Genomic DNA, 72,089 nt, shown 5'->3' on the forward strand with positions numbered 1-72,089 from the left:
ATGTATAACTAGCCTTGTTGTTGATGTATAACTAGCCTTGAGGTGGATGTAGACTTGTTGTTGATGTATAACTAGCCTTGAGGTGGATGTAGACTTGTTGTTGATGTATAACTAGCCTTGTTGTTGATGTATAACTAGACTTGTTTGTTGATGTATAACTAGACTTGAGGTGGATGTAGACTTGTTGTTGATGTATTACTAGCGTTGTTGTTGATGTATAACTAGCCTTGTTGTTGATGTATAACTAGACTTGGTGTGGATGTATAACTAGACTTGGGGTGGATGTATAACTAGACTTGGGGTGGATGTATAACTAGACTGTGGATGTATAACATGACTTGGTATGGATGTATAACATGACTTTGTGGTGATGTATAACATGACTTGGTGTTGATGTATAACATGACTTAATGTTGATGTATAACATGACTTAGTGTTGATGTATAACTAGACTGGATGTATAACATGACTTAGTGTTGATGTATAACAAGACTTGGTGTTGATGTTTAACTTGAGTTGGGGTGGATGTATACCTAACCTTGGGGTGAAAGTGTAACTAGCTATGTAAAAAAAATCCGAGGCCGCCGTTTCCGCTTCCGTACAACACATGGTCTATTTTTTTTCTCTTAAATTTGGGATTTAAAAAAAAAATGACGAATCAAATACGACAGTTGAACACTTGAACAAGCCATGTTATCGCCTGCAAGTAGCTGTGTGGCCCCTAAAGTGGCTGTGTGGCCCCTAAAGTGGCTGTGTGGCCCCTAAAGTGGCTGTGTGGCCCCTGTCAACACTTGTGTTGAGGGGCCCGGGGCTTATCAGCCGTCCCTGAGCTTTGTGACAGAGAGGTGCTAGTCCGATAGCCGGTGATGGAGAACCGATGACGTCTGATGTCACGTGTGATGACAGTGTGACATGGCGTTATCATGTCAGATCAGGGGGAGAAAGCTGAACCTGCGGAGGGGGAAGGGAGAGGTCGGGGGCTTTTGTTGACTACGAGTGTTTCAGAAGATACTGTTAGACATTTCGATTGAAAAGTGTGATCTATATTTAAATATGTAGATCGTTCCTAGAATATGTTGTACTGTTAGCACCAGGATAATTCCTTGATACAACCAGTGGCTGTTTAAGCTTTTACTGAATACCTAATACAAAATAGTGAATATTCTCCTTAACGAATTAGAGCGAAAACAGCTAATTTTTTTTTTTATAAATAGTGGCCTTGGGAAGGCTCCTTAGAAGTAAATAAACACAAATGTTATGAGTCACGGCAAAATATACAATTATATGTGTAAAAAATTATGTGTGATTTAAAAAATAAATAAATCAGTAAATTAAAATGTGTATGTTTCTGTATTTATGTCTATGTATGTGTTGCATCAATATATTCCTGTAAGTAATGTTTACACGTTTCACACGCGCAGTTTTTCAAGGGATGTAAGCCAGTAAATAAATGATTTACTGACCAAAAATATATGTTGTCTCCCTTGTATTAAATAATAATTTTAAAGTTCAAAATAAAGTTATTTCATTTGACCAGAGTGTTGGTTGTAATTTTTGTAATTTTGATATGAGTTTCGGTAAATATATTTGTGAACGTAGATTTCCGTGTGTTATAATAACATAACGTCTACATTAGATAATCTAATACAAAAAAAAATGATCAAAAGAAATTGTGAAAAAAAAAACTTGTGTGTATTGTGAAAGCTAGTTCCAACGAAAAGGTTTCTTTATTTTAGTTTGTTATACATATTTATTTAATTATATTTTATTCTCGTTTTTATAAAAAAGTCAAAAATAAAATTTAGGAGTATGAAATATAGACAGTAAGAGGCGAATAATTATAATTGAACTTCTGTTGGCTACATCGTGGTTTAAATTTTCTATTTATTAATCTGTGCTAATTGTTTAGCTGTTATATTTCAGCAACGCTTGTATAATGTTACAGACATATAAATAAAAAGGCATATGATAGAATCTGTCGTTTTTACTAAAGAAGACATACTCCGCCTGGAGAGACCAGATGAGTTCCAGTGACCTCAGCAAACGAAGAGATACTGAGGTCAGTTCCATACCCAGTCGCCTGCATCTTACCTAGCTTGAGTTAGGTAAGGTGCATATAAGAACTTGAGGAATCATTGCGCACCACACAGACACGTAAGGTAAGCGAACTAGAGACTTAGCTGTGAGTCGAATGGCGCGCAGTTCATGACGTGCTTCAAGATATTTTGTGCGCACCAAATTGCATTGATCTAAATAAAAGAACTAAAAAACTAAACTTCTTAAATTTGTGATGGATTTAAACAAACAAAATATAAAACTCAATTTTTATCAGCATTTATTTTAATTTACATATAAATTAATTATTTGACAGAAAGTCATAGATCAAAATATTAATGTTTTAAGAATTAATTATACATTTGCAATTTTGGCAAGGGAAAACTATAAAACAGTATAATATTAATATATTCACCGTCTTTATTGATTTCAGTTTTGAAACTAGCTGGACCAAAAAAACATGGAGTAACCCTGGAGTTTAGTTGTAGTCCCACAGAAGCAACTGCACATTCAAGTAAAAACTGTCTTATTAATTATAATTTAGTTATTTAGTTTATATGGTATATAAGATTTATATCTTTAAACCTCAAGTATAAAATAGTTTATTTTATTGTCTCGCCTACTAAACTTTAATGATAAAGTTAATTTTATTATAATTTATCATAGCATAATAAAAACAACAAAAATAGCAATTAAATAAGAGTAGGCTTATATATATATATATATATATATATATATATATATATATATATATATATATATATATATATATATATACATATATGATTAATGTAAAGCTGATTGTAATAGTAATGAAAAAAGGAATGTGAGAGACACTAATATAGTTGCTAACTTCAGTAAACCTAGATTTTTACTAAAACCCTTAACCTAATCGTAATAGTGCCCCACCCCTGCCTTAAATGGTGAGTACCGCTACGACTGGGCTGAGGGTAGAGTCCAAGTAAATGTATGGACAAAACTGGCAGTACAAAACTTAGCTTAGTCTTCAACTCTATCACGACGCGAACAGATACTCAGATAAAAAAAGATACTATGATGAAGCTCAAGTTCAATCATATACAGCAGGGGTCTCCAAACTTTTCAGTCCGAGGGCCGCATTAACTATCAGAGGACATCGCGGGCCGCATACGGCCCGCGGGCCGTAGTTTGGAGACCCCTGATATTATACAGTAATACAACACCTAGTCAAAAAAAAAAATAACACAAAAACAAGATGTAATTAAGGCCAATAGACAACATGGTCACGGAGTATCTATTTAAAAAAAAAACAAATGGCCGCATGTTTTACTAACCTTTGACCTTCTACTAACGACAGCTTGAATGAGTACTTCAGGACCGCGTCGCACGCGCAGCTGTGAGTGCTACGTAGGGGGCGAGCGACTCTGAATATCCGGCTCCGTAGGATGGAAACTTGGACCGTATGGGACGGACATACAATGTGACTACATGGCTAAAATTGATGGACTCGGACAGCTGACCCGCGTGCAATTAAAAAGTAAGTCTTCTTTTTTTTTTTTGGGGGGGGGGGGGGGCGTGTGAGTGTAAGGGCTCTCTAGTCAATTCATTTGGCTCCTATTTTTTTATTTGGGAGGGGATGGGGGTATAGAGGAAATTTCAGGTGAAGGATAAAGGTAACTTCGTAATTTACTGTTAGTGCTACTTTCCTCATAGACATTATATAATAATATGTCATGTTTATCGGTCTTTATTGAGGGTGTGCATATTTAAATAGTCCCTGACCTGTTGAAAACTTGATATTTCTTTTGATGTGTCTCACTGTAGTCTTGCGCGGTATCAGAGGCGTAGCTAGGGGGGGGGGGGGCGGGGGACGACGACATATGTCCCAGGGCGCCGACCTTAAGGGGCGCCAAAATGGGTTGGAAAAATACATTGAAACTTTGCGGGGGGGGGGGGGGGCAAATCGAAAGTTTTATGGTGGGGGTGCAAATCGAAAGTTTGAGGGGGTGGGGGTGCAAATTGAAAGTTTGAGGGGGTGGGGGTGCAAATCGAAAGTTTGAGGGCGGGGGGTGCAAATCAAAAGTTTGGGGGGGGGGGATATGCAAATCGAAAGTTTGTCCCCGGGCCCCGGGAAGGGTCGATACGCCTCTGCGCGGATTAAATAAATTATGTTAATTAATCCGGCCAATCAGAATAGCTGTATTAACCCGCTGTTTTGGCCAATCACCAACCAGATATCAGCAACGTTGAGGGGGAGATAGACGAAGTAGAGACACTATGGAGACTGACATGGTCTATCCTCACTGGTGTGGTAAGTTTATACTGGAAGTAGTACAGCACCTACACTGTAGAGATACTATGGAGACTGACATGGTCTATCCTCACTGGTGTGGTAAGTTTATACTGGAAGTAGTACAGCACCTACACTGTAGAGATACTGCACCTACAATTTAGAGATACTGTATAGATACTGTAGAGATATTGTAGAGATACTGTTTAGATATTGTAGAGATACTGTAGAGATACTGTATAGATACTGTAGATATATTGTAGAGATACTGTTTAGATATTGTAGAGATACTGTAGAGATACTGTATAGATACTGTAGAGATATTGTAGAGATACTGTTTAGATATTGTAGAGATACTGTAGAGATACTGTATAGATACTGTAGAGATATTGTAGAGATACTGTTTAGATATTGTAGAGATACTGTAGAGATACTGTATAGATACTGTAGAGATATTGTAGAGATACTGTTTAGATATTGTAGAGATACTGTAGAGATACTGTATAGATACTGTAGAGATATTGTAGAGATACTGTTTAGATATTGTAGAGATACTGTAGAGATACTGTAGAGACTGTATAGATACTGTATAGATACTGTAGAGACGGTATAGATACTGTATAAATACTGTATAGATACTGTAGAGACTGTATAGATACTGTATAGATACTGTATAGATACCGTATAGATACTGTATAGATACTGTAGAGACTGTATAGATACTGTATAGATACTGTATAGATACCGTAGATATACTGTATAGATACTGTAGAGACTATATAGATACTGTATAGATACTGTATAGATACCGTATAGATACTGTATAGATACTGTAGAGACTATATAGATACTGTATAGATACTGTATAGATACCGTAGAGATACTGTATAGATACTGTAGAGACTATATAGATACTGTATAGATACTGTATAGATACCGTATAGATACTGTATAGATACTGTAGAGACTATATAGATACTGTATAGATACTGTATAGATACCGTAGAGATACTGTATAGATACTGTAGAGACTATATAGATACTGTATAGATACTGTATAGATACCGTAGAGATACTGTATAGATACTGTAGAGACTATATAGATACTGTATAGATACTGTATAGATACCGTATAGATACTGTATAGATACTGTAGAGACTATATAGATACTGTATAGATACTGTATAGAGACTATTGATACTTTATTGATACTGTATAGATACTGTATAAATAAAGATACTGTATGAATACTGTATTGATACTGCATATATACTATGTAGATATTGTATAAATAATCTATAAATAAAGATACTGTATGGATACGGTATAGATACTGTATAGAATATTATAGATAGTATATTGATACTGTACAGATAAAGATACTGCATAGAAACTGTAGAGATACACTTTAGCTTGGGTCTAGCTATCTTTAAGGCCAAGCTAGCGCCCTGTTTGCTTTTATTAGAATCAGGTGGAAAAGAGTAAACCACTCAACTCAAATTTTATGAGTTAACAAAAGTACACATGTTCTACTTCACCTACACCTACTCGACAGCATTTAGGCGTTGTTTCAGATTTAAATACCCAATAAGAGTGTATTATATTTGGGTCATCTTACCTTTACTTTTACCAAGCAATTTCAATACATAATCTAATCTAATCCTTACTTTTACCTATCCATTACAATAGATAATCTAATCTAATCCTACTTTCCATCCATCCCTCCCCCCCCCCCCTTCAGACGGCGTTTATGACGATTCACGCTCTGGTAGGCAACTTTCTCGTTATGTGCTTGTACGTTTGCATCGGGAGGAAAAACACAGTAAGTAATTACCATATGTTAACATCTGCAAGTGTGTTACCATTTTGTCACCTTCTACAAGTGTGTCACCATTTGTCAACCTCTACAAGTGTGTCACCATTTTGTCACCCTCTACAAGTGTGTCACCATTTTGTCACCCTCTACAAGTTTGTCACCATTTTGTCACCCTCAGTTCCGGCGCCCTGTTATTTAGCGCCCTAGGCAAAACTTATAAAAACGCCCCCTTTCAAACAAATTAATTACTTAAACATATTTATAAGAAAACAATTAACTAAAAGTGACATATCAATTTATTATCAGTTGCATACACGTTATGAGCAGACATCTAAATCAAATTTTACTAGCCTCCTTCATCTCAAAAGTTTGTACTAATTCCTTTAATTCCAGTTTGCAAGTGTAATCACATTCTATTGAAATTGTTGCTAAGTGCACGAGTCTACTTTGTACTTTACGACATAGCCCCCCCCCCCCTCCCTCCCCTCTTAGAAAATTTTAAGTGCTTCCCCCCCCCTCCCGGGAGAAAAAAGTCTGGGGATAATCCCACTAAAAAAGTTCCTGTAGTATTGGGCTCTATGCAGCCCTACCAATGTGTCTATATTGTGTGATTATGTAACGATTTTTTGGTTTTGAAAAATAAAAGGTTATACATGTTATAGATTCCAGACTAAAATTGTTATATATAAATCCTTTAGGAGAGGGTGAAAAATATGAAAAAAAAAAACAATTAATTAGATGTTTAATATACGACTAAGACTTTATGTCCATTGGCGTAGTGAGGGGGGGGGGGCGGACCGCACAGGGTGACGCCATTTATGGGGGTGACACCAAGGCAAAAAATAGCAAAATATATAGAGAAAAATGATCATTCCACTTAATTAAGTGATTAATTCGAGTGTTAAATAGTCTTTTAAGAGCAAATTTGACAAATCCCGACAAGGATGGAGGGGGGGGGGTGCAAATCGAAAGTTTGAGCAGGGGGGGGGGGGGGAGTGTGCAAATCGAAAATTGAAAGGTTGATCAAGAGAGCGCGTCAAATTGAAAGTTTGTCCCCGGGCGCCAGGAAGGGCCGCTACACCCCTGGGAGGGTGAAAAGATATCATTAAGTGCCACACCGGGTAACACCCGACCTCGCTACGCCACTGTGTATGTCTATTAACATTAAGTATTGCAATCTATAACGGCTACTGATGTATTTGTTTTTCAACTTGATAATGCTAAAAAAACCTACCAAACTATTTCGTTTAGAACTTAATCTCTATATAATTGTTACAATAGCAAATAATAACTTAAGGTTGTATTTATAAGCAAGCGGTCAACCTAAGGTGCAGGAATTTGAAATTAACGTAGAGTTTAGCAACGAATTATCTCCCATTTGAAAATCCAAATACCAAAATTTTTTTCATGGGAAATAACTTTTACAAGAATAGCTAAACTAACAAAGTGTAACTAAGACATGCTTGAAAAACACAAATAAAAGCTCTAAATTTCAGTACATAAACATTATAACAAATGTTTTATATTAGCTGAGTATCGTTGTAAAAACAATATATTTTACCTATTGAATACTTAACTGTAGGTTTTATTTGAAAATCTAAAACCGTTAGCTTTATTATAACATAATTTTATACAATTTTGATGACATACAAAATCTTTTCGTTTACAATAATAACTTAGATTAAATTTTTGGATCCCCTTATATAAAGGGATGTCTTTCAAAATATAAAACACTGGTAACTGGTAACTGCTTTAGACATCTCTAGAACTATTGATTAAATATAAAAAACATATAATTTGAAAAAAAACAAGGTGTACAGTTTGTTATAAATTCCATCCTATTTAATAAATATTAATACTTTAAGAGCGGCAATCTCGATTCCTAAAAAACTAAAGATTTTTTCAACTAGATAACGCCTACCTTTCTTTGTAGTGTGTTCCGTCTTAACTTAAATAATTTAACTTACGATAAACTCGACAACTCGATATACTATACTACATTCACAAACTTCGACTCGATATCATAACTAGACTCGATGCTCCAGAACTACGCCACCAACTCGTTTACTTCACAAAGCTCTACAAATGGTACTCCCAATCAACAACGATTTCACTGGACCTACTACTACTACACTTTAACAGTCAATATAATTCGATACCTTAATACCACAAAAATCAATACTCCCAAACTCAAGAACTACGATACTTCATCACCTGCATTCTCATTTCTCTACTACCAATCAGATTCCACTAGACCTTCAACTACACAACAGCCAAATAAAAAATACGACACTTTAGCACTTCGATACTTTATACCTAGGAAACCATATCAGCAACAGCCTTCCGCCGTTACTCCCAAATCTAAACGAGTCATCAAAACTTACCAAACAAGTGACAATACATTGAATACCCCGCCATTACAAAACTCTATACACCAGGACATATTTCTAATTCAAAGTGAGGGAAAACGAGACTCACAAGCCCTATTAAAATGTTCGAAATTTAAATTAGGAACTTATTTAATAGTTTTTTACTTCTGTTATGTGACACGAAATTAAAAAGGCAAAGTGACTGGTAAAAAGAGCCTCGACCATTCCATCGCGAATAAATATAGGCCTATATAGACCTAATTTTGGGGTGGGGTGCAATTTTCATAGTTCCTCCTGGGTGCCGAAATATATTTTGTCTCACCCCCCCCTCCCCCACCCCCAGGTCCACACTTACCAGGTGTTCCAGCTCGCCCTCTGTGATTTTGTCTCACCCCCCCCCTCCCCCACCCCAGGTCCACACTTACCAGCTCGCCCTCTGTGATTTCGTCTCACCCCCTCCCCCTCCCCCACCCCCAGGTCCACACTTACCAGGTGTTCCAGCTCGCCCTCTGTGATTTTGTCTCACCCCACCCCCCCCTCCCCCACCCCCAGGTCCACACTTACCAGGTGTTCCAGCTTGCCCTCTGTGATTTCGTCTCACCCCCCCCCCCCCTCCCCCACCCCCAGGTCCACACTTACCAGGTGTTCCAGCTTGCCCTCTGTGATTTCGTCTCACCCCCCCCCCTCCCCCACCCCCAGGTCCACACTTACCAGGTGTTCCAGCTTGCCCTCTGTGATTTTGTTGCCGCCGTCACCGTGATGCTGCCCTACCACATCAACCTCTACAGCGACGTGTGGCACTTCGGCAACACGGCGTGCATGGTCGTCAGCTACATGTACTTTCTCTGTGCTATCGAGAGCTGCATCTTGACCCTCATTATAAGGTAATTCAGGTTAGTGATTACGGCCTGTAGGTCATGTGCTTTAGTCATAGGGGTACTCTAACCTTGACCCCCGTAGTTATAATTTTATCTTTGACCCCACGTTGTTATAGCCCCTTTTTTCATCCGTGGTGGCCTAACTTTGATCTTCGTAGTTCCAGCCCTAACATTGACCCTCTTTGTTTGAGACCCAACCTTGACCTTCGTTGTTTCATGCCTTGGTACCCTTATCTTGACCCTCGTAGTTCCAACCATAACCTTGACCCTGATAGTTCCAGCCCAAACCTTGACCCTTGTTGCTCCAGCCCTAACCATAACCTACGTCGCCCCAACCCTAACCTTGACCCTCGTTATCACAGCCCTAACCTTGACCTACGTCGTCCCAACCCTAACCTTGACCCTCGTCGTCCCAGACCTAACCTTGACCATCGCCGTCCCAGTACTAACCTTGACCCCGTCGTCCCAGCCCTAACCTTGACCCTCGTCGTCCCAACCCAAACCTTGACCCTCGTCGTCCCACCCCTAACCTTGAGCCCCTCATCCAAGCCCTAGCCTTACCCGCGTTATCCCTGCCCTAACCTTGACCCCCGTCGTCCCAGCCCTAACCTTGACCTTCGTCGTCCCAACCCTAACCTTGACCCTCGTCGTTCCAGCATCGACCGCCTGATGCTGTACATCGTGGGCTCCAAGTACCGGCACATGTACAGCATCTCAAGCGCGGTACTCACCACCCTCATCTCCTGGTGTGTCGTCGTCTTCTTCACCAGCGTCACGGCCGAGCAGAACAGCAAGTTTGTCGGCCCCGAGAGGGAGAACACCTTCGTCCAGCACTGCATCCCTGCCGCGGAGGCTGAGCTCCCGGGAGCTAAACTCATCCATGTAAGTATTGTTAGCTCTTTGGTGCATTGACTCCGGGGTAATTCCTTTGATGTAACCAGTCGCTGTTCAGAGTTTTACTGAATACGTAATAAAAGATGGTGAATTTCTCCTAAAGGAATTAGAACGAAAATAGTATATATTTTTTTATAAATACTTGGTAGTTAATAAACGCAAACAAAATAAGCGAGTTTGATATGAGTGTTGTATTCGCTTAATACTTACAATATAATCTGTAATTTTGATCAAGGGATAGTACAGCTAGAGGTTGGTATAGAAGCTTAGAGCGCTACAGTCACACTAAAAAAAATCAGCTTTTGAACTGGTCCTTTTATGAGAAGGTGCTCCTAGTATCTGGATCTGTCGTGTAGCTAATGTGACAGAGCGTCCACTTTTGGCTGCCTCACTGTATAAATCATCATTGAGTTTTCTACCGAGTTTTGACATGATCCACACAAAGTCCTCGAGGCCCAACTCTTGTAAAAACATGATTCAAAATTCCCTAATTTCTTTTATATTTAAAGTTATTTTTTTCAGATTACGTCCCCTCTTACGGTTTACTTGTAAATGTTTCTGTCATTACTTCCCTTTAACTGGTAAATTTCTCTCTGGTTATCTCCCCTTAAACAGATTTGTCTGACAGTAGTGCCGCTCGCCATCGTCATAGGCATCAACATCTTCCTGTTCCGTAAACTGACCGCTCTACAGAAAATCCCCAAGTTCCGAAAACAGTCCAAGGTGACCTTCTCAAGGTCAGCGTCGGTCATTGGGTTGGATGACCAGCCTTCAACCCCGCAGCGGAAATCGAGTGCCGTAAGTAGGAGCAACAACTCCATTCAACCCACATTGTTAGCCCCCTCCCCTTTTTTTCTGTATCCAACTCTACCACCCTTACCATACAACCCCCAACGTTCACACCCCTACCCCCGCTCCCACCTCTACCAACTCCCCCACCCCCACTCCCACCTCTACCAACACCCCCACCCCTGTACCCACCTATACCAACACCCCCGGCCCTGCTCCCACCTCTACCAACACCCCCACCCCCACCCCTGTACCCACCTTTACCAACACCCACACCCCCACCCCACTCCCACCTCTAACAACACCCACCCCACTCCCACCTCTAACAACATCCCACCCCCAATCCCACTTCTACCAACACCCCCAATTCCACTCCCACCTCTACCAACACCCCCAACCCTACTCCCACTCCCATCTCTACCAACACCCCCACTCCCACCTCTACCAGCACCCCCACTCCCACGCCCATCTCTACCAACACCCCCACCCCCACTCTCACCTCTACCAACACCCCCACTCCCACTTCCTTCTCTATCAACATCCCCACCCCTGCTCCCACCTCTACCAACACCCCATACAAGCCCCACCTCTACCAACACTCCCACCCCTAATCCCATCTATACCAAAAACCCCACCCCCACTCACACCTCTACCTACATCCCCACCCCCACCCCCACTCACATCTCTACCAACACCCCCACTCCCACTCCCATCTCTACCAACACCCCCACACCCACTCCCACCTCTACCAGCACCCCCACTCCCACTAACATCTCTACCAACACCCCCACACCCACTCCCACCTCTACCAACACCCCCCCTCCCCCCTACTCCCCAGAGTATCCAAGGCATCCTCCAGTCCAGCCCATCCAAGTTCCTGCGGGTCAAGGAAGCCAAGAGCTACATGATCAAACGGGCCAAGCTACTGGTCATCTGGCGTACCTTCACCTTCCTGGGCTGCTGGGCCCCCTACTGCATCCTGCTGACCGCCCACACCTGGCACCCCGGCACCATCAGCTGGGAGTGGTTTGTCCTCATCAAGTGGACGGTGCTCATGAAAAACATGCTGGACCCGCTCACCTACGCCAGGAAGATTCCAGCCTTTAGGTGCGTCCAGCGTTGCATTAGAAGGACGGTAGAATTATTTTTTTTTATACTAGCGAGATGGTAGAATTTTTTTTTTCATACTACAAGCTTATTTGCGTTTGTTGAATAAGTACTTATTGATTAAAAATTTGTGTAGTTTATTCATAGCTGATAGTAATTTCTGTACAAAGGGAATCTACTCAATAAATACAACACAGTTATCCTATCCAGGTTACATCCCTTATAAAAAAATACAACTTTATGCGAAGGGTCGGCTAAAATGTGACAATTTTTGGTGGTTTTATTTTCGTTGATATTTCTGTGCCGATGTGAGACATGGTGTTACAAATCGTGCGAAAACTGGGGACCTAGCTCCAACTCTAACCACAACCACATTTCTAGCTATCATCAACTCCGTTTTAAAACCCTAACTCCTTGCCTTAACTGCTCCACCAATGCACGCACAACTCACACCTTAATACCCCCCCCCACCCCCCACCCCCTCCGCCCTGTCCAGAAAAGCATTCAACCGTTTCATCACGAGCGTGGAGCGGCGCTGCGTGTGTCCGCGCCTCATCCGTTTCGCCGTCACGTGCTGTTGCTACATCTTCAAGCGCGACATGCCGGCCGTGGTCAGCACGCGCAAGGTCAGCTACAGCCTCAACGACACGTCCACCACCAGCTCCTACAAGATCCACAGCAAGCTGGCCATAGACTACCTGTGGTATGTACCCCCCCCCCCCTCCCCTCCCCTCCCCCTGTTTCCAGAAACCGTCACCCACCAGCTCCTACAAGATCCACAGCAAGCTGGCCATAGACTACTTGTGGTATGTACCCCCACCCCCCTCCCCTCCCCCTGTTTCCAGAAACCGTACACCCACTAGCTCGTACAAGATCCACAGCAAGCTGGCCATAGACTACTTGTGGTATGTACCCCCCCCCCCCCCTGTGCCCAGAAAATAAGTGTAAATACAAACGAATTGGGGACGGAGTGGTCTAGCGGTAGATAGCTGGACTGCTAACACGTGTGTCTCGAGTTCGAATCCGGGTTCAAGTCAGTAGACCGTCCCTGAGTCCACCCAACTCTAATGGGTACCTAACTCACGTTAGCGAAAGTAAAGGCGGCTGGGCATAGTGCTGACCACACTATCTCTTCCTATGCCGAGGTCACAGAAACAGGTGAATTCTACTTCACTTGCCCTATAGACCGTCAGGTTTTAAAAGGGAACTTTACTATTACTACAAACGAATTATACCACTACGCAATAGTTTTGTCATGTTTTCGTGGGGATTTGTTTTATTATGCTACAGTGTAGCCTACATGTTGTCATTCTTTGTACATTCTTTATCTACTCGATTTAAGAAAACCAAAACCCATTTTTCCATTGCGCAGTTTTCAATTGCGCAACTTTCTGGCCACAATCACCCCTTGACTTGCAAATTACGTGTTGCACATATATTTTATTTACAGTTTTTACAACGTATTTAAATACTAATCTGACCCATGGGTTAATCCTAATCTTATCTGCGTATTTATCTAAACTCATTTGTGCATTAATCCTAATCTTCCCTGAGGGCTAATACTAATCTCACAATCGTATAAATCCTAATCTCCCCTGAAGGCTAATACTAATCTCACAATCGTATAAATCCTAATCTCACCTGAGGGATAATACTAATCTCACAATTGTATAAATCCTAATCTCACCTGAGGGATAATACTAATCTCACAATTGTATAAATCCTAATCTCCCGTGTGTTACAGGCGTGACCCCCACCCACCGTCTATCGTCAAGGATCAGCCCGAGAGTACGACCCCACCCACCATGGGGGAACGGGCGAGCGAGCTACTCAACAAAATCCACCCAACACATTTGAAGAGGTTACTGCCCATGATCATGTTGTCAGGGAGGTTCTCTAGGAGAAGCAGGTAGGTTTGGTAGGTTTTCTACGTGAAACAGGTAGGTTTGGTAGGTTTTCTAGTTGAAACGGGTAGGTTTAGTAGGTTTTTTAGTTGAAACAGGTATATTTGGTAGATTTTATAGGTAAAACGTATAGGTTTAGTAGATTCTCCAGGAGAAACATGTAGGTTTGGTAGGTTTTCTAGTTAAAACAGGTAGGTTTGGTAGGTTCTCCACGAGAAAGGAAGGTTTGGTAGGTTTTCTAAGTAAAACAGGTAGGTTTGGTAGGTTTTCTAGGTGAAATTTGGTAGATTGTCAAGGAGAAGTAACTGAGGCAAAGAATTATGTAAATCAGCAAGGACAATACAGTATTATGTGTTCATGTATTAAAAAGTAGAACCTTTTCTAACCCAGCTGCCAGATGAAGTAGAGTTCACCTGATGCTGGGACCGAACTCGAGACTTTCGTTTATGTAACCGATCGCTCTACCGCCCGACAAGTCCCATGCTCAAGTGAACATGATCTACAAAGCCAAAACATTTTGTCAAGTAAAGTATTCTTTCGAATTTTCCAGTCCATTTCGCATGTGAAGTAGAGTTCAACTGCTTTAGTCAACTCAACATATTTTCGGGTTAGTGAAGTAAAGTTCCCTTTTCAAACAAGTGAAGTATAGTTCACTTGTTTCTGTGACCTCGGCATATGAAGAGATAGTGTGGTCAGCACTATGTCCAGCCGCCTTTACTTTCCCTAACGTGAGTTAGGTACCCATCAGAGATGGTTGGACTCATGGACGTTCTACTGACTTGAACCCGGATTCGAGCTCGAGACTTACGGGTTAGTAAGACCACTCCGTCCCCTTCGTATTAGAAGTCGAACGTTTATATTTTCACCACTGACCTATCCACCCCCTCCCCCATTCACCTCTACCCACAGCCAAAAGTCGGACATCATGAGCGCCAGTACAGAGCCCCCCATTGAAGACGCCCTACCTCGCGTGTTTGTTGTCAAGACAACCTCCCTTGAGGGCAGCTTCCAGTCCTTCCAGATCGCTGAGAAGGACGAACCCTCGAAGTTCACGACTTCAGACATTCGCTACGAGACGGCTATCGACTAGCTGAAGGCTACACCCCGGTAGCCTTGGCTGCAGACGTCATTTCCAGCTGGGGTAGCATTGGCTACACGAAGACCTGTATCTATAAGATCTGGTAGTATTGGATACACGAAGACCTGTATCTATAAGATCTGGTAGTATTGGCTACACGAAGACCTGTATCTATAAGATCTGGTAGTATTGGCTACACGAAGAGCTGCTATATGAGATGGTAGAAATGGCTATACAAAGACCTGTTTTATATGATATGGTAGCTATTGCTATAAAAAGACCTGCTTTTATATGATGTAGTAGCTATTGCTATACAAAGACCAGATTCTATAAGATGTGGTAGCTATTGCTACTAAATGACCTTGCACTTGCTTTAATAGTGCGCTCTACACAGTGACCTTGAACTTTTAGCGTAACTGCGAATGAAAGTGAAGAAACGACTACACTAATCTAGTCGTCTATTATAACTTGGACATTTTGTCTTGTGATGTTTTATGCAAAGTGTTTTGGATCTTTTGTCGTGTGATGTTTTATTCAAACATTTTTTGATTGTTTTTATTTTTAAAGTAAGTTGTGTATAATACTACAGTAAATCATCGGTAAATTACCTTTAGATTATATTTACAACTGATTTTTTTATACGGAGCTGTGGTGTCTATATTGATAAACGTGAAATATTTACAAAAACACTTGATGTGTGGGTTTATTGTGATTTATATATACGGTTAATGTGTGGGTCTATCGTGTGGGATTTGGTGTGAGGTTTTGGTATAACTTGGTGTGTGGGTTGAATGTGGGGTTAATGTGATCTATACTTGAGGTTGATGTGTGGGTCTGTTGTGTGAGTGTAGCGATACTTAGTGTGAGGGAGCGATATGTCTGGAAGTGTACAGATAGATTGTTGGGATTAAAAAAAAAACTTTTTTATTCGTGTATTGGTTTAATATTTTCTTTACTTAATGAATCACTGATTTAAGTGTTTTTTTCTGACCGATTGTGTTGTTAAGTTGATTGGCTTACAGCCAGTATAAAATATCTAGAGGCGTCAAGCTACAGCTAATTTTCCCTCAGCTGACAAAGAAACATCAAGATTTGACGTCAACATCAACATTGTAGCTCTAAAACTATGTGTAGTTGTTACTGTACCTACTCGTTCTACGCCAATGTGTAGCTGTTACCAGAGTTTCTTCAAGGCATCTCTTCGGGGGGGGGGGGAATATTTGAATATTTATATAGTAAATATATACTGTTAATATATATAATTTTAGTCTGCCTCACCCCCCCCCCCCCCAAAAAAAAAAAAAATTCAAGCGGCCCCTCACCCCCCCCCCCCCCTCGAAAAAAAAACTCTGCAGGAAACACTGGTTGTTACCTACTGGCTCTAAAACAATGTGCAGTTGTTATTCTACAAACTGGCTCTAAAACAATGAGTAGTTGTTACTCTACCTACTGCAGATACAAATACAACTTACAAGTAGGACAATACAAGCCAGAATGAGAAATCTTTTTAATTGCTTTTAATTTTATCCTTTAAGTGTCGCCCTATTTACAGAAAACCCATTATAACATACCCGCGCCAAAAAAAAAAAAAACTTTTATTAAATGACAACATTTAATAGAAATATAGTAGAAAAAATAAAATGGACACTGGTAGTTTAGAATCATAACAACAAGGGAGGTAAACAACATTATAAACATTTGCTGTGAACATTTTACTTGTTACCTACCTTCGCATGTTATTATTCGAGGTATAAATTAGAATTTTAGAAACACACTAAAGCAACGGATGTCCTCTGATTTAAAATTTAAAAAAATTTAAGTTCATTACGGAGGTACAAGGATAAGTGGGGAATGTAAGAATTTTTCACAATTTTTTTTTTCAAACAATGTAGATCTGTATTACACAAATATAAATTTTTTTTTGAAGAATTTTCTCATGCAATAGTTTGATTATATGACATTTGTCGTTACAAAAAAAAAAAAAAAAAAAAACAAAAAAACTTATTAATAAAACATAAAATGGCAGAACAGTCTATCAACAAAGATAAACAAGTTAACAAAAAAAAAATGAACACTTGGCTAAGAATACAGTTTTGATGTGAAATTGAGTAAAAGAAAGGGCAACATTATTTTTAAAAACATAATTAAGAAATTATCAAGTAGATAACTAAATCATAAATTTTAATTTTTTTTCTAAACACTTTGTTATTTTTTAATATAAATTATCATTAAATGTGGGCTAAAATCGAGTCAAACTCAGAATATTCGCAATTTTTTTTCTCGTTTTAAAAGGTTACTTAAAAACCATTTCATATGGAATTAGAGACTTTAGGGATTTTAATGGCAATTTTTAAATTTAATTATTGTGTTCATATGTAGCAGAAGATGTAATTTGATAAAAAAAAACAGTTTTTCAAAAGTGGAATTTTTTTTTCGCTAGTTGCAACTCTCACAATGTGATTTCACAACAAATGTCAAATATAAAATGTTGCAGTGTCAAGGATCAAGAAGATTAAAAGAAAAACGGAAACAGGGAAGCCCACGCCCACGGGTTGTTGTTTTGGGCGGGTGGGGGTGTGGGTGTAACGGGTTGCATAGGCGGCATGGGTTGCCAGGGTTGCATGGGTTGCATGGGGCGGACATTGCCCAGGCTGTTCAAGAAGGAATCCCCAAGGTTGGAGTAAGGGTTGGGGTTGTACTGTTGTTGGGGCTGGATCAACCACGGCCATGATGGCAGGGGTCGCGGAGTTTGAGGGATCGGTTTAAGGGTCGGGGGTGGGGTCGAGGGTGTGGGTACAGGTTTCCGGGTGGTGAGCATGCCTGCGGTGGTTTGTGGTTTAAAAGTGGTGGTTGTGGGGGGAGGGGCGGCCTTACAGTGGGGGTAGGTGCTATTATTAGCCAGGCAGGTGGCGAAGACGAGGGCGTGGTACACGTAGGAGAGCGAGTTGATGCCCGAGAAGGCTGGAGCCCCGGGCCCCGTGGCGAAGATGGGCAGGTCGGGCCCCCCGGTGATGGTTTCACTTTCATGTAAACTCTGGAACTGGTTGCTCCATTTGTCTGAAAGTAGATGGTCAAGTTTGAAATCCTAGACAGTGTCAATCTAATCAGTCGACATGTTACTAAACATAATCAGTGTTTCTTTCAGGCACAATAGGGAGGGGGGCATGTCTCGCCACAGACAAAGTATAACAATGTATTAAATTTAAATAGAAAATAATACATACTTTAACTTATTTTTTAATTGCCTGGCCCCCATAATTTTCATTTGCCCCCCCCCCCCCCCCCTCACCCCAACCAGGGAGTAAAAATCTGAAAGAAACACTGTTTCCATCACGATTCACATTGCAACTTAATTCTTGTCAAAGTACACTGTGATAAACATTTTTTTTCCATAAAACATTATTTTTCTAATTAATTGACTATTGTTTGAGATAAATGTATACCCGACTTTGTTCATTTTTATAGGGGAGATTAAAAAAAGAGCTTAAATAGTTGAAACGTGAACACAAAACTAATGCAACTTCAACACAGAACAAGCACAAAACAAACAAAAAAATAAACACAGAACAAACATAAAACAGACACTTGAAATGAATGAACAAATAAAACGTAAATGAAACGTAAACAGACCTTCTACGGGAATGGAGTAGTTGACACTTGTCTTCGGACCAAAGGCGTAGTTCAACATTGTGTAAGGTTCACAGTATTCCGTCTGAGCAACTCCTGAAAAAATAAGGTTTACAGTATTCAGTCTGAGCAACTCCTGAAAAAAATAAGGTTTACAGTATTCAGTCTGAGCAACTCCTGAAAAAATACACAGTATTCAGTTTGAGCAACTCCTGAAAAAATACACAATATTCAGTCTGAGCAGCTCCTGAAAAAAATAAGGTTTACAGTATTCAGTCTGAGCAACTCCTGAAAAAATAAGGTTTACAGTATTCAGTCTGAGCAACTCCTGAAAAAATACACAGTATTCAGTTTGAGCAACTCCTGAAAAAATACACAATATTCAGTCTGAGCAACTCCTGAAAAAAATAAGGTTTACAGTATTCAGTCTGAGCAACTCCTGAAAAAATAAGGTTTACAGTATTCAGTCTGAGCAACTCCTGAAAAAATACACAGTATTCAGTTTGAGCAATTCCTGAAAAAATAAGGTTTACAGTATTCAGTCTGAGCAACTCCTGAAAAAATACACAGTATTCAGTTTGAGCAACTCCTGAAAAAATAAGGTTTACAGTACTCAGTCTTAGCAACTACTGAAAAAATAAACAGTATTCAGTTTGAGCAACTCCTGAAAAAATACACAATATTCAGTCTGAGCAACTCCTGAAAAAAATAAGGTTTACAGTATTCAGTCTGAGCAACTCCTGAAAAAATAAGGTTTACAGTATTCAGTCTGAGCAACTCCTGAAAAAATACACAGTATTCAGTTTGAGCAATTCCTGAAAAAATAAGGTTTACAGTATTCAGTTTGAGCAACTCCTGAAAAAATACACAATATTCAGTCTGAGCAACTCCTGAAAAAATAAGGTTTACAGTACTCAGTCTTAGCAACTGCTGAAAAAATAAACAGTATTCAGTCTGAGCAACTCCTGAAAAAAATAAGGTTTACAGTACTCAGTCTTAGCAACTCCTGAAAAAATAAACAGTATTCAGTCTGAGCAACTCCTGAAAAAAATAAGGTTCATAGTACTCAGTCTGAGCAACTCCTGAAAAAATATGGTTTACAGTATTCAGTCTGAGCAACTCCTGAAAAAATAAATGTGACAAAATAAACTTACCTGCAATACAATTTTTGATTCGAAAATTGCAACTAAATTATCTGTTGAGACTCAGAGAATAACACTAGATAAGTGTCAAGATTCTCTTAAGTTTTAAAGACATGTAGCCTACTAGGGAATTAGAAGTTCTTAAATATGCTCATTAACTAACTAAATAAGTGTGTTGATTAACACTTCTCAACTGGATTGATGGGTATTATCATTCTAGTCGTATTGATTGCCACTGATATGTTTTTACATAATAAACCTTAATCTATTGTTTTGTTAGTCTTTATTATGTTTTATTTTCTACATTACCAAGTATGTTTCTACGTAGAAACATTACAAAGTATGTTTCTACTTAAAAAAACATAATCAAGTGTGTTTTCTAATTAAAAACATTTAAGTTTGGTTCTACTGAAAAACATTACCAAGTATATTTCTACTTAAAACTTCCATGTGTATATTTTCTACTTGAAACTTTACCAAGCATGTTTTCTACTTGAAACATTAACAAGCATGTTTTCTACTTGAACCATTACCATGAATGTTTTCTACTTGAACCATAACCAAGTATGTTTTCTACTTGCCCCCCTACTTTTATTTTTCTAAAAGCCACCATCATAACCTTACCTTCCAATTCCTCGTTCAGCAGTGACCCCGATGATACAGTTAGTGTAGAACCTTGGGTTGATGCCACCACTATAAGTGTGTCGTCACGAGTCTTCGTGATTTTCTGTAATATATATATATATATATATATATATATATATATATATATATATATATATATATATATATATATATATATATATATATATATATATACATATATATATGTATATATATATGTATACATATATATATATATATATATATATATATATATATATATATATATATATATATATATATATATATATATATATATATTTATATATATATATATATATATATATATATAGTGCTTACACATAGGTTTGGGTTTGGGATGTGTGGGGTGTTGTATCTGGGGTGTGGTATGTTACAGATATCACAGAGAATGGGGTTGACTACACAGAGAATGTGGGGTGTTTGTGTGTGGGATGTGGGGTGGTACTGACGTTAGCTGTTGATATCAGAAAGGATGGCGATGAACACACAGAGGTTGTGGGGTGTGGGGTGTGGTATATGGTGTGCGGGGTGTGGTATATGGTGTGTGGGGTGTGGGGTGTGGGATGTTACTCACGTTAGCTGCGTTGATATCAGAAAGGATGGCGTTGACCACACAGAGGTTGTGGGGTATGGGGTATGGAGTGTAGTATATGGTGTGTGGGGTGTGGGATGTTACTTACGTTAGCTGTGTTGATATAAAAAAGGATGGCGTTGACCACACAGAGGTTGTGGGGTGTGGGGTTTGGTATATGGTGTGTGGGGTGTGAGGTCTGGTATATGGTGTGTGGGGTGTGGGGTGTGGTATATGGTGTGCGGGCTGTGGGGTGTTACTCACGTTAGCTGCGTTGATATCAGAAAGGATGGCGTTGACCATTTTGCCCAGTCTGTAGGCGGTGGTGGCTTCATGAATAAGTGCCAGATGGTCAGCTAAAAATAAATTCCTACGGTTAAAAAGAGGGCAAGACTCTAGTTTGAGTATTTATATTTTATTCTACAAAAACAGAAGATAATACAATCTTCATTTTAAATATAATGAGTTAATTTACGAATACAACATAATTCATATAAAGTGTATAAAAATTGCCGGATAAAAAATACAAGACATCGCCAGATAAAACTTAAAATACAGAAACTAATTGCAAGACTGAAGCAACAGATACAGTCAGTGCCACGCCTGGTTATTTAGCGCCCTAGGCAAAACTTATTAAAACGCCCCCTTTCACACAAATTAATTACTAAAACATGTCCTATAAGAAAACAATTAACTAAAAGTGACATATTAATTTATTATCAAATGCATACACGTTATAAGTAGACATCAAAATCAAATTTTACTTGCCTCCTTCGTCGCAAAAGTTTGTACTAATTCCTTCATTCCAGTTTGCAAGCGTAATCACATTTTATTGAAATTGTTGCTAAGTGCACGAACCTACTTTGTACTTTACGACATAGCCCCCCCCTCCCTCCCCTGAGAAATTTGTAAATGTAAGTGCTTCCCCCCCCCCCCTCTTGGGGACAACAGTCTGGAAAAAAAACACTAAAAAAAGTGCTTGTAGTGTTGGGCTCTCTGCAGTCCTCCCATGGTGAGTTCCAAAACGGAACTTACCTGTTTTAAGCTTGACTGTCTTTAGTTATAAATGTAAAATGTCTATATTGGGTGATTATGTAACGATTTTTTTGTTTTGAAAAATAAAATGTTGTAGATTACAGCCTAAAATTGTTATAATTGAATCCTTTAGGAGAGGGTGAAAAATATGAAAAGACAATTAATTAGATGTTTAATTTACGGCTAAGACTGTATGTCTACTAACATTAAGTATTGCAAGGCAATTTGTCAACGGCTACTGATATTTTTAACTTGATATTGCTAAAAAGCTACCAAACTATATTGTTTAGAAACTTAAACTCTATATAATTTTTAAAGTAGCAAATAATAACTTAAAGTTGTATTTATATGTAAGCGGTCAACATAAGGTCAGGAATTGGAAATTAATGTAAAGGTAAGCAAGGAATTATCTCCCATTTGAAAATCCAAATAAAATCTAAAAAAAAAATTCTATTCAAGGGAAATAACTTTTAAAAGAGTTGCTAAATTAACCAAGTGTAACTAACACAATAAAACACTTTAAATTGCATTACGTAATCATTTCAACACTTATTTTATATTATCTATGTAAACTTGTAAAAACAATATATTTTACCAATTGATTACTTAACTATAGATTTTGTTTGAAAGTCTAAAAACGGTAGCTTTATTATAACATACTTCTATTCAATTATGATGACATACCCTAAATAGCACGGCAATAATAGTAGATAAATTAAAATTTTGGATCCCTAAATAAAGGGATGTCTTTCAAAAAATCAAACACGTGTACTGTTTTAGAAATTACTGGAATTATTATTTAATATAAAAAACAACTTTAATTTGAAAAAAAAAATTCATAAAAAACGTTTTAATAACAAGCTTTTATGTAATGATGCACTAAAAAGTAGAAAATAAATTATAGACTACTATTTAAATAACTATAAAGAAAAGCGTGGGTCACTTTAGTATCTATTGGATACCTTTACTAATGTTAAGGAATACACCCACGCTTTTCTTTATAGTTATTTAAATAGTAGTCTATAATTTATTTTCTACTTTTTAGTGCATCATTACATAAAAGCTTGTTATTAAAACGTTTTTTATGAATTTTTTTTTCAGTACTTTACATGTTTTATCTACAATATAGTTACATGACTAAAAACCATTGCGCGCCTACTGAATATCACGTTCAGTAGGCGCGCAATGGTTTTTGAACGCAGCCATTACGTGGTCGTGATGGCGCAGCTATTGATGACGCGTGTGGTGTGGTTGGCTAGACATGCCTACTAATTCGGTCCAAATTTTAATTAATTCATAAAAAATCAATTAGGCATCCAATTAAGTCAAATTTAGTTTCAGATTGCATTGTCTTCATGTCTTGACCCACGTGCCAACTGTGAATCGTGTCGGTCAAGTAGAACTGTCCGAATTTTCACTCCTGCGTTTCCGTCTAGACAGACTGACGACTGACGACAGACTGACGAGGAAGTGAGTTAAATAAAAGCTTGTAAAAACAATGTTTACGGTTAGTTATAAATTCCATCCTATTTAATAAATATTAATACTTTAAGAGTGGTAATATAGATTCCTAAAAACTTTTAGATTTTTCAACTAGATAACGTCTACCTTTTTTTGTAGTGTGTTCCGTACTGAATTGAAATCATCTAACTTACGATAAACTCGACTACTCGATATACTCTACTACATTCACAGCACATATCAAACTTCGATACCTAAACATAACTAGACTCGATGCTCCAGAACTACGACACCAACTCGTTTAACTTCACCAAGCTCTACAAATGGTACTCCCTAAATCGAGATGTACAAGCCCTATTAAAATATTTGAAATTTAAATTACGAACTTATTTAATCGCTTTCTACATCAATTATGTGACACCAAATTAAAAAGGCAAAGTGACTAGTAAGAAGCGCCCCGACCTTTCCAAATTAGGGAGGTGGGGTTGCATTTTCACCATCGCGAATACATAAAGGCCTATATAGACCTAATTTAAGGGTGGGGGGGTGCAGAATTGATAGTTCGTCCTGGGTGCCGAAATAGATTGCTACTCCTTTATAAAAGTTATTAATTATTAGGTAACTTTTCATAATAGCGATTAAACCTTTTGCGACCCCTAGGGATGGCGCCCTAGTTCCAGAAGCGTAGCGACCCTTCCCGGCGCCCGGGGACAAACTTTTCGATTTGCACCCCCCCCCCTCAAACTTTCAATTTGCGCCCCCCTCAACCTTTCAATTTATTTTTCCAACCCATTTTGGCGCCCCCTAAGCTCGGCGCCCGGGGACATATGTCCCCCCCCCCGACCCCCCCCCCCCCCTCCCCTCGCTACGCTACTGCCTGGTTCGCCTTATAGGTAGCGCCGGCCGTGGATACAGTTTATCAGATGGGGCAGGATATAACTTACAGCTACCAAATTTACAAGACTTTTTCAGGACTAGATACAGCATACAATATAATAATACATACTAAACATGTATTTTCTCATATAATGTACAAATAATGGCCAAATAATAAAATGGTCAAATATACTGTGTGCCACAATGTACACATTATGGCCAAATAAATAAACCGGGAGTGATCTCCCCTAAACTTTCTCGAATATTCTTATATAAAACAACAGGGGATGGGAACTCGGGATATAGTTATGATTTTTAATCCATTTTAAATACATACACTTTTTAAAATAAAATAGAATCTCATAGAAAAAAGTATTGCACACCAAGCGAACGCCGAATAAAGATGTTCATAATGGTGCGCAATATTATTAGTACTTTATAAATTTAGATGCGTTTTTGAGAAATCGGAAATAGCGTAAATTAGTACTTCCAGTCAACGAAAATTACTCAAAATTTGACAGAACGAAGAGAATTAGATCTTTTACTTACATTTGAAATTTCATTTATCTATCTGAAATAGTACTCAAGTTATAGGCTTTTGAAAAATTCAAAGTAGAAAAAGTACCACTTCCGGTTATCGGAAATCGCTCAAAAGTTGATATGGATCTACGATTTTGATAAAATACTTATATATGAAATTTCATCAACCTAGCTGTAACGGTACTCAAGTTATCGTGTTTACACACACACACACACACACACCGACACACGGACAAGATTGCAAAATTATGTTTTTCCGTATCAGTGAGATGTAAAGCGTCGAGATTTGTAAAAAAAAAAAAATTTTGCACGATTACAAGACTTTCTCTATACTTCGTATATACGAGAAAGTAAAAATGGCCAAACTTACTGTGTGTCACAATTTACAAATTATGGCCAATTATAAAATGGCCAAACTTACTGTGTGCGACAATGAAGTAGCCTTTACTGTCTTTCTTCTGATTGAAGAAAGTAATCAGGTTTTGAAGATAGGAAGTTAGCTCAGGGTAAGATTCCGGCGTTTGTAGGAAACCTGTAGTAGTGTTGTGAATATTATAATTTAGTGGACATATATATATAGTGGATAGAGAGTATAATTAAGTTTATATTTATAATTGAGTTTATATTTATTATAGTTTAATGAATAAATATCATAATTTAGTGTATACATATAATAATTTAGTGGATAGGCCTACATATTATAATTATATTATTACTGGGGTTAATGACGCAGGGTTTAATTATTACAATTAAATTCTTGGGGCTAATGACGCAGGGCTTAATTACAATTAAATATTTGGGGCTAATGACGCAGGGTTTAATTATAATTAAATTAGTGAGGTTAATAACGCAGGGTTTAATTACAATTAAATTCTTGGGGTTAATGACGCTGGGCTTAATTACAATTAAATTCTATCCTGCCGTCAGGTTCAGGTTACGCTGACTTAATATATATAGGTCACGTGACATTAGTGCAGTCTGGGCTTCATGTAAATTGGCCTAATTTCCATAACTTATGTAAATAAAGATATGTTAATTAGAAGTTAAAATTCAAGTTTTAAAACACATAAAATTTTATAATTTTTGTCATTTACATTATTTTATTTTTAATATCACAATTAGAAAAAAACCCTTCGTTGCCTTTTTAGACAAAAAATTCAAACCTCTAACATTAGAGATGGCAAACAAAGATAAGGATAAATCTGACTACTCCGAATTTGAGGTAGATAAAAATACTGACCGACCAAATCATGGTTGGCTGGGTTAGACAGATGTTGCAGGATTTGTAGTTTCCCCTCCACGACTTTGCTGGCAGTCCTCTTCTTTAGGATCTTGTTCATCTGCCACAGCTGCAGATACAGATTGGTGTGATTGGCATTAGCAGATGGCACTTGTAACGATAGACAACTCATGTCAACCCATGGAAACTGGATACATTATGATGGGTGAGAGTTACCTTACCTTTGTTAGATCGATGTCTGATCGTGACAGAGGTAAAGAGACAAGAGTTGAGTTCTTGATGAAATAATTTCTACCTGAGCCAATGATTACCTGTAGGTACATCGAAAATATTGATGTGCTTTTTTTTTACCACAAGCCACAAGCATGATTTATATAAATACACACACACACACACACACACACACATATATATATATACTAGCCGTCCCGGCCAGGCCCTGCTCTGGCTTCTGTGAAAAACCTTTCCGTTAAAGACCATTACCTGTGTGTTTAGAAATCATCATAAACCCGGCATTGCCCACCCAAACCACAACCAACCAAAACAACAAAACGCAAACATAACGCTAACACAATTAGAAATACAAACGAAAACAAAAACCTAACAACAAACCCAACCACAACCACAAACACCAATACAAACACAAAGAAAAAACAAACGAAAACAAAAACCTAACAACAAACCCAACCACAAACACCAATACCAAAAAAAACAACGAAAAAGCAAACGAAAACAAACCAAATCCAAACGCAAAACCAACCAAAAACACAAATACAAACCCAAACAAAAAAAAACACAAACAAAAACGAAAAAAGAAAGAACAAAAACGAACCAAATCAAAACGCAACCACTAACGCAAACCCACCTAAACACAAAGAAAACACTAACGCGAACATAAACGCCCGGGGCAGAATCGCCTGTTTTAGCTTAATAAACGACTATAGTACCCCAACTTATTCATAGTTTTTGCACTCACTTAAACGAACGCGCCTGTTTCAATTTAATGAACAATTATAATACTCCAAGCTTATCCGTAAAATACCTAAAACATTTGCACTTGATCAATCCCCGCTAATTATGTAATTATTTTTTTCCCAACACCAAAACAAAGTAATTAAAAAGTAAATGCTTTTCAACTAATGCTATGGTTTTATAAAGGGAAGTAATTGTGTTTTGCCTAATTTATCAAAGGGAAGTAAGCGCTATAGGACTAAATAAAAACATAATTAGAATTTTTGTAAAAGATGATATTTTTTTAAAACTTGTGTTTAATGAACATGCCGACAATTATTACTATAATTTGAAAAATGAAAATGATTTCCCAACACTTTTAATAGTAATTTTTTAACTCATAAATTTAGACAACTGCGCACGATAATTGATCTAACACTTAAATCCGTAGAAATGCCAACGACAAACATATGCGTTACAGAATTGAGCTTTATATATTAGATATATAATATATATATATATATATATATATATATATATATATATATATATATATATATAAATCTTTTCCCGTTGCGGCAGAGGAAGTAGAGTTCACTTGTTTCAGTGACCTCGGCATGTGAAGGGATTGCGCTGTCAGCACTATGCCCAACCGTCTTTGCTTTTCCTAATGTGTGTTAGGTACCCATTAGGGCTGTATGTACTTGAACTCGAATTGGAATTCGAAACTTCTAGTTAAAAGTCTAGCGCTCTGCCTCTAAGCTAGAAAGTCCCTGATATGTATATATATATATATATATATATATATATATATATATATATATATATATATATATATATATATATATATATATATATATATATATATATATATATATATATATAAGATTTTGTGTGTGTGGTTGTGTGTATGTAAAATACCTCGACAAATATTGACGTCCATGTTGAGACCCTGACACATTCCAACACTGTTGTATTATGGACTTAGGACTGTCGACAAAGAACGCACACGATGGTTCACTGGGTCTCACGTTACTCACGTTTAAGTCCTGGTTGGTCAGCAGCTGTTTGGCGATGTCCTTGAACCTCTTGTCGTCACAGCCCGATTCCTTCAGGTGGATGTCTGACTCCACCTGCATGTCAGGGCTGGAGGCGTACGTCCCTGCCACACCTGGTGACGTCAGCCGCGAGTTCGTCACCAAGGCGGTGTATTTACCTGTAGCAAGGGAAGGGGGAACTTAGGTTGAGGCAGGGGAGGGAAGGGGAGAGTTAACCTTAAGGCGGGTGAGAGGGGGGATTGTTAACCCGTGGAGGTGGAGAGAAGGGGAGAGTTAACTTAACATTCATAACATACGTCACAAGAACACGTCACTAGCATACGCCACAAGAAAACGTCACCAGCATACGTCACAAGAAGACATCTCCAGCATACGTCACAAGAAGACGTCACTAGCTTATGTCACAAGAAGACATCTCCAGCATACGTCACAAGAAGACGTCACTAGCTTATGTCACAAGAAGACGTCAATAGCATACGTCACTAGCATACGCCACAAGAAGATGCCACTAGTATAAGTCACAATAAGACGTCACTAGCATACGTGACAATATGACGTCACCAGCACACGTCACGAACCTGCCTGTGACATCAGCTTGAAGAGGTTGGGCAGCAACTTCTTGGCCGGGTCAAACTCCCCGCAGGTGGCGTTCTCCTGCTCCACCCACCCCATCTGGCCATTCCGCTCAGGCAGGCCATTGAAGATGGCTGAGGACGCCGCGGCAATGTCGGCCACCATGCTGTCTCGGCTCTGTGGCTGGAATTGTTAAATAACTCTATGCCAGTTTTTTTTAATTAGCGTTTAATGATACGTCTTTTTTATAATAGTATTTTTTAATTAAACGTTATAAAATAATAGTAAATTACTTGTACAACTTGTTTAACAATATTTCTAATAAAACTGGTATACGTAAGTTTCCCTTTCAAACCTGACGGTCTATGGGGCAAGTGAAGTAGAGTTCACTTGTTTCTGTGACCTCGGCATATGAAGAGATAGTGTGGGCACTATACCCAGCCGCCTTTACTTTCCCTAACGTGAGTTAGGTACCATCAGAATTGTGTGGACTGACTTGAACACGGATTCGAACTCGAGACATACGGGTTAGCAGTCCAGCTCTCTACCGCTAGACCACTCCGTCCCATAATAAAACGTGGTATAAAGATACTAAAATAGATGCCCAATGCCTACCTTAAGGAACCATGTGACGTCACTAAACCAGATGCCATTGAATGCCTACCTTAAGGAACCCTGTGACGTCACTAAACCAGTTGCCTACCTTGAGGAACACTGTGACGTCACTAAACCAGATGCCATTGAATGCCTACCTTGAGGAAGCCTGTGACGTCACTAAACCAGATGCCTACCTTGAGGAACCCTGTGACGTCACTAAACCAGATGCCATTGAATGCCTACCTTGAGGAAGCCTGTGACGTCACTAAACCAGATGCCTACCTTGAGGAACCCTGTGACGTAGGTGTCCAGCTCATTAATGTTATCGATGGACGTCTCCCCCAGCTGGTGGAAGATTTTCCTCGCCGCCGACATCGTGTGGGAGTCGAGGCCCTCCACCAGAAACAAGATCACATTTTTGGCCGCTAGAACACAAACAAGATCACATTTTTGGCCGCTAGAACACACAAAACAAGATCACATTTTTGGCCGCTAGAACACACAAAACAAGATCACATTTTTGGCCGCTAGAACACACAAAACAAGATCACATTTTTGGCGGTTAGAACACACAAAACAAGATCACATTTTTGGCGGTTAGAACACGAGAACACACAACACAAGATCACATTTTTGGCCGCTAGAACACACAAAACAAAATCACATTTTTGGCGGCTAGAACACACAAAACAAGATCACATTTTTGGCGGTTAGAACACGAGAACACACAACACAAGATCACATTTTTGGCCGCTAGAACACACAAAAAAGGATCACATTTTTGGCGGCTAGAACACACAACACAAGATCACATTTTTGGCCGCTAGAACACACAAAACAAGATCACATTTTTGGCGGCTAGAACACACAAAACAAGATCACATTTTTGGCGGTTAGAACACACAAAACAAGATCACATTTTTGGCGGTTAGAACACGAGAACACACAACACAAGATCACTTTTTTGGCCGCTAGAACACACAAAACAAGATCACATTTTTGGCGGCTAGAACACACAAAACAAGATCACATTTTTGGCGGTTAGAACACGAGAACACACAACACAAGATCACATTTTTGGCCGCTAGAACACACAAAACAAGATCACATTTTTGGCGGTTAGAACACGAGAACACACAACACAAGATCACATTTTTGGCCGCTAGAACACACAACACAAGATCACATTTTTGGCTGCTAGAACACACAAAACAAGATCACATTTTTGGCGGTTAGAACACGAGAACACACAACACAAGATCACATTTTTGGCGGCTAGAACACACAAAACAAGATCACATTTTTGGCGGCTAGAACACGAGAACACACAAAACAAGATCACATTTTTGGCGGCTAGAACATGAGAACACACAAAACAAGATCTGACTTTTGGTGGCTAGAACACGAGAACACACAAAATAACATTTTTAGCCGCTAGAACACGAGAACACACAAAACAAGATCACATTTTTGGCCACTAGAACACGAGAACATACAAAACAAGATCACATTTTTGGCCGCTAGAACACGAGAACACACAAAACAAGATCACATTTTTGGCCGCTAGAACACGAGAACACACAAAACAAGATCACATTTTTGGTGGCTAGAACACACAACACAAGTTCACATTTTTGGCGGTTAGAACACACAAAACAAGATCACATTTTTGGCCGCTAGAACACACAAAACAAAATCACATTTTTGGCGGCTAGAACACACAAAACAAGATCACATTTTTGGCGGTTAGAACACGAGAACACACAACACAAGATCACATTTTTGGCCGCTAGAACACACAAAAAAGGATCACATTTTTGGCGGCTAGAACACACAACACAAGATCACATTTTTGGCCGCTAGAACACACAAAACAAGATCACATTTTTGGCGGCTAGAACACACAAAACAAGATCACATTTTTGGCGGTTAGAACACACAAAACAAGATCACATTTTTGGCGGTTAGAACACGAGAACACACAACACAAGATCACGTTTTTGGCCGCTAGAACACACAACACAAGATCACATTTTTGGGTGCTAGAACACACAAAACAAGATCACATTTTTGGCGGTTAGAACACGAGAACACACAACACAAGATCACATTTTTGGCGGCTAGAACACACAAAACAAGATCACATTTTTGGCGGCTAGAACACGAGAACACACAAAACAAGATCACATTTTTGGCGGCTAGAACATGAGAACACACAAAACAAGATCTGACTTTTGGTGGCTAGAACACGAGAACACACAAAATAACATTTTTAGCCGCTAGAACACGAGAACACACAAAACAAGATCACATTTTTGGCCGCTAGAACACGAGAACATACAAAACAAGATCACATTTTTGGCCGCTAGAACACGAGAACACACAAAACAAGATCACATTTTTGGCCGCTAGAACACGAGAACACACAAAACAAGATCACATTTTTGGTGGCTAGAACACACAACACAAGTTCACATTTTTGGCGGTTAGAACACACAAAACAAGATCACATTTTTGGCCGCTAGAACACACAAAACAAAATCACATTTTTGGCGGCTAGAACACACAAAACAAGATCACATTTTTGGCGGTTAGAACACGAGAACACACAACACAAGATCACATTTTTGGCCGCTAGAACACACAAAAAAGGATCACATTTTTGGCGGCTAGAACACACAACACAAGATCACATTTTTGGCCGCTAGAACACACAAAACAAGATCACATTTTTGGCGGCTAGAACACACAAAACAAGATCACATTTTTGGCGGTTAGAACACACAAAACAAGATCACATTTTTGGCGGTTAGAACACGAGAACACACAACACAAGATCACTTTTTTGGCCGCTAGAACACACAAAACAAGATCACATTTTTGGCGGCTAGAACACACAAAACAAGATCACATTTTTGGCGGTTAGAACACGAGAACACACAACACAAGATCACATTTTTGGCCGCTAGAACACACAAAACAAGATCACATTTTTAGCGGTTAGAACACGAGAACACACAACACAAGATCACATTTTTGGCCGCTAGAACACACAACACAAGATCACATTTTTGGTTGCTAGAACATACAAAACAAGATCACATTTTTGGCGGTTAGAACACGAGAACACACAACACAAGATCACATTTTTGGCGGCTAGAACACACAAAACAAGATCACATTTTTGGCGGCTAGAACACGAGAACACACAAAACAAGATCACATTTTTGGCGGCTAGAACATGAGAACACACAAAACAAGATCTGACTTTTGGTGGCTAGAACACGAGAACACACAAAATAACATTTTTAGCCGCTAGAACACGAAAACACACAAAACAAGATCACATTTTTGGCCGCTAGAACACGAGAACATACAAAACAAGATCACATTTTTGGCCGTTAGAACACGAGAACACACAAAACAAGATCACATTTTTGGCCGCTAGAACACGAGAACACACAAAACAAGATCACATTTTTGGTGGCTAGAACACACAACACAAGTTCACATTTTTGGCGGTTAGAACACACAAAACAAGATCACATTTTTGGCCGCTAGAACACACAAAACAAAATCACATTTTTGGCGGCTAGAACACACAAAACAAGATCACATTTTTGGCGGTTAGAACACGAGAACACACAACACAAGATCACATTTTTGGCCGCTAGAACACACAAAAAAGGATCACATTTTTGGCGGCTAGAACACACAACACAAGATCACATTTTTGGCCGCTAGAACACACAAAACAAGATCACATTTTTGGCCGCTAGAACACACAAAACAAAATCACATTTTTGGCGGCTAGAACACACAAAACAAGATCACATTTTTGGCGGTTAGAACACGAGAACACACAACACAAGATCACATTTTTGGCCGCTAGAACACACAAAAAAGGATCACATTTTTGGCGGCTAGAACACACAACACAAGATCACATTTTTGGCCGCTAGAACACACAAAACAAGATCACATTTTTGGCGGCTAGAACACACAACACAAGATCACATTTTTGGCCGCTAGAACACACAAAACAAGATCACATTTTTGGCGGTTAGAACACGAGAACACAAAACACAAGATCACATTTTTGGCCGCTAGAACACACAACACAAGATCACATTTTTGGCTGCTAGAACACACAAAACAAGATCACATTTTTGGCGGTTAGAACACGAGAACACACAACACAAGATCACATTTTTGGCGGCTAGAACACACAAAACAAGATCACATTTTTTGCGGCTAGAACACGAGAACACACAAAACAAGATCACATTTTTGGCGGCTAGAACATGAGAACACACAAAACAAGATCTGACTTTTGGTGGCTAGAACACGAGAACACACAAAACAACATTTTTAGCCGCTAGAACACGAGAACACACAAAACAAGATCACATTTTTGGCCGCTAGAACACGAGAACATACAAAACAAGATCACATTTTTGGCCGCTAGAACACGAGAACACACAAAACAAGATCACTTTTTTGGCGGCTAGAACACGAGAACACACAAAACAAGATCACATTTTTGGTGGCTAGAACACACAACACAAGTTCACATTTTTGGCGGTTAGAACACACAAAACAAGATCACATTTTTGGCCGCTAGAACACGAGAACACACAAAACAAGATAACATTTTTGGTCACTAGAACACACAAAACAAGATCACAATTATTTTCAAGTTCTCTGGATTTGCAACTTTTATAACAATGATTCTAAAAATATTAAATTTCTTAATTAATTTCAGGCATAATTGGTTTATTTGTTTTTTTTTACTTTCTCGTATATACGAAGTATAGAGAAAGTCTTGTAATCGTGCAAAAAAAAAAAATCGAGATTTTTGCAAATCTCGACGTTTTACAGCTCCCTGAATCGGAAAAACATAGTTTTGCAATCTTGTCCGTATATCTGTGTGTGTATGTGTGGATTTCTATAAAACGCATGTGAATTTATAAAGCACTAATAATATTCCGCACTATTATGCACATTTTATTTGGCGTTCACTTGGTGTGCAATTCTTTTTTTCTACGAGATTTTATTCTATTTTTAAAAGTTTAAGAATTTAAAATGGATTAAAAATCGTGTCTATATCCCGAGTTGCCATCCGCTGTTGTTTCAAATAAGAATACTCAAGATAGTTTAGGGGAGATCACTCCAGGTTTATTTTCTCATGTGTGTATTACGAAAATCTAGATTAGGGATAAACTACTGATGGCCTGTATATAAGCTATTTATGTAGCCGTGAACAGATTAGCCGATCAGTAAATGTGTCACCATTATAGAAACACAAAAACTCGTCCAGAGTAGAGGATTAGCTGGATTATCCCACAATTTAAATCTCTCTAAAGAATGTGAGTGTAATTGTAGTGGGACAAATCCCATGTGTAAAATTATTTTAAAACTCTACACTTAAAACTCTACACTAAAAACCCTACACTAAAAACTCTACACTAAAAACTCTACGCTAAAAACTCTACACTAAAAACTCTACACAAAAAACTCTACGCTAAAAACTCTACACTAAAAACTCTACACTAAAAACTCTACACTAAAAACTCTACACTAAAAACTCTACACTAAATTCTTCACTAAAAACTCTACACTAAACTCTTTACTAAAAACTCTCCACTAAAAATTCTACACTAAAAACTCTATACTAAAAACTCTACACCAACCCCTTAAAATCAAATCAACAAGACTTATACGACACACGTACCTTTAAAATTAAACAACTTGTTGTTTGCCCGCTCAATAAGCTTGGACCTGTACGTCGTTTCTATCCGGTTCAAGCTTTCTGGCAAATTAATTGTGTTAGAATCTCGTTAAGTTATATGACTTGACAAAAATAATGAAGTTAATACATAATAATGTTATACATGTCAACATAACACAAATGTTGGTATTATATATATATATATATACACGTGTATGTATGTGTGTGTGTAAGTAAAAGTAAAGTTCCCTTTCAAATCTGACATCTACGGGGCAAGTGAAATAGAGTTCGGCATATGAAGAGATAGTGTGGTCACCACTACGCCCAACCGCTTTTATTTACCCTAACCTGAGTTAGGTACCCATCATAGCTGGGTGGACTCAGGGACGGTCTACTGACTTGAACCTGGATTAGAACTCGAGACTTACGGGTTAGCAGTCCAGCTCTCTACCGCTAGGCCACTCGTGCATGTGTGTCTGTGTGTCTCTGTGTGTATGTGTCTGTGTGTGTCTGCGTGTGCGTGCGTGCATCCGTGCGTATGTGTGTGTATGTGTGTGTGTCAACATAAATAATTTAGTATTAAATCATAACGTTACCTAAATCAAAATAAATAATGCTGTGTTTGTATCTTAAGTTTTTTACAACTCAACATTAAAACAAATTCGTCTTGAACCGAACCCCCCAAGAAGCTCACAGAAATAGAAAACATGATTAGGGGCAGGAGACTAATGGAATAATGACACAATTAAGGATTTAGTTTTGGTTAATGAAAGTTTAGTATTTAGCATGATGTTATGTCAGATTTGTAGCACGCTTTGATCTCATGTAAGGATACATTTTATGGCAGTCATTGATGCCAGCACCTAGCTGATCTACCGAGTAATTGCAAAGTCGGAGGGGACCATCTCGATTAAAATTGATTTATGTTAATTTTGTATTCAATATAAAAAATATTTCTGAATATGTTTTTCTTCTTTTTAAATTTATAACTAATTTAATAATTACCGATTTAAATTGAATACACAGTATTCACACGTCATCACTCTCTTAAGATATGTCTTAATATGTGCTGGATCATCACATATAAGAAGATCTTGAAGATTTCACTTTAAGGATTAGTAGAGTTAATCAGTGTCTTTGAGCTGGACACATGAACAGATAAAATGGTAAGCACTATGCCCAGGTGCCCCTTACAGCAGACTGAACTGACGAACGTCGCACAGGCTAGACTCCACTATCCGAACTCATTTATTTTCGGGTTAGAAATTTTGTATTCTGATAGTATTGCATCTACACATGATTGCTTATAACCTGACAATTTAGAGAGTTCGGCTCCTGGAGCTGTAACTTTTAGTCGTACCTGAGTTCGCTCAGCTCTATTATGTACTCGGCTTTAGCTTATGTTGGAGAAAACAATGTTGCTGAGTAATGCTGAATACACAATCTACTTCACCTGCCTAGATATTTTTATCATTTTTCCATTCATATAAACCCGACGGGGGGCCACTACTCCCATGAAGAAATACACAGCCGTGTTCCGTGTTTTTTTTTTATTCTTTACCTTTAATTAAAACATATGAATTAAGGTGAAATAACAATGGGACATGAGTCTGGTAAATATGACAGATCATGTCTACCATGTCTGACATGAACTGTAAATATGACAGACCATGTCTGACATGAATTGTAAATATGACAGACCATGTTTAACATGAATTGTAAATATGACATACCACGTCTTACATGTATTGCAAATATGCCATACCACGTCTTACATGAATTGTAAATATGACATACCACGTCTTACATGAATTGTAAATATAACAGACCATGTCTTACATGAATTGTAAATATGAGAGACCATGTCTGACATGAATCTTGTAAATATGACAGACTATGTATGACATGAATTGTAAATATAACAGACCATGTCTGACATGAATTGTAAATATGACAGACCATGTCTGACATGAATTGTAAATGTAACCCTCACTCAGTGGGGATGCTTTTACCCACTGAGGTGTTGTGGTTAAGACGGGCTGACCCTGAGATTAAGTACACACCGACACCGACAGTTGTTGTCCAGTACTCGTTTATTTACAGCATCGAGCCATGACGGCGATGCAACACAGTAGTACAAAACGAACTAGCCAAGATAAACCAAAAGATCCAAACAATCCAAAAGACCAAAAGATCAAAAGATCAAAAGATCAAAATAGAAAAAGAACTGTAGCCCTAAAACAAATGTAAAATAAAAAAGTTACATTCAGGACAACACCACGTGTAAGCTACAATATACACGGGTACAATAAATTATGTTTTCGGCCAGTACACAGTACTGCCAACAAGTACCAATAAGTAGTACTACAAAATAAATACTTAATTTAATACATCACCCTAACTAGTGTGCACATGCAGCACTAGCAGGAATACATAAGTAAGTATTTTAACAAACATAATTTAAATAACTACCTTCATTAGGTCTACATCTTGGTCCACAGACAGCAGCCTTGCGTGTGCGACACGACTAGGCACATGTCACATGACATGGAACACAAGTAATTTCGCTCACAAAAGCATAAAAAAACGTCAACAGTTCAGTTGCAGTCCCACAGGGGCCGCAACCCAATGAATAAAAACTTCATAGTTTTATCCCCCTTTGGCTGGTAACCATATGTGTTACACAGCCCCCCCTCACAAATAAATGTACAATGGAATTCACATTTACATTTACATTTACAACTCATACATAATAGTACTTAAAAAAAAGTTCAGTACACAAGTACACAGACATTAAGTCCTTTCAACTCAAATAGATTATTCCCGGCAAACCGGTAGAGGCTCCAGTGCTGGTACTGGTCACCACTTGATGCGCCAGGTTGAGTCGCTCGACGGGTCGTCGTTGACGGGTTGATCTCCGCAGCTCCACTGGTGGTTCTGGGTTGATCCAAGAGTCATCCTCGTCCGATGCCTCGTCCCTCGCATTCACCTCATCCAGATGTGGGGCTGGCCTGACCATCACCTTGTCTTGTCCGTCCCGGGCGACAACCTCTGGCACGAAAGGCGTTGCCTCCGGCCGAAGTCTAGTTGGGACCACTACCTTGATTGTCAGTTCCTCACCTTCATCTGCCTCACTGGTTGGTATGACCTCTCTCCGTCGCTCCCCCTCCGCCACAGTGGGTTCAGCACTCGACATTGTATAGTCGGGTCGCTGCCAACCACGGCGGCGTCCACCACGTCGTCGGCCTCTCCTCCGGCGGCGTCTCCGACCTCTGCTTGTGTCATGTCTGTCTCCCAAGCGACGATCTTGCTCGCGCTGAGACTGACATTCATAGTGTGGCTGTCTACCCTTCTCACGCGCACCCTCCGGCTGCAACCCTCCTCCACGGCGGAACACCCGACAGCCGTACCTCCAGCCGCTAGGCGAGGTAACCTGAGCTGTGGTTGCTCGACACTGTGCTGATCTCGGTGGCGTAAACTTGGGCTGGGAGCTTGGCAGAACACGCATCAGCATCCGCTCCCCGACGCTGATAGACTGGCATTTCCCCTGCTGCTGACTCCGTTGCCTAGCTGCTTTCCTCGGACAGTCACGGACGAAGTGCTTCCTGGACCCGCACCCGTAACAAGCTCCTCTGTAAGGCCGTTGTCTCCGGGCTAGGATAGCTGCTGCCACCTTCTCCGCCAGACAGTCAAGTTGTTCCTCCGTGAGTATCAGCGGCGTCGTCTCTTGGCGAACAACTGTCGTTACTGCGTCGACCTGGATAGTCCTGTTAGCTGCTGCCGTGGCTACGACTGGGGACTCAGTTGTCCCGTCCAGCCTTTTAACAGCTTTCAGGACGGTCTCCATCTTCGGGCTAGCTTCCCCTGCAACCCCGCCCGTGGGTAGAAAGTCGGTGAACTCGTCCTCATCGCTGTGTACCGGAGCACACACCTTCACCGTCACGGGCCGCTGCACACTTGCCTGTATCGCCGCCATCTTAGCCGTCAATTCGGCCAACTCCTGCGACAACTTCTCGAACGTCGGCTTGGTGCTTGCCATCCTACCTCCCAAGGTCGAGCCCCACGTTGGGCGCCAAATGTAACCCTCACTCAGTGGGGATGCTTTTACCCACTGAGGTGTTGTGGTTAAGACGGGCTGACCCTGAGATTAAGTACACACCGACACCGACAGTTGTTGTCCAGTACTCGTTTATTTACAGCATCGAGCCATGACGGCGATGCAACACAGTAGTACAAAACGAACTAGCCAAGATAAACCAAAAGATCCAAACAATCCAAAAGACCAAAAGATCAAAAGATCAAAAGATCAAAATAGAAAAAGAACTGTAGCCCTAAAACAAATGTAAAATAAAAAAGTTACATTCAGGACAACACCACGTGTAAGCTACAATATACACGGGTACAATAAATTATGTTTTCGGCCAGTACACAGTACTGCCAACAAGTACCAATAAGTAGTACTACAAAATAAATACTTAATTTAATACATCACCCTAACTAGTGTGCACATGCAGCACTAGCAGGAATACATAAGTAAGTATTTTAACAAACATAATTTAAATAACTACCTTCATTAGGTCTACATCTTGGTCCACAGACAGCAGCCTTGCGTGTGCGACACGACTAGGCACATGTCACATGACATGGAACACAAGTAATTTCGCTCACAAAAGCATAAAAAAACGTCAACAGTTCAGTTGCAGTCCCACAGGGGCCGCAACCCAATGAATAAAAACTTCATAGTTTTATCCCCCTTTGGCTGGTAACCATATGTGTTACATAAATATGACATACCACGTCTTACATGAATTGTAAATATAACAGACCACGTCTTACATGAATTGTAAATATAACAGACGATGTCTGACATGAATTGTAAATATGAGAGACCATGTCTGACATGAATTGTAAATATGACAGACCATGTCTGACATGAATTGTAAATATGACAGACCATGTCTGACATGAATTGTAAATATGACAGACCATGTCTGACATGAAACTTTATGACAGAACATGTCTGACATGAATGTTGTAAATATGACAGACCATGTCGGACATAAATGTTTGAAATATGACAGACCATGTCTGACATGAATTGTAAATATGACAGACCATGTCTGACATGAATTGTAAATATGACAGACCATGTCTGACATGAATTGTAAATATGACAGACCATGTCTGACATGAATTGTAAATATGACAGACCATGTCTGACATGAATTGTAAATATGACAGACCATGTCTGACATGAATTGTAAATATGACAGACCATGTCTGACATGAAACTTTATGACAGAACATGTCTGACATGAATGTTGTAAATATGACAGACTATGTATGACATGAATGTTGTAAATATGACAGACCATGTCTGACATGAATTGTAAATATGACAGACCATGTCTGACATGAAACTTTATGACAGACCATGTCTGACATGAATGTTGTAAATATGACAGACCATGTCTGACATGAAACTTTATGACAGACCATGTCTGACATGAATGTTATAAATATGACAGACCATGTCTGACATAAACTGTAAATATGACAGACCATGTCTGACATGAACTGTTTACACAGGGCGGTGGGCATGGAGCTAATTTCATAACTGCCTTGATATACAGCCGTAGAGGTCAAAGGGTCTCCAAAGTACCCCCCCCCCCCCCCCAAACACAGCTAACGTGACCCTTAATTATAATAAAACAGCGAAAATAATGCACCTTATGAACGCGAGACCGCTGAATTTAACACAGCGTCTATTCACCTCGTTGTTGGCAAGATAAAACACAAAGGTAGTAATACATTGCCATGATTGAGGAGGCACATTATAGTGTACCATTGGGGCACATTATAATGTACCACAGGGGCACATTATGGAGTACGACTGGGGCACATTATAGTGTACCACTGGGGCACATTATAGTGTACCACTGGGGCACATTATAGTGTACCACTGGGGCACATTATAGTGTACCACTGGGGCACATTATACTGTACCACTGGGGCACATTATACTGTACCACTGGGGCACATTATACTGTACCACTGGGGCACATTATACTGTACCACTGGGGCACATTATAGTGTACCACTGGGGCACATTATAGTGTACCACTGGGGCACATTATAGTGTACCACTGGGGCACATTATAGTGTACCACTGGGGCACATTATAGTGTACCACTGGGGCACATTATAGTGTAGGGGCACATTATACTGTACCACTGGGGCACATTATACTGTACCACTGGGGCACATTATACTGTACCACTGGGGCACATTATACTGTACCACTGGGGCACATTATAGTGTAGGGGCACATTATACTGTACCACTGGGGCACATTATAGTGTACCACTGGGGCACATTATAGTGTACCACTGGGGCACATTATAGTGTACCACTTGCGTACATTGTAGTGTACCACTGAGCACATTAAAATGTCGGGGTACATCTAGTTTGCGATTTTAATACCACCAAAAGAGTTTTTAATATTATGGTGAAATTAATTTCTGTTACAAAAGCTATGAATAATTTGTTTTAAGATACTATTCCAGGCTAAACGTAACGTAAATTTAAACCTCTCTCTGCAAATAAAAGGAATAATTTAATAGTTGAAAAAAAAAAACGGGAACTTGGTACAAGATGAATTTTTGTAGTAGACATGTTAGGTAAGGAGGCGACAGTACAGGTTGCGTCACCGTCGTTTTTTTTTTTAAAGATTGAATTAATTTAATTTTTTAATATCGCAACCTAGTAATGTAAAGGTTATATGTTATGTATAATGGATGCTATATTTTTAATAAAAGAGGCTACTATTAATATATAAAAAGTGGCCTAAATAATTTAAAGTAATTTTTTATTCAACCTTCACCTTATGATAAAGATACATGTTAAATAAAGCCAAGTTTCATTATTTTTAGCTTAAATAATTAATTAAGTAATTAATGACTCACGGGTTTGTATTTTAATTGATTCACCGCCACAGAATAGCAGGAGAAGTGAGGCCAACAGTGAGGGAAGCATCTTTATCTCTTTATATCTCTTTATATCTCTTTATATCTCTGTATCACCTTATCTCTCTATCTCTCTAGTCTCTGTAAAAACTTCAAAACGTTTTTTGTGGCCAGCAATGGAGGAAGTCACAGAAAAATCGTAACACTACCAAACATCATTAGTTCAGCTAACATCAGTAGGATTCATCTACACAGCTCTTAATTACCATTTATATCAGAAACTTGGCGTAAATCCCATGTGTTGACAGCTACCAACTATAAATGGAAACAATTAAAAATACGTTACTGAAAACGTTATTTAGATTAATTCTCAGGTAATTAAAAATTAACGAATTTTTAAATGGTCAAGTTCAGGCTTAATTAATAAGAGACTAAACAGCTATTATAATCAAATTCATTCTTAAAAATATAAATAATATTTGAACAAGAAAAGCTTTTATGAGTTAAAAATAAATATTCTAACCTTTTCCTAAAATACATTGTTTTGAATAAATCATATATCCAAAACTATTTTTTTTTACAACAGATACATTCCATTAAAATAGGTAATTAATGTAATATTAAAAAATACACATATCTAGTAATTAAACACACATGCAGTAAATTCCTACACAAAACTTATTAGAAGTAGGCCTATTCCCTAATTCACAAGACAATAATAAATCTCCCAAAACTTAATAGAAATCTTTTTTAATTCACAAGACAGGAATAAATCTCACAAAATGTAATAGAAATATTCCCTAATTCACACGACAGGAATATAGCTCACAAAACTAAATAGAAATATTCCCAGACCACCTACACAGGAATAAATCTCCCAAAACTTAATAGAAATATTTTTTAATTCATAAGACAGGAATAAATCTTCACAAAACTTGATAGAAATGTTCCCAGCCCACCAACACAGGAATAAATCTCACAAAACTAAATAGAAATATTCCTGACCACCTACACAGGAATAAATCTCAATACACACAGACTATCGTGCATGTCTTGTGTGCAAGACTTCTTAATGGCTGCTCATTTACATAATTTATGCAGAATGTATTTTAAGAACCTGTTTTTTCCTTATCTGATTATGTCATTAAACCTGCCACGACCCACAATTTTATTATAATTATAATTACGTCAGCAAGCCCCACCCCCTTTTCCCCATCTTTTACCACTTATTTTGTAAATATCATAACACCCCCACCCATACTGTGCATAGCGTACGACATCAAATTTGTGACAGAGATTAATTAGCACTCAAGAAGAAGGGCAGTACCGTCATGACAACGGGACGTCGCTCCTCGCTGTGTTAAATTAGAATCAGCTGGGGTGTGTGAATCTGGTGGCACAGGTAAAGCCTGATTGACAGTTGTTGGAGCTGGCGTGGGGTTGAATCTATTTTTTTATTTATTACATGCCAGGCTAGGCGTTTACGCAACATAAAAATTAAAATATATGAAATATGTATTTCAAGCAAACTGGAATGGTTAATTTTTTGGAGCTAGTACAATTAAAAATGGGTTGTGTTTTTAAGACAATAATGTTTTGCGATAGTATTTACACTTTAAAAGTAGATATTATTTAACTTCTTGATTCTAAGACGAACTACTTCAACGCGTTTTTACAACTTATTCTCTAAGACTAACTGCAGACCAGTCTTACAATTTAGCTAATAATAAAGGTGTTTGGTAGTTACAGGTAAACTACAGGTAAACTACAGGTAAACTAAAGGGAAACTAAAGGTAAACTACAGGTAAACTACAGTAAACTACAGGTAAACTAAATGGAAACTTCAGGTAAACTATAGTGAAACTAAAGGGAAACTTCTGGTGAACTACAGGTAAACTAAAGGTAAACTAAAGGTAAACTATTGGTAAAACTGGTAAATTACAGATAAATTACATGTAAATTACATGTAATTACATGTAAATTACATGTAAACTACAGGGAAACTACAGATAAACTACATGCAAATTACAGATAAACTACATGTAACTACAGGTAACTGCATCTCAAATGTAGGGAAAACGCAGGTAAAAAACTGGTAGCTACAGGTATTATTAACACGTCGACAAGGGAAGTGTGTTAGTTATAATACAATATTCTGTGGCTTAATCTAGTGGGCCATTAATAACTGTAATTACCATCTGTCCCTAAATCGTCAACCATCTTTACTTTATACACCACAAAACACCATTTCAAATATCATGCAACTTGTTTTGACGTCATCTATACCATTGAAGCTTTCCCATATACGTTTTTTTTTTAGGCCGATTACAGGGAGATAGTCCAAACAACCTATGTGTACATCCACGTATCTCAAGCAAAATTATAACTGTTGTGTTTGTACATATAACCGATTGTTGTTATATAGCGCAATAACTATGTGGTTATGTGTGGTCAAGCTGTAGTGTAGTTAGGGTTCGAATATATGGCTGGGGTTAACAAGATAGAAGGCAGCTAAGATTCGGTATTCAGTTTTTGTCGATGTGTATTAAAGTACATTTTCAAGCTTGATTTTCTTAAGCATAAATGAGAAGACTTGTATCTGTTTTGTCGATGTGTATTAAAGTACACTTTCAAACCTGATTGTCTTAAGCCTAGATGAGAAGAATGGTGTCTGTTTTGTTGATACAGGTAAACAAGCGATTGTGTGGTCAGCAATGTTTTAAGCCGTGTTTCAATACATGGTTTTAAGCCATTATGTTGGTCATGTTGAGAGCCATGTTTTAGGCAATAATGTTGGCCATGTTGAGAGCCATGTTTTAGGCCATAATGTTGGCCATGTTGAGAGCCATATTTTAGGCCATGTTTCGGTACATAAGCTAAGCCATACTGTTGGCCATGCTGAGATCGGGCAGTTGACTTGAGAAGTACGATGGGCATAGTTTGGGCGTAGGTTGGGTGTAGGTTGGGCATAGGTTGGGCATTAGGTGCTGGCATAAGGTGTGTGTTATGTTCGGGCTATGAAGGGCATTATTTGGGCATATAACAGTACACCTGTATATAAAACACTCGCAAATATATTCTGTATTATACATTTTACCAGTACAACACATACACAAACGTGTTGTGTAACATACAGGATACCAGTAAAATATATACACAATCATACTCCGTACCATACAGTTTACAAGTGTAGTATGTAAACGAACAGTTTATCAGTATAGCATATGCACAAACATAATCTGTAACTTACAGTTTACAAGTACAAAAAATACACAAACATATTCACAAACATAGACTTAGAAATAATAACAACATGCAATGAAAACATGTAAGTAACCCTTATATACAACATCACCTATGCGAATAATCAAAAGACCCAACACACATTTATGAATATCATGAACATATAAAACACACATAAAAGAAAATGGCTTCTTTTCTTCCCAACGAGAGACGCTGGAAGCACACAAAGAGGTCAAATCCTCTCAGCCCGTACCTGGGCTATAGACGAGGAGATCACGTGTTGCCCGTGTTTCGTGATTCTCTCTCTAGACCAGTGGTCCTTAGCCTGAGTTCCAGCGAACCTTATGGGGTTCGGTGAGTCAGTCCCAGGGGTTCGGCGGAGGTCAATACACACTCCAAACTCATGGTTCACGATCGGATTTTGCCACTGTGGACGATAAAACTATGGCGAAGGGTTCGGTGAATGCACGTAGGAAACTGGTGGGGTTGGGTATCTTTAAAAAAGTTAAGAACCCCTGCTTTAGAACTTTGCTGGCATAGTCCTAAGGCTAAGAAAATGTCACTTAATAAAACATTTATATGCAGACCATATCCACAACATACATACATGACTAAAACCTAACATACAGTATATACGTGGAGACGATGAACGTACTAACACTATTCAAACCAAACGACATACAATCTTTAGATCGAACTCAAAGTAAAAATTAAATTTTTTTTTTGTTCCGCATTTCTAATTGCCACACGTGTCAGAAAGTATGGGTCACGCAGTGATCTTTGTCTGGACATGTAGTGACCCCTGTCAGTAGCGTGACTTTGTCCTGGTCCTACGGATTACCCCTGTCCCCCCTCCCCCACACACCTGGCGTGCATGCAGCGAGCATTCAATCCTACGTGTTGTCTCGCTTAGCTACACAGGGACATACACATTAATAAACACTTTGAACCTGTCTACTCATTGAAATCTTTTGTCGTTAGCTTTATTTTAACAAGGCACGTACGAAATTGCTTATAATATTTCGACCAATCAAATCAGAGCGATGTTGTAGTTGACTGGCCAGTTTCGACTATAAAAAGGGGAAAAGTTTTAGTCAGATCGACATCCTCCCTCCAATCAGCAATTTGACAACTCAACCTCAGGTAAGGCAATTCAGTGCTCAGTTAAATATTTGAACTCACATTTTGTTTTATTTGCTTAACTTCGGCGTTAGTTCGAGAAATTTCTGAGTTGTTCTAAATATTTAACATATTTTATTTCATTTTCTCATATTTAACTTTACCTCGGAAAAGTTCCTATTTACCACGGTCTTTATGTTGTTGCCAAAATAATTTTTTAAAAACAAACTGAGATAGTTTCAAACTCTTATACCGCATAAATTAGCATACAAAAAATTATATATACGCATGCATTACTTAGTTAACGAGTTGATATTGCTTTTTTTTTTAATTTTAAAAGTGCATTTTCTAAAAAATTGTGAATGCATGTGCAATCATTTATATTCCGACTTTAAAGGACACTTCGGAATGTTTTTGTCAACTGTTTAAAGCAGCTAAAGTTAGGTATTAAAATAATGTACTACTAGAAGTAAACATATTTTGTAAGTTTTTGTCATAAAATGAATGTGTTTAAACTAACATTGACAAAACTGACACAAATATGCTAATGAGATGCATCTAATTGCCTGCATCTTAGAGCAGAGGCTATTAATTACCAGGTTTCTTTGAAGGAAGACAGCTAAACATGCCTGGATGAATTTAGTTAGAGGTTAACTTAGGCCAAAAAGTATTGAGAAAGATTTAAGTCGATGAATGGCGTATAGCGTAATGTGATTGGAGTGTAGATAGTTTACTAGACAAAACCTGTGTTGAATTTACCAATGCAATTTACACACTCATTGATTAGATTTTTCATTGCTCATTTATACAAGCTTGTTTAAACTGCGAAAAGTATAAAGAAATGACCATTGCCATATTTTATAAAAGAAATTATGTAAATTTGTATGTTGTCTAATTAAAACCCGAAAGGCAAACATCTTTAAGCAAAAACGAAACTTAACAGCCTTATGTTTTTAGTTTGTTAACAGCTTTAAAAAAATAATCTGTATGCCTTTCCTCAGATAACAGAAGATGAAATCCTTCACCATTGCATTCCTTCTGGTCATTTTTGTTGGTGAGTTTTGTTTAACATTATACCCAAGGGCTAGCTCTAGTTTAACATTATACACTAGAGCCAGCCCTAGTTTAACATTGTACACTAGAGCCATCCCTAGTTTAACATTATACACTAGAGTTAGCCCTAGTTTGATGAACTATTCTGCCAAAGCCTCTGTAATCCTCTGAACCCTCCAAGTACTGTTTCATGCTTTTAGTTTTCTGTCTCCAAATATTCAATCTTTAATCTAAACATCTGTCCTCTAAACATTCAACAACCAAAATCTTCGACTCTCTAAACATTCAATCATTAACCTAAGTATACAATCATTCACCTAAACATTATGACCCTTCAACCCTCATCCTTAAATCTAAACTCCCCAACTACTGTTCTATCCTTCTAATCCTCTATCCATAAACCCTCATCCTTAAATCTAAACCTCTCAACTACTGTTCTATCCTTCTAATCCTCTATTCATAAACCCTCATCCTTCAATTTAAACTTCCCAACTACTGTTCTATCCTTCCAACCCTGCATCCATAAACCTTCACCCTCTAACCACCCCACCTCCCCTACCACCCTCTAACCACCCCACCTCCCCTATCACCCTCTAACCACCCCCACCTCCCCTATCACCCTCTAACCACCCCACCTCCCCTACCCCCAGTGAGTATGGTCCTGGTATCTGACGTCGCTGAAGCCAAATGCAAGAGCAGCAGTGGTGGGCTGACCTCGGCCCTGGCGTTACTTATCGCGTCTGGCGCCCTCGCCCCACCCGCCGCCGGTGGTGGCATTGCTCCCGGAAAATAATTCCTCGGCGATGGCAACCAAACACGGTAACACAAGCTTCTTAATTAACTTCATTAATTACTATGGTTAATTACTATGGTTTCTAATTCAAATTTTTGTAACTAAAAAAAAATCCAAAGTACATTTAAAAAATTAAGGTTTTTAATTAATCGCAATCAAGTGTCGTTAATATAATTTTATAATTTCCTGTTTAATTTTGTTTATTTTTTTTTCTCACAGAACTGTAACAGCAGCACCGCAACCTGTGAGAGAGAACAACAACGATGAAGACGTACAACCACTGAAAACCTACCTGCCTCTCACAGTTGTGTGTGTTGCTGATGTATGAATGTGCAACAACTGAATAAAGTGTTATAAATGAGTAAAATAACGCGTTTTTTAAAAATCTGTTCTTGAAGTTGGTTGAGTGCTAGATTGTTGTTTTTCATTAGCTCACGAGAAAATGGAGTTGGTCAATATGTTGATCTTTGAGATTTAGAATGAGCAGCTTTGAAACTAACGGAAAGTTTCAGTGATGTTAGCTCAAGCGAGAACGTCTTGCGGTAAAATCTACAAAGTTATAAGAGTAACCATAAATCGGATACTTACAAAGTTATAAGAGTAACCATAAATCGGATACTTACAAAGTTATAAGAGTAACCATAAATCGGATAGTTACAAAGTTATAAAAGTAACCATAACTCTAAACAACCGCCTTCACTGGGAAAAATTTAAAAATATATAACCAGGCTAACTCTCGCTCACTCACAATGAATATTATTCTTAAAAAGCCATTGGATAAAAAAAAATAAACAGGCAGATGAAGTAGAGTTCATCTATTTCTGCAGCCTTATAATACGAATGTAAAGAAATAATTGACTGGAATAACTAAATCTTCTAGTTAACACACACCACTATACACCACACCTGGTTAAAATCTGCATGTTTCTGTCAAAAATTACCTGTGGCTCAGTAGATAAGGTGACATCAAGTGAGCTATGTTTTCCAAGTAGTCTTAAACTTTAGCCACAAAACAATAACTACACAATAATTAACGCTAAGAAGTCAGGTTTATCAATATAAATTAATTACATTGTTATTTTATTGCTTAAAATTTTTGTTACAAAGTGGTAAATGTGACAATTAGAAATATATATTACAACAGTTTAGCATTTCATTTATACAACATATTTGGCTGCCAGTTTGAAAATAAAAATCCATTCAGACAATTGATTAAAACATGAAAATGGTGATGACGTCATTTTAACTCTGCTAAAAACTTCATCGAGAGTTCTTCAAAAGCCTGAAAAATAAAATTCAACTAATTAGGTTGTAATTAAATATTTGACAAAATGTAAAGACTGCTGCATTTATCACTCGTAATTAATATCTTGTTTTCTTAATAAAAACAAATAATTCTGGTATACACATTACAAATAACCTTGTTTTTCCTACTATAATATTCATAGGAACAATACTAATTTACGTATTAACTTTTTAAACCAGTTGGTAAACCTTTCTTATCTATTTATTTTTATTGGATTTAACAGATTATATAATTTAAAAAAAAATATTTCAAGGGCAATAAGCATTATAATTACAAGAAAGATTACTGTATTGAATTATTTCCCCTGAGTCGAAAATCTAATAATTTGCATTTGGTACTTAAAATATTGAGTATGAAATTATTTTTAAAATCAAAATACCGTGGTAATATTAAGAAAAATAACAGCTGATAAAGCAAGAACTATATTCCTCACCTCAATTTGTGCCAGTGTGTTCGGGTTGACCTCTCTCTTCGTGGATGGCGCTCTGGAACTCAACCCGTTTTTCTTGCCAGAGGTCAGGGCCATTTTGTTCTGGTCCCCGCCCCTGGGCGAGTGGGTCACGGAGTAGCGTCCCGTGGACTTGCTCAGGTAGGACGTGTCACTGTCTGCACTGGACTGGTGCGGGAGGGAGGGGTAGGGGGACTGTAGGAGCGAGGGGTAGGGGGACTGCTGCAGCAGGGAGGGGTAAGGGGACTGCTGCAGCAGTGAGGGGTAGGACGCCGACAAGGCCAGCCTGGACTGGAAACTCTCCAGGCTGTTTAAAGAGTTGGACAGACTGGAGTCAGCGCTCTCCAGGCTCTTGGGCTGTTTGATCAACAAGGTGCTGTGTTTCTTCCGGCTGGGCAAGGTGCTGGTGGAGACCCGGGGATCGGTCCTGAAAGAGTCCGGCGGCGCTGGAATGTCGGTGCCGTCAAGCATGAATGACACTTTACCGTTGGGTTGACCGTTGTTGTTGGTCATGTCAATCACATCCGGTGTCAGCTCTGAAAGCTGATTGGTCGAGGCGGAGAGCGATGTTTTCACTTTATCCGTTGGGGGGCTTGAAGACTTTTTGACGCGGCTCCAGTTGGCTTTTGCGAAAGTTCGGTGTGCCAGATTTTGAAAACTGGACTTTAAGCTCGTTGTTCGGTTGATGTCTTTCTCTTTGGACTTGGTCGTGTCGCTGTCGAAGTTGTACAGACTCGTGTGCTTGGTGTCTGTGGCGAGGGTTGAAACTTGAGCGTTTTCCGCGGAGTGACGCTGGGCTAGTTTCTTATGCACGTTCTCTGTGAAGTCTGTCTCCCCCGGGCTGGGCACCCCGTGGGAGGTGATGCACGTGTCCAGGGCTTGTAGAACAGACGACAAAGATAAGGCCTGCTCCTCAAGGTCAGGTCTGTGACCTTGATTGTTATTATGGCCTATCACCAGGTCGGGTTTTTTACGACCGAAAACTGTCTTTTTTTCTTTGGGCGAAACGGCTGCGGCTCCTTCGATCTCCTTTCTGATCACACTCAGCTGGGGAAAAAAAAACATCGTATAAGACTTGTCACTTAATCTTCTGTTTATTATTCATTCTTATTTTTTAATGTTGGAAGGTATTCCCTCTAACACAATTAAGTATACGTGACAACTTGTTATGTGCCATATATGCCATTGACTCCAATTTCAGCCTGTTATGCTTTTTAGATTTGCTTCCATAGCTTTGCCCAACCAAGAACAAACTACAAGGAAGCAGTTGTTTGATTTTAGAGTTGTCTCCACTAGAGGAGTTGCTACCCTCATCTGCCCGGGGGTTCGAACTCGAGACTTTACGGCTTAGCAACCATGAGCTTTACCGACTCGACCACGGCGACCGTAATCGTGGCTCACTGTCCGTCAGAGGGATTTAGATGTATTCTAACTTTGCTACACAAGTGTCATACACCAACTAAACAGTGCAACAACTTCACAAGGTGAAGCTGTAAAATTGCTATTTAAAAATGACGTAGCCTATAATTCCACTTGTAACACACACAAAAGTGTAGGTAATTATAAAATGTCAGTTGTTTAAAATTATCAAATCCATTGAAAAGTGCTCGCTGAATATTCAATCAACCTAATTTATAAACTTGTTTTTTTTTTTTTTATAAAGTTCTATAAGAACAGGTGGTTTAGATGAGTATGCAATGCAAAAGGTCAAAATGTATAACAATTTGTCAAGCTGTAGCTTTAAAACAAAACGTTGGTGGTGGGGGCAGGATTCCTGTGTTGTTGTTTTTTTATTTGCCATAGATGAAATCGAAATCTATAAAAAAAAAAATTCACAACGGAAATTTTAAAAGAAAAAAAAAATGGGTGGTTGTTCTAGAATTTTTTTATATTTAAATTCCTAACACAACAACAGAATGTACACGAGAAATACAACAACAGAATGTACACGAGAAATACAACAACAGAATGTACACGAGAAATACAACAACAGAATATACACCAGAAATACAACAACAGAATGTACACTAGAAATACAACAACAGAATGTTCACTAGAAATACAACAACAGAATGTACACGAGAAATACAACAACAGAATGTACACGAGAAATACAACAACAGAATGTACACGAGAAATACAACAACAGAATGTACACTAGAAATACAACAACAGAATGTACACTAGAAATACAACAACAGAATATACACGAGAAATACAACAACAGAATGTACACGAGAAATACAACAACAGAATGTACACTAGAAATACAACAACAGAATGTACACTAGAAATACAACAACAGAATGTACACGAGAAATACAACAACAGAATGTACACTAGAAATACAACAACAGAATATACACGAGAAATACAACAACATAATGTACACGAGAAATACAAGAACAGAATGTACACGAGAAATACAACAACATAATGTACACGAGAAATACAACAACATAATGTACACGAGAAATACAACAACAGAATGTACACGAGAAATACAACAACAGAATGTACACTAGAAATACAACAGAATGTACACTAGAAATACAACAACAGAATGTACACGAGAAATACAACAACAGAATGTACACTAGAAATACAACAACAGAATATACACGAGAAATACAACAACATAATGTACACGAGAAATACAACAACATAATGTACACGAGAAATACAAGAACACTGCTGATGATGTGGTGACTCAGCAGCTAATTAATTAATTAATTAACCTTTTACCTTGATTTGTGCAGACATACGTCTCTGCTTTAGCCTGGTCAGTGTACAGATCCGGTCACTCACATCTGTGGGGGATGTCCCCTGGGAGGACCCCAGGGAGGACCCCAGAGAGGACCCCAGTGTGGGAGAGGAGGACCTATAGTCAACGTCCATGTTCTACAAGAGGAAATATGGAATCTTTTAATACGATGCAACAACGACGATAAAGACAAATACAAAAAGACAACATTCGATATAATGCATTGCTGTTCTGATACACAATTGAAATAAAATACTTAAAAAAAACTTTTTAAAAAACCACGTTTTTCTTGTGGACTAAAAAGTAGAAAATAAATTTTCATACATTTGATGACAAAAAACGTGGGTACGTTCACCATCAAATTTCCCGACCCATCTGCCCGACCCACGTTTTTTGTCATCAAATGTATGAAAATTTATTTTCTACTTTTTAGTCCACAAGAAAAACGTGGTTTTTTAAAAAGTTTTTTTTAAGTATTTTATTTTCTCCTTTTTAGTCCGTTGCTACACATGAAAAACGTGTTTTTTAAAAAAGTTTTTTATATAGTTTATTTTCTACTTTATCTAATGACTTGATTAAGTATGAATTGACTAAGTGTTTATAAATACACGGACTAAAAAAATCTTGAGCGACCAGGATTCGAACCTGGGTTGTCGCGGCCACAACGCGAAGTACTAACCACTATACGATCACGGCCAGCGCGCTCACATCGATTGGGGCCGAAGTAACTGTGTCAACAAGCCTCCAGTCTTGTCGGTATCTTTAGAAATCATGTCCTCAATTTTATGGTCCTTTGGGCGTAATTAAATTAAGCTAATTACGGTCTCTAATTGCTAGTTTTTATGATTGCATCTGAAATTGTTAGGCGAAAGTAACCTGCATGCCAAATTTCAGATCTATAGAGCAATCAGAAGTGGGCTAATTTTCGATGTCAATTTTAACAACAAACACATCCACGCGAAGCTGAGTTAATAAAAACGTGTTAAAAAGAATATTCTGTTTCCTCTAATATCGATATAATAAGAAATAAAATATAAGTAACAGCTAAATAGAGTTAGAAATTTCATTTTTAAATTGTTAATTATTTTAATTAGGTAATGTACAACACGGTTGCAGCAGCTAAGAGATAATAAAGTTTGCTCATCAAATTATAATTTATTTTTCCAATTAGGAAGCTGCTAAAATCTAACGTCTAAATGCACCCGTTAATTTAGTCAGGTCTTTTGGATACTTCACTAACTATCACACACGTTTAATTTTTTACTGCACAAGCTAAAGTGATACAATAGGACTGATACTGCACTAATTAACCCCTTACCTTATTGCTGTTACTGAACTAATTAACCCCAAACCTTACTGCACTAATTAAGCACATACATCAATTTTGTTACTGCACTTAGTAACCCCACACCTTACTGCACTAATTAAGCACATACATCAATTCTGTTACTGCACTTAGTAACCCCACACCTTACTTCTGTGATTCATTGCATGCCTTACTGCACTCGCCCACCCCACACCATACTGCCCTCATTAACCCCACACCTTACTCAACTATTTAGACCCACACGTCAGTGCACTAATTAACCTCTACCTTAAGACTATTCCTAGCCGCCTGCATCTTCTCAAGCTCTGTCTTCTGTCTGAGCACCTCAGCTAAAAGTTTTTCCTTCACCGTTTGGGCAGAAGACACAGGACTGGTCCGTTTATCTACAGCTGAGGGTGAGGAGAGGAAACAAATGTTATCTTCTGTACAAAAGTTGACTGGTTTAATCTTCAGATGATGTCTGCTTAGTGTGTTGACATTTTCATACGGTTTAGTAAAACGGTACGTCGTCGTCGAATGGTAGAGCGTTTGGACACTAGCCCGAAGATCTCGAGTTTTGATCTCGGTTCGGCTTGTAACTGTAGGACATCGCTGTGTCCTCCTAGCTCTGATGGTAAAGGTGGTTGGGCGTATTGCTGACCACATTATCTCTTCATATATCGAGGTCAAGAAACTTATGAACTCTACTTCATCTGCCATATGGATCGCTAGGTCTAAACAAAAACTTTCAAGGAAAACAGTTTGTCGCGTTTATCCAAAGAGTGCTATCATTTTGTTTATAGCTTAATAGTTTTAGTTCAGTGACCTTGCTGTATACTAGGTTGTTATTGCTTGTGGGTTTTTTCGTTAAAATGTAACTTTTTTGTTGTTGATGAAAAACGTACGATATTCCTCTCTATGCATGGGAAAATATAGGGTATCGCTTATTTTATTTCTGTATCACAAAATAAATAAGTGCATCAAAATCAAATATAAGGACAGGATCGGCAGATTGGAGAAGGTGAGAAGAACAGACAAACGACCCTCTTCTTGTCACTAGAATTTGAACCAAACGTTCTCCCCCAGGAACCAACCTCCCCCCCCCCCCACAGGAACCAAACGTCCCACACCCCTGTACCAACAGGTGGAAGAGAGTGAGATGACCAACTGACAACACTCTCACCCCCCAGGAAACAAACGTCCCCCCCCCCAGGAACCAAACGTCCCCTTACCCCTCCCCCCACCCCCCAGGAACCAAACGTCCCCCAGGAACCAAAACTCCCCTCCCCAGGATAAAAACGTCCCCTTACCCCCCCCCCCCCACCCTCCCCCCGAAAAACTCCCCCCCCCCCCTCCTTGTACCAACTCACTGTTATGACCGCTAGGCACCAGGTCCCTGACGTCCGCCGTGTCCACCCTCAGAGATTCCAGACGTGACCGTAGGGCCGTGTACCATTGGAACATCTCGTCACGTGACTCGAGGGCCACCACCACATTGATGTAGTCCTAATGGGAGACATTGGATTCATTACATAATTAATTAGTTGATTCATTGCATAATTAATTAGTTGATTCATTTTATGCCTTTTACAGTTAATCCTAACTTTATTGTCGTAATTAAATTCTAGTTGTTTTTGAACCATTTATACTATTGTCATGTTTGAATTTAAATTAAAATCTACTTTTTAGCGCAATTTCCATACTGGCAATTGCGATTATTAATTCGTTATTTCTGGATGGATGGATGTGTGTTCGCAGCTTTAAGTCGTATCACCTCCTCAACGAAGCAATATTGAGGACTACTTCCAAAAGCAATTATGCTAAGCAAGTTCCGAGGATGATTGTGGGCCAAAAAAATCCCGGAATTCCTTCCTGGATTTCCCGGAAAAGCCAAAAAAACTCGAAAAAATGCAGTTTCTGGTCCATATCTCGGCAACCAGACCACTTAGCGACTTGAAACATTTATCAATCGATTCCTGCCATAAATTAGAACAATATTGCCGAATAAAGTTTTCAAAAATATCCTTTCGTTCGGTCACAAAAAATTAATTAAGGAAATTGCGCTTAAATTGTCACTAGACTTTTTATTAACTTGTTTAGTAGTAAATAGATCTACTTTAAGGTGCTGTGATGGAAACAATTTTTATTTTAAGAATCGTGTACAGGGTACACGGGCAGGAAGTGTTAGGATTTGAATCTTTGTTGTTGTTTTTAAGGTAGTTGGAGTGCACAATCATAAGTAAAGTTAAGATTAGAGTCAATATGGCTTGGGAGGTTGTGTGTGTGTGTGGAAGGGGGGGGGGGCAAACATAAGTAAAGTTAAGATTAGAGCCAATACTGTTTGCGAGGTGTGTGTGTCTGTGGGGAGGAGGGGGGGGGGGGAAGTTGGAGTACAAACATAAGTAAAGTTAAGATTTAAGCCAATATTTTACGGGGGGGGGGGGGGGTTGGAATACACAATCCTTAGAAAAGTTAAGATTCGAGTCAATACTTTAAGGGAGGTGAGGGTGGGGGTAGTGGCTGGGTACAAAAAGCATTTTAAAAAGATTCGAACCTTGTGCTCCAGCTTCAGAACGAATCTTCTCCCAGGAAAACTGTCGACCAACTGAACCACCTCGTAACCTTTGAGGTCGATGACCTCCAGTGAGATCCTGTCCTCGGGCCGAGCGTAGCACCACAGGCAGTCGTCCCTTAGCACACACCAATACCTGGGGGTGGGGGGAGAGAGAGAATTGCAAGTTGATGACGTCACACGTCACGTGATAATAAAGCGTTTAATTAAACTCTTCAAATTCACAGCAGTCTTTGTGGTGTCAGTATTAAACAGCCCGCCCCTTAACTCAAGCCTCAAACAATCACCCCCGCCCCCTTAACTCAAGCCTCAAACAATCACCCCCGCCCCACCAAATCAAGCCTGAAACAATCACCCCGCCCCTTTATCCCAAGCCTCAAACAATCACCCCTCCCCCTCACACCCGCCCCCTTAACTCAAGCCTCAAACAATCACCCTAGCCCCCCCCCCAACTCAAGCCTCAAACAATCACCCCTCCCCCCCCCCACACCCGCCCCCTTAACTCAAGCCTCAAACAATCACCCCCGCCCCACCAAATCAATCCTGAAACAATCACCCCGCCCCTTTATCCCAAGCCTCAAACAATCACCCCTCCCCCCACACACACACCCGCCCCCTTAACTCAGGCTTCAAACAATCACCCTAGCCCCCCCCCCCCCAACTCAAGCCTCAAACAATCACCCCGCCCCCCCCCCCCCCCCAACTCAAGCCTCAAACAATCACCCCGCCCCCCCCCCCCAACTTAAGCCTCAAACAATCACCCCCACCCCACCAACTAAAGCCTGAAAAAAAATCGCCTCTCCCCCATAACTCAGGCCTAATACAATCATAACCTCCACCCTCCTTGAATAGTGTAACGTAGAGTGAGCTTCTTAAATAACAATCCAACTCCTTGTAAGAAGAGAAAATTTGTTATCTAAATTTAGAAGTTAAGGAAATTCCCGAATGTAAAAAATCTTGAGTAATTGTTTTTTTTTTTCAACAAGTGGTATTCGATCTCGATTTTGTCGACTATGAAATGTGGTAAGTAAGTTACATGTTTTGAAACAGTGCATGCTTTGGTCAAATGCTCATTTGATACTTTAAAAAAATATATACTGGACAATTCAGGTATAAAACCACATTATCTTTCAACTGCGAGAATTAAATTTAAAAAAAAATTAAAAGTAAATGCCAGAAAAAAAAAAGGTTGTAACTGAGGATTTCTTGTAGAAAGCCCACACCACGGCAAACTTACCTGTTCCATTTCTCAGCATAGCCAAGTTTCTCCAGGTAACCTTGGTTTAATACCTGGCCGTCTAGACGGCCGACCTGTTGCTCCATCCGATCAGAAGGTTCGATTAATGTCGTCTGCTGGGGTTTTGGCGCTAAGTTAGGTTCTGTCCCTTGTGGCAGACTGGGCATGGCATTGTTCTGTAGAACAAAATGGGATGATTGTGATAAATTGTTCGATAGAACAAAATGGGATGATTGTGATACATTGTTCTGTAGAACAAAATGGGATGATTGTGATACATTGTTCTGTAGAACAAAATGGGATGATTGTGATACATTGTTCTATTGAACAAAATGGGATGGTTGTGATACATTGTTCGATAGAACAAAATGGGATGATTGTGATACATTGCTCTAAAGAACAAAATGGGATGATTGTGATACATTGCTCTATAGGAGAAAATGGGATGATTGTGATACATTGTTCGATAGAACAAAATGGGATGATTGTGATACATTGTTCTGTAGAACAAAATGGGATGGTTGTGATACATTGTACTGTAGAACAAAATGGGATGATTGTGATACATTGTTCTGTAGAACAAAATGGGATGATTGTGATACATTGTTCTGTAGAACAAAATGGGATGATTGTGATACATTGTTCTGTAGAACAAAATGGGATGATTGTGATACATTTTTCTATAGGAGAAAATGGGATGATTGTGATACATTGTTCGGTAGAACAAAATGGGATGATTGTGATACATTGTTCTGTAGGAGAAAATGGGATGATTGTGATACATTGTTCTGTAGAACAAAATGGGATGATTATGATACATTGTTCTGTAGAACAAAATGGGATGATTGTGATACATTTTTCTATAGGAGAAAATGGGATGATTGTGATACATTGTTCTGTAGAACAAAATGGGATGATTGTGATACATTGTTCGATAGAACAACATAGAAATTGTGTGGTTCTCTATAGGAGAAAATGGGATGATTGTGATACATTTTTCTATAGGAGAAAATGGGATGATTGTGATACATTGTTCTGTAGAACAAAATGGGATGATTATGATACATTTTTCTATAGGAGAAAATGGGATGATTGTGATACATTTTTCTATAGGAGAAAATGGGATGATTGTGATACATTGTTCGATAGAACAAAATGGGATGATTGTGATACATTGTTCTGTAGGAGAAAATGGGATGATTGTGATACATTGTTCGATAGAACAAAATGGGATGATTGTGATACATTGTTCTGTAGAACAAAATGGGATGATTATGATACATTGTTCTGTAGAACAAAATGGGATGATTGTGATACATTTTTCTATAGGAGAAAATGGGATGATTGTGATACATTGTTCTGTAGAACAAAATGGGATGATTGTGATACACTGTTCGATAGAACAACATAGAAATTGTGTGGTTCATCGTTCTGTAGAATAATATGCAATGTTTAAGATATATTATCCTACGGAACAAAATAGAATGATTATAACGTATTTTTCTACAGAGCTGTTCAGAACAAAAGAGAATTTTGTACCGACAAACCCCCGAATGTTATGGTGTATGTAAATCGACTTATGACATGTGACTTGCACGTAACGGTGGAGATAGACCATGACATATGATGTATGCCACATACGTTATATTTCATGACGCATCAGACATACCGGGGTGAATATTACATGCCAAAAGACATACATTATGGCTATAACCCTGGCACTATCAAATACAAATCCGCCTCTGGTAATTTCCGTTTTACCCCCGACACTCTAAAGTACCATCCGACACTGTTGAGTTCCGTTTTACACCCGGCACTATAAAGTACAAATCCGCCACTGTCGAGTTCCGTTTTACCCCAGACGCTATAAAGTACCATCCGACACTGAATTCAATCAATGCCAAATGTCAAGACCCCGCCCACGACAATAATTTTTTTGCACATCTTAAACCTGATTTAATGGCCAAATACCACCGTCTCGGCCAAACCTCAGATTTTTTATCTGGCAATTAAAAGTTTACATTTTTATTTCATCTCCTGTGATAAGAATTTAATGGCATTAATTTAAATAGAGGGTGTAGATCAGTGGTCTTACACTGTTGTATGCTAAGGCTGTTTTAACATCGTATTGTCACTTGGTAAACATTAGATCATGTTGATGGGTCCTTGGGGTAGGTAGGAATAATAATGTGGAAGTATGGATAAGCAAGGCATAGATAGGCGGGGATAATAAGATGGAAGTATGGATAAGCAAGGCATAGATAGGCGGGGATAATAAGATGGAAGTATGGATAAGCAAGGCATAGATAGGCGGGGATAATAAGATGGAAGTATGGATAAGCAAGGCATAGATAGGCGGGGATAATAAGATGGAAGTATGGATAAGCAAGGCATAGATAGGCGGGGATAATAAGATGGAAGTATGGATAAGCAAGGCATAGATAGGCGGGGATAATAAGATGGAAGTATGGATAAGCAAGGCATAGATAGGCGGGGATAATAAGATGGAAGTATGGATAAGCAAGGCAGAGATAACAGAGGATTTTTTTTTTAACATAGACCTAGTTAAAACACATTTGTTAAAGTTTCTGCATTAAGTTCACAAGAGAAATAAAGAATTAAAAAAAAAAGAAATAAAGTTTTGAATTATATTGTGAGAATAGAACTTGAACAAGACGAATATATTAAAGAAAGATCCCACCCATTACGTGTCATGCAACACCAGACAGAACGCAGACGACTGATTTTTACGATAAAATCCTCTTAAAGAAGTTAGGTTAAGAATCCCGTACGCATAACGCCGTCTCTCGCGTGGTTTCATATTTGTTTATAAACAGAGTTCTCGGCCTTCGGTCAGGAAGTGGCTGTTACAACATGTGCAGTTGTTGTATGAATAAGAGGAGGGGGTGGGGAGAGGGAAAAGGGTCAGAGGCGGATTTGGGAGGGGGGAATGGAGGATTTGTCCGTTGTTTTAGCAAGCGTGTACACACTAAACACGAAAGTCAACAGAGAGTGTCTTTCTTGGTTATGGTAGGACGAGTATTTTAGAAGGGGAGGGGGGGGGGGGATCACGTCTGTCACATATGAATAATATTAGTAGAGTTTTCTCCATCATTATCATCATCATCCTCCTCATCAACATCATTATCATCGTCAATATCCTCATCGTCATCATCCTCATCATCACCATTCTCATCATCATCATCCTCCTCATCATCATCATTATCATCTTCATCACCACCATCATCATCATCATCATCATCCCCATTATCATCATCACTATCCTCATCATCATCATCGCCATCCTCGTCATCCTCCTCCTCCTCCTCATCATCATCCTCATCATCACCATCATCATTACCATCATCATCATCATCCTCCTCATCCTCATCATCATACTCATCATCCTCATCATCATCCTCATCATCATTATCTTCATCTTTATCGTGATCATCTTTTCCATTTCGTCCCTAAGAACCACGGGCAGTCTGCGTTTCCCTAACGCGAGTCAGGTACCCATTAGAGCTGAATAGACTCAGGTAGTCCTAACTCTTGACCCCCGTGTAACGACCGTAAGGCAGGGGTCGGCAACCTTTTGAGACGAAAGAGCCAAAATTTACAATGTACAACATTCCCCGGGTTTTTTAAGAGCCACTAACACATTTATGTCATTAGTATATGTGTTTAGTATATATATAAATATAAACCTAAACAAATATTATACTATATATATTATTTTAAATACATAGCTTTGAATATATTAGATAATCTCATTTGAATTTGTGTTGAGAGGATCTACTATGTAAGTCAGAGTACTTGCATTTGTTTTGAATAGCTCAAATCTCTCAGTGAAAACATCCTTCATTTTGTTTATATTAATGCTAAAGTGATTGTATAGTAGAATTGGCTTCATAACGATATTTTTTTTTTAGATTTTTCGTAATTAAGTAATTTACCGCTCACCATGTATTCAACAAAAAAAGTTTTGTTTTTTTTTCGAAACAAACCACTTCTTCAAGCAAGACATAGGCTAGATTTTCCTTTCAGTTTTTCACTTAGCTGGTTTAGTTTCTTTGTGATATCCACTATGATGTTGAATGTTTCAATTCGAAATGGACAATGTAATAGGAAGTACATTGAGATAGGGAGTAACTAAATATTCTAATACAATAGTGAGTGTTTATTGTTTATAACTATTCTTATATCGTTTATTACCGAGTGTTGCAGACTAATATTTTTATGAGTTTTGGAAATAAAATAAAATATTATTAATATTTTGCATGGAGCTGAAGAGCCGCAACTGGACACCAAAAGAGCCGCATGCGGCTCGCGAGCCGCAGGTTGCCGACCCCTGCCGTAAGGAGATGACCATCATACTATGCTCTGTTGTTAAAATATAGGGATTTTAATAATCAACTGGTATAATAATTCATAAGAAAAATTTCACCATAAACTGATTTTTTAATTGTAGTATATTTATTTCAATACTACATAAAAGTTTGGGTCCTCCTCCACGCTCCCCTCCCCCCCCCCCTCCCAAATTTTCTGTGTCCTGCCATTAACCCACGTCAATTATTCAAAAAATATATTTTTTGTTCAACTTTGAATATTTTTGTTACTTCCCATACTAATGTTTAAAAACATAAGGGAGACTACCTATATATTAATTATGTAATTAAAAATAATTTGATTGTTAGCAAGTTACAGTTATTAATTAAATTGTACACAACAAGTAACAATGTTATTACATGTTTTATATGGTTGTCTGTAATTGATATTTTAAAAAAATATAATTATTGATTGACTATAATTTAAATAGAAACCTATTAGTAGTACCAGACGTACTAAATATCTCAGTTGCCCAAACAAAATTAATCTTTATTATTGACAATCCGTTCTGATTGCTGCGTTGTTTTTCCATCCGTTTTTATAAGTCTTTTACCTCCCCTCTCCCAAAAAAAAAAACCACCACACGGGAAAAAAATATCCTTTCATTATAATTCATTTCTGGAATCGACCTTTTAAAACATTCCTCGCACCCCCATGCGAATCCCAACAGAACATTGAATAATATATTTAAATTTTTAAGTTGTAAAACAACCCATTGAAATTAGTCAATATGTATAAATAAACTAATGAAAGTACATGTCAGTAAATCTGTATCAGTCCTCATAAGCCGATGATGAAAACTGTAATATAGCCATCCAAACTGAAGTTAAGAACAACATGTCTGAGGCACACCTATGTATTTTTAAGGTCACATAAAAATATATATATACATTAAACCAACAATTGTATACAAAATATAATTGTATGTAAAAGCAAGAAGATGCCCCCCCCCCCTTTCACACCAGCCGCTCATCATCCCTGATAGTAAATGTTGTACCGTTCGCGAATGGGAATAGTTTTAGTAAGGACTCACAGGTTGAACGGGAAGTAAGAAACAGACAAGGCAACCACCTAAGTGTATATCTGTGTGTCTGTCGTGTATGTGGGTTTGTGTGTGCGTGTGTCCGTGTTTGTGCGCGCGTGTGTGTGTATCAATACAGATGGGTATGGGGTTTGGGGATAAAAATAAAAAGTTAAAATTCCCTTTTCAGACCTAACGATCCACAGGGCAGATGAAGTAGAGTTCATATGTTTCTTTACCTCGGCACATGAAAGGAAGGTGTGGTCACCACTATGCCCAGCCACCTTTACTACAGTAGAAGGGTCTATCCCCTAACCCAAGATAGAATCGATACATACACATTACGGTGATATATATATATATATATATATATATATATATATATATATATATATATATATATATATATATATATATATATATATATATATATAAGAAAACCCCATCATCTCCAATTGCCAGTTGTACTTAAATAAGCATACACACCTATGACACGCCCCTGAGCAGAACACACCAGTAAACATTCTTCTAGTTATTAGGACAGGAATGTGTTAAGCTTGATCCTTCTATAGGCCTAATACACTGGGACCACGAACCAGTGAATCAGTGACGTGTGGGTCAACACTTGTGAGGTGACCGACCCCCGACAAACCCACCCACTCTCACCGCCCCCCCCCCACACCCACCGCCCGACTGGTGTAGCGATTAAAACGTGAATGTTTTAAAAACAATGCATACTAAGAAATGCAAAACCAATACTGGCTTTAGTGCACGTAGATTAACAGTTATCACTCACTGTTTGTTGTTACATATTCTCACCCCTTCAGTATGCAGAGTTTCCTTACGACATTTTCTTCTAGCGAAAAAGGTTGGGGGGGGGGGGGGGGTAAAACTTGGGGGGGGGGGGGGGCAGTTTATAAAATTCGGGAGTGGGGGAGGGTTAGGGACACTGGTTATATTTTCAATTTCAATTTCTTTTAGTCAACGGAGAGTCGATCATGCTCCAAGGGGTGGGGTGGGGGGGGGGAGTTCCCAGGCAGATGCCTGAAAGTAACTGTCGGTATCCATGTTTGTAGAATCAGTGCCAGACAGTTTTAAACTTGTGCTGATAAAAAAAATGGGGTCAGAAAGAAAATATTGTCACTAATAGTAAATTTAAGCACAGTATGTGACATACAATTATTTAACAATCACGTCATTTTAAAAAGAAATACATCACCACATTGATATAACCAATAACAAGGTATCGTGAAGTTCTCAAGTGATAGGATCATAAAAATATACACAACTTTTTATTTACAATCAACACGATGTGAAATTTACTTTGGCAGTTTTTGAATGGTACCTGATCAACATGAAATTCGGTCAAAATATTACAAGCTTAGAGAGTAGTTTTAGCCCGACAAGCTTCGCTAGACAAATTTGATTGGATCAATATGGGAATGTATTGGCACAGATTCACATTGATGACGTACAAAAGTAAGAACCCACTTTTATAAGGTAATTTAGATCACAAGCATTGTTCGGCCTCGGGGATTAAAGCGTGCATAATCCGCTTGCTTCGTTTACCGAGACGTATCGAGTTCGGTAATCTCGTCTTGTGTGTAGGGTCGATCACGTGACTGATACTATTGGGGGGGGGGGGGGTAGGTGGGAGGAGATATCTGGATCTCTGTGGGGATCTGAGTAAACAAGTGCGACAGTCGGGTCTGATATCTTTGTGATAGGGAGGGTACGGTATTTGTGTACACACTACAGGGGGTACAGTCAGGGGCGTAGCGAGGGGGGGGGGCGGGGGGTGGAAAAAAGTTGAGGGGGGGGGGTGCAAATCGAAAGTTTTAAGTACACACTACAGGGGGTGCAGTCTTTGAGTACACACTACAGGGGGTGCAGTCTTTAAGTACACACTAAACGAAGGGTGCAGTCTTTGAGTACACACTACAGGGGGTATAGTTTTTGTTTATACACGTAAAATAAGAGCATGACTTTTGCGGAAAGGTATGGAATTTTATAAGAGAAATAAGTGGATATGTGGACGGGGGGTGGGGGGGGGGGTCCAAAATCCAAGAAATTTGTGGACGTCATAAATGGATGACCCCTTAGATACGTAACGACCCACCGATACAAACACCGACATACTGACAGACGATTTGATAGATCAACCGACAAAGTAAAAGGAGCACATTGCCGATGTTAAAACAAAAAAAAAAGGCCGCACCAACGAACACACAGTTTAACAGCAACATTCCTGCGATGTTTGCTGTATCTAGCTGTGTCTAACTTTAGTTTCAACCGCTACTTTAATCCCACCCCCTCCAGCAGTACAAAAACACGACGTATAACAACAACATCTGATCCTAACGTATCACGTGACAATCCACTTAATCCCAACGGTAACCACGAGCCGCGTCAACACTACGTCATTGTTTTTTGTTTACCTACGTCATTGTTTATTGTTTACCTCTAGAGTATCCTATTCACTCATTCAATCAACCCAAATGTTGGTTTTTAATTGGTAAATCTTTGTGTTTGTTATACCTGAGACCCCGGCGGGTGGTGTTATTGATGGGTTTACAGCGGATCTCAAACATGGGTTAACATTCTCCAGATAAAATACACACTGACTTTATAAACATGTATTCGTGGAAAACTCAATTTTCAAACAAAATAGTTTATAAAGGTTTACCAAATGTACATATCTTAATTCATTTAATTACATGTTAATTAATTAAAGGCGTCGTGACCTAGCGATTAGCCGTACCCACCTATGTAGACATCTAAGACATCGAGACATTAACTTCAGGTATTTTGTTCTTAGGATCTTGATTTAAGGTAGGGTTACCTTTCAACTAGCAATACGATTATAGGGTCAAGGATATTAACCCCCACCCCGGGGCCAATTACCCCTTGTGTAAGTACCACGTCATCCCTAACACACAGCTAAAAAAAAGTTGTTTGAATAAAAAGGAACAATATAAAACTTTATTCCCGAATGTTTGTGTCAGAGTCAATATCTAACCGTAAATCTAAAATTAAGCCTATCCATAAATGTAATCTTAATACTATCCCTATCCATAACTCCATATTATCCTAAAGTCAACCATAAAGCATTTATTCTGTAATACTATCCCTATCCATAACTCCATATTATCCTAAATTTATCCATAAAGCATTTATTCTGTAATACTATCCCTATCCATAACCCCATATTATCCAAAAGTTATCCATAAAGCATTTATTCTGACCGCGGCAATAGACCAAGGGGGATAATGTCCTACTATAGTTTTAGTCGCTGGGTTAGGAGAGGGGGGGGGTGGTAATTGACTGGGTGGGTGATGGGGGGGGGGGGGGGGTGCTCCCGCTACTATGAGGGTAGGGCTTAGCAACAAGAAGTTATATTATGATCGACTTGTATATTTTAAGAAATGTCAAGTTAACCTTCGTTGTCACTTTTTAATAGACCGAATTAAGATAATAGTCTATATCTAAATATGCGTTCATCAAACTGAAGGTTATAAATTTGGAACGAAAAGAAATAAACATAAATAATTAAATACATTTTAAACCTATTTTTAGTTTTTATACTTTTTTTAGACACACCGGGGATCCCCATGGCTATTTATAGCCCTAACGTTCCTTATTTGTAAACACCTCTATTTCATTTTAAGGATCCCGCTCCACTCCTGGTGGTATTACTGTGATAGCCACCATCTGTGCCACTTTAATTGTGTGACGAGTGCGAACTTCCGGTGCCGCCATGTTTAAATTGGAACAGCATAGCGCCACCTGGTGCACGTATTGCAACACCTGACACAGCAATTAATTATTCCGCATCAAGATGCAAACTATGCAGGCATTGTCTGTATTTTATGCGAAATCTTTCTGCTTACACGTGAAACAGGTTACAGTATACAGATATCAACATTATTATGCTAAATGTACCTGGTTATATGTGTAATAGGTTACAGTATACAGATATCAACATTATATGCTAAATGTACCTGGTTATATGTGTAATAGGTTACAGTATACAGATATCAACATTATATGCTAAATATACCTGGTTATATGTGTAACAGGTTACAGTATACAGATATCAACATTATATGCTAAATGTACCTGGTTATATGTGTAATAGGTTACAGTATACAGATATCAACATTATATGCTAAATATACCTGGTTATATGTGTAACAGGTTACAGTATACAGATATCAACATTATATGCTAAATGTACCTGGTTATATGTGTAATAGGTTACAGTATACAGATATCAACATTATATGCTAAATGTACCTGGTTATATGTGTAATAGGTTACAGTATACAGATATCAACATTATATGCTAAATGTGCTAGCTTATATGTGTAATAGGTAACAGTATGCAGATATCAACATTATATGCTAAATGTGCTAGCTTATATGTGTAATAGGTTACAGTATACAGATATCAACATTATATGCTAAATGTACCTGGTTATGTGTGTAATAGGTTACAGTATACAGATATCAACATTATATGCTAAATGTACCTGGTTATATGTGTAATAGGTTACAGTATACAGATATCAACATTATATGCTAAATGTACCTGGTTATATGTGTAATAGGTTACAGTATACAGATGCCTGGTGTTTGTTTTCAATTTGTTTACGTAAGAGGCATTGTTCTTCATGGTTAGTACTTCATGCTAAATATTTCTGCTTACATGCACACCATACCTCTCTCTACCAAACACAAACACACCATCCCTCTCTCTACAAACACAACCACACACCATCCCTCTCCCTACAAACACAGCCATACACCATCCCTCTCTCTCTCTCTACCAAACACAACCACACACCATCCCTCTCTCTCTAACCAACACAACCACACATCATCCCTCTCTCTCTAACAAACACAGTCACACACCATCCCTCTCTCTCTACAAACACAACCACACACCATCCCTCTCTCTATAAACACAACCACACACCATCCCAACCTATCCAATAAGAAACGACAATGAGATTTACACTAAGTTTAGATCTGACGGTACGTATGACACAAAGGGTAAACACCATAGAGCATTCACTTCCTTCTCTACTGATATTCATTCAAGCATAAGTATAACAAGGACATGGCTAGATGAATTACACATTCATAATACATATAAATAGCAAGTACTAGATAAAGGAACGGAGACACAACAGATATACATATATATATATTCACATTTGAAATCTAACACCTGAGAAATGCGAAGGTTAAAATATACGATCATCTAGCACGCCATGTACAGCACACCTTAATGTAATAAAGTAATATAAATATTTATTTACATCCTGGTTTTTGGTGCTTGGATATTTAAATAAATCTCACCTTTATAAGGGAAGTAATACACCTTTGATAAACATAACATACCGCGTAGTGTTTTAATTTCTTTAATGTATGCTAGTGCATTGACGTAACTAGGGATTATTTCCATGATTCAATCAATAAACGGAAGACATATTTAGGCAACTATTAGTCAATGTGCGAATAGTATATATATATATATATATATATATATATATATATATATATATATATATATATATTATATCTTTGGTTAATACTTATGGAAGTGAAGTCGATTTAAATAATAAATGATGTGAAGTAGTTTGAATGTCAATTTGTAAAACAAAACAACCTTCCAATTAATGCTTACAATTTTTTATGTTCAGTTTTTTTTTTATACATTGACCTATGGAACCGACCTGTACAGCGCAACACGATAAGGTCTGCGCATTTGAGTTGAATTAAGTGTATAAATAAGTAAAAGAAAAATATCTTTAAATAAATAAACAAGTTATTTCAAATTTTGAAAAAAAAAACCAGGTTGGTTTAACCTACAACGTGTGAAAAGACTGGCAGCTTTGTCTTGTTATCCTCAGGCTTCAGCTCGGGCTTGCCAGGAGGGACTGGATAAGACGGGAACTCCACCCAATACGTAAAGAGGGGAAAACGCTGATAAACAGACAAGTTGTTTGTAAATACGGTTTTAAAAAAAAAACGGAAATTTTAGGCTAAAATTAGAATTATTCTGAATGCTGGTGTTTCCCTGTCGAGTGGTGGATTTAAGAAATGTATTCTACGAAAGTGACTGAGTTCGAATCCCGTGAAACCTGGTCCTGGCGACCAATTTTAAACGAGGTGGTCAAGCTGTAACAGGTATACATCTACTGGATGTCTGCTTCAATGCTACGGCGCAACCAAGACTCCACCCCCCCCTCACCCATGACACTCATTTCCCCATCTATGACACCTAACAACCCATATCCCCATGACTCATAGCCATAACCACCCCCACCCATATCCACACGCATGACTCCTACCCATACCTCCACCCATACCTCCACCAATGAACCCATGACCCCCATCCATACCTCCACCAATGAACCCATGACCCCCATCCATACCTCCACCAATGAACCCATGACCCCCATCCATACCCCCACCAATGAACCCATGACCCCCATCCATACCTCCACCAATGAACCCATGACCCCCATCCATACCTCCACCAATGAACCCATGACCCCCACCCATACCTCCACCAATGAACCCATGACCCCCACCCATACCCCCACCAATGAACCCATGACCCCCATCCATACCTCCACCAATGAACCCATGACCCCCATCCATACCTCCACCAATGAACCCATGACCCCCATCCATACCTCCACCAATGAACCCATGACCCCCACCCATACCTCCACCAATGAACCCATGACCCCCACCCATACCTCCACCAATGAACCCATGACCCCCACCCATACCCCCACCAATGAACCCATGACCCCCATCCATACCTCCACCAATGAACCCATGACCCCCATCCATACCTCCACCAATGAACCCATGACCCCCACCCATACCTCCACCAATGAACCCATACCTCCACCAATGAACCCATGACCCCCACCAATGAACTTATACCCCACCCATGACACTCACCCATACCCCCACCCATACCTCCACCAATGAACCCATGACCCCCATCCATACCTCCACCAATGAACCCATGACCCCCACCCATACCTCCACCAATGAACCCATGACCCCCACCCATACCCCCACCAATGAACCCATGACCCCCACCCATACCCCCACCAATGAACCCATGACCCCCATCCATACCTCCACCAATGAACCCATGACCCCCATCCATACCTCCACCAATGAACCCATGACACCCACCCATACCCCCACCAATGAACCCATGACCCCCATCCATACCTCCACCAATGAACCCATGACCCCCATCCATACCTCCACCAATGAACCCATGACCCCCACCCATACCTCCACCAATGAACCCATACCCCCACCAATGAACCCATACCCCCACCAATGAACCCATGACCCCCACCCATACCTCCACCAATGAACCCATGACCCCCATCCATACCTCCACCAATGAACCCATACCCCCACCAATGAACTTATACCCCACCCATGACACTCACCCATACCCCCACCCATACCTCCACCAATGAACCCATGACCCCCATCCATACCTCCACCAATGAACCCATGACCCCCACCCATACCTCCACCAATGAACCCAAGACCCCCACCCATACCCCCACCAATGAACCCATGACCCCCACCCATACCCCCACCAATGAACCCATGACCCCCATCCATACCTCCACCAATGAACCCATGACCCCCATCCATACCTCCACCAATGAACCCATGACCCCCATCCATACCTCCACCAATGAACCCATACCCCCACCAATGAACCCATGACCCCCATCCATACCTCCACCAATGAACCCAAGACCCCCACCCATACCCCCACCAATGAACCCATGACCCCCACCCATACCCCCACCAATGAACCCATGACCCCCATCCATACCTCCACCAATGAACCCATGACCCCCATCCATACCTCCACCAATGAACCCATGACCCCCATCCATACCCCCACCAATGAACCCATGACCCCCATCCATACCTCCACCAATGAACCCATGACCCCCATCCATACCTCCACCAATGAACCCATGACCCCCACCCATACCTCCACCAATGAACCCATGACCCCCATCCATACCTCCACCAATGAACCCATGACCCCCATCCATACCTCCACCAATGAACCCATGACCCCCATCCATACCTCCACCAATGAACCCATGACCCCCATCCATACCTCCACCAATGAACCCATGACCCCCATCCATACCTCCACCAATGAACCCATGACCCCCATCCATACCTCCACCAATGAACCCATGACCCCCATCCATACCTCCACCAATGAACCCATGACCCCCATCCATACCTCCACCAATGAACCCATGACCCCCATCCATACCTCCACCAATGAACCCATGACCCCCATCCATACCTCCACCAATGAACCCATGACCCCCATCCATACCTCCACCAATGAACCCATGACCCCCATCCATACCTCCACCAATGAACCCATGACCCCCATCCATACCTCCACCAATGAACCCATGACCCCCATCCATACCTCCACCAATGAACCCATACCCCCACCAATGAACCCATACCCCCACCAATGAACCCATGACCCCCACCCATACCTCCACCAATGAACCCATGACCCCCATCCATACCTCCACCAATGAACCCATACCCCCACCAATGAACTT

General features: G+C 39.2%; 3 protein-coding genes and 2 long non-coding RNA genes across 5 annotated transcripts; 3 read left to right on the forward strand and 2 right to left on the reverse strand.

Annotated features, from left to right (window-relative positions):
- The first annotated feature begins 2,505 nt into the window (after positions 1-2,505).
- Positions 2,506-8,896, forward strand: LOC131933113 (uncharacterized). Its single transcript, XR_009384859.1, has 5 exons — positions 2,506-2,569; positions 3,392-3,571; positions 4,269-4,345; positions 6,067-6,147; positions 8,854-8,896. It is a non-coding gene; the product is annotated as an uncharacterized LOC131933113 (long non-coding RNA).
- A 319-nt stretch (positions 8,897-9,215) lies between these two features.
- LOC131933081 (beta-2 adrenergic receptor-like) lies at positions 9,216-15,240 on the forward strand. The gene is made up of 7 exons (XM_059289913.1): positions 9,216-9,394; positions 10,045-10,270; positions 10,898-11,080; positions 11,910-12,178; positions 12,675-12,881; positions 13,923-14,087; positions 14,992-15,240. Exons 1-7 carry the CDS (start codon positions 9,270-9,272, stop codon positions 15,170-15,172), a joined length of 1,356 nt encoding a protein of 451 aa, XP_059145896.1. The 5' UTR covers positions 9,216-9,269; the 3' UTR covers positions 15,173-15,240.
- Positions 15,241-17,334: 2,094 nt separating this feature from the next.
- Positions 17,335-21,180, reverse strand: LOC131933092 (uncharacterized). The gene is made up of 4 exons (XM_059289919.1): positions 21,149-21,180; positions 20,554-20,656; positions 18,791-18,883; positions 17,335-18,217 (listed from the first exon to the last, which is right to left on the reverse strand). Exons 3-4 carry the CDS (start codon positions 18,846-18,848, stop codon positions 17,673-17,675), a joined length of 603 nt encoding a protein of 200 aa, XP_059145902.1. The 5' UTR covers positions 18,849-18,883; positions 20,554-20,656; positions 21,149-21,180; the 3' UTR covers positions 17,335-17,672.
- On the reverse strand, positions 18,908-43,120 carry LOC131933122 (intestinal-type alkaline phosphatase 1-like). Its single transcript, XM_059289933.1, has 17 exons — positions 43,035-43,120; positions 42,173-42,487; positions 35,211-35,288; positions 29,759-29,901; positions 28,885-29,062; positions 28,289-28,464; positions 26,519-26,608; positions 26,298-26,406; positions 25,479-25,589; positions 21,406-21,501; positions 19,778-19,828; positions 19,622-19,677; positions 19,507-19,527; positions 19,321-19,341; positions 19,206-19,226; positions 19,012-19,115; positions 18,908-18,923 (listed from the first exon to the last, which is right to left on the reverse strand). Exons 2-17 carry the CDS (start codon positions 42,240-42,242, stop codon positions 18,908-18,910), a joined length of 1,341 nt encoding a protein of 446 aa, XP_059145916.1. The 5' UTR covers positions 42,243-42,487; positions 43,035-43,120.
- Positions 43,121-46,495: 3,375 nt separating this feature from the next.
- LOC131933107 (uncharacterized) lies at positions 46,496-48,739 on the forward strand. Its single transcript, XR_009384857.1, has 4 exons — positions 46,496-46,558; positions 47,536-47,588; positions 48,238-48,406; positions 48,600-48,739. It is a non-coding gene; the product is annotated as an uncharacterized LOC131933107 (long non-coding RNA).
- The last annotated feature ends 23,350 nt before the right edge of the window (positions 48,740-72,089 follow it).

The sequence above is a fragment of the Physella acuta genome, unplaced genomic scaffold, assembly GCF_028476545.2.
Source record: "Physella acuta isolate Inbredline_101_S28 unplaced genomic scaffold, ASM2847654v3 ptg000106l, whole genome shotgun sequence".
Classification (NCBI taxonomy): domain Eukaryota; kingdom Metazoa; phylum Mollusca; class Gastropoda; family Physidae; genus Physella; species Physella acuta.

Excerpts from the sequence above, each read along its gene's own strand:
- LOC131933081 (XM_059289913.1), top strand. The coding sequence starts at position 9,270 with ATGCTGCCCTACCACATCAACCTCTACAGCGACGTGTGGCACTTCGGC. Across the intron at positions 9,395-10,044 it reads ATCTTGACCCTCATTATAAG|CATCGACCGCCTGATGCTGT; the intron begins GTAATTCAGGTT and ends TCGTCGTTCCAG. Across the intron at positions 11,081-11,909 it reads CGCAGCGGAAATCGAGTGCC|AGTATCCAAGGCATCCTCCA; the intron begins GTAAGTAGGAGC and ends CCTACTCCCCAG.
- LOC131933092 (XM_059289919.1), bottom strand. The coding sequence starts at position 18,848 with ATGTTGAACTACGCCTTTGGTCCGAAGACAAGTGTCAACTACTCCATT. Across the intron at positions 18,218-18,790 it reads CTACTCCATTCCCGTAGAAG|ACAAATGGAGCAACCAGTTC; the intron begins GTCTGTTTACGT and ends ATCTACTTTCAG.
- LOC131933122 (XM_059289933.1), bottom strand. The coding sequence starts at position 42,242 with ATGCTTCCCTCACTGTTGGCCTCACTTCTCCTGCTATTCTGTGGCGGT. Across the intron at positions 29,063-29,758 it reads ACGTCACAGGGTTCCTCAAG|CCACAGAGCCGAGACAGCAT; the intron begins GTAGGCATCTGG and ends TAACAATTCCAG. Across the intron at positions 28,465-28,884 it reads CAAGCTGATGTCACAGGCAG|GTAAATACACCGCCTTGGTG; the intron begins GTTCGTGACGTG and ends CCCTTGCTACAG.